The 65,849-nt window shown below is 43.3% G+C and overlaps 2 protein-coding genes and 2 pseudogenes across 6 annotated transcripts; 1 reads left to right on the top strand and 3 right to left on the bottom strand.

Annotated features, from left to right (window-relative positions):
• Positions 1–6,038: 6,038 nt before the first annotated feature.
• LOC134372777 (HAUS augmin-like complex subunit 3) lies at positions 6,039–7,885 on the top strand (annotated as a pseudogene).
• Positions 7,886–10,294: 2,409 nt separating this feature from the next.
• On the bottom strand, positions 10,295–23,785 carry LOC134372776 (calcium/calmodulin-dependent protein kinase type 1G-like; annotated as a pseudogene).
• A 5,478-nt stretch (positions 23,786–29,263) lies between these two features.
• On the bottom strand, positions 29,264–32,230 carry LOC134372775 (cyclic AMP-dependent transcription factor ATF-3-like). Its single transcript, XM_063090148.1, has 3 exons — positions 32,135–32,230; positions 31,129–31,236; positions 29,264–29,534 (listed from the first exon to the last, which is right to left on the bottom strand). The coding sequence occupies exons 1-3, from the start codon at positions 32,228–32,230 to the stop codon at positions 29,346–29,348; spliced, it is 393 nt and encodes a 130-aa protein (XP_062946218.1). The 3' UTR covers positions 29,264–29,345.
• Positions 32,231–41,897: 9,667 nt separating this feature from the next.
• PTGR2 (prostaglandin reductase 2) lies at positions 41,898–61,596 on the bottom strand. Of its 5 annotated transcripts, none has more exons than XM_063089760.1 (10): positions 61,562–61,596; positions 57,369–57,453; positions 56,100–56,218; positions 50,212–50,403; positions 48,018–48,188; positions 46,571–46,780; positions 45,220–45,341; positions 44,663–44,750; positions 43,658–43,697; positions 41,898–42,530 (listed from the first exon to the last, which is right to left on the bottom strand). In XM_063089760.1, the coding sequence occupies exons 2-10, from the start codon at positions 57,403–57,405 to the stop codon at positions 42,454–42,456; spliced, it is 1,056 nt and encodes a 351-aa protein (XP_062945830.1). In that variant the 5' UTR covers positions 57,406–57,453; positions 61,562–61,596; the 3' UTR covers positions 41,898–42,453. The 5 variants fall into 5 exon arrangements, with proteins under 5 accessions (XP_062945830.1, XP_062945828.1, XP_062945829.1 ...); XM_063089758.1 differs by lacking the exon at positions 61,562–61,596 and adding an exon at positions 61,318–61,527; XM_063089759.1 differs by lacking the exon at positions 61,562–61,596 and adding an exon at positions 61,318–61,527 and having other exon boundaries at positions 57,369–57,437.
• Positions 61,597–65,849: the final 4,253 nt, after the last annotated feature.

Below are 65,849 nucleotides of genomic sequence, written 5' to 3'. Positions count from 1 at the left end.
GGTCTTGCTCACTGCCGCCATCTTCTCATGCTAAAATCTAGTTACTTTCCTCCCATTTGTGATGCTAAATCTAATCACTTTCATCCCCTGCCTGAAAATCCTCCAAGATGCCAGAGGTACCACAGACTGGAGCCCAGCACTCCTTAAACAGGGATTCACAACTCTTTACAATCTGGTCCTCTCCCTCTCTAAACTCGTCTCCCATCCTTCTTTCCAAGTCTCTAACCTTTTAATGATGCCTGACCACCTGCTAGTCTCAGAACATACACCTTGACTCATGCTGTTTTCGACCTGCTATCGGCTTCCCACTCTCCCTAGGTGTTGTCTACGTATGTTCCAATGCCCACGTAAAACTAGTACCTTCTTCTTGAAGCCTTCTGTACTGTCTCTCACTGAAATGCATCCCAACCTCCTCTGCCTTCCACATATATCTCTGTTACAGCACTTGTCCTGACCAGCCTTGTATTATCATTTCTTGTTTACAGGTTTTCCTTGCCCACTATTCTCGGAGAACCTTACATGCAGGGGCCCTGTCTGTTTTGTGTTTGTAACAAAGGGATACCCAATAAATATTGGCTGAGTGGCTGAATGACTTTATGAAGGCCTTGGGACTGATAGTGTCCTATTTTTAGTCCTGCGTAGAGACCTGGCACATTCATGGCAATCTGAGCAGGAGGCGGGACTGGGATGAGGTGAGGTGAGTGAGCGGTCCAGGGTGTGACATGTAAGCAGGCACTCACTCCCAGGTGCTGACCCTGTGTTCCCCTGACCCTCTGTGAGTACCTCCTGGGTGCCTCACATGCCTTACCGTAGTCCCAACCCTGGCAGAAGGGAGGGATTGGAGAAGTCTTGGGACCTGGAATGAGTCCATCCACAAGAAACCTACAGGGACAGGCTAGGCTCCATAGAGTCAGTTTCTTCTCTCATACTGACACATGGAGCTATCTGGACTAATCCAAGGGACACATAAGCCCCAGCATAATTCCAGAATCCATTTCAGGCACCAGGAGAATGTCAGGGTCCCAACAGGTGAAAAGGCCTAGGGAATCTAGAATGGCTAACATTTGTAACATTCTGGAGACAGGCAGAAGGAGAGCCCTCACATGCAATCGCTCCAAGAGAACAAGCTACCAGCCTGTGTGCTGGGGCACAGAGCCAGATAACAGTCTTAGGATACAGTGCTAATAAAAGCACAGAGACCAGCAGGACCCCCAGCTATTGATGTGGTCTAGGAAAGGAACCGATCATACAGAGACCTGAGGTACAAGGATAACTAGTTGGCACTTATGAGAAGGTTCATGTTTCCATGACCTGGCCTCAGTGGGGCAGGACGGGATGGAAGGAACAGAAAGAGTTCCATCCTAGGAAGCAGTGTAGACATTTAGCCAGTGTCAGGGGGCACTATGTCTTGTGTCTGATGGCATCAAAGGAGAGTCGGGGAGACACATGGGGACCAGGACTCAGCTCTGGGGCTCTGGAGCCCATCTCTGAGGGTATAAAAGACACCAGGTCCACCTGAAAGAAGGAGGGATAAAGGGAGGAAGGGTGAAGCAGAGGCTATTTTATATAGTCCAAGACATATCAGGACTGGGTTGAGGATGAGCCAGTGCTGTGTTCATGGAGAGCAACCAACGGGCCCAGTTATAAGGCTCTAGCAATGGTCCCCTATTGCTGGGTCACAGACTGGCCAAGTCAGAATACCCAGGGAATCCTGTTAAATGTACAGGTTCATGGCCTTTAAGCCTTGGAGAGTCTGGCACAGTAGGTGTTGAGTCATTTTAAATGAGCTCTCAGGGTGACATGCAGTCTGCTCTGGGAGCCACTAAGGGGGGCAGAGTTAAAGGAGGCGAAGAGGCTTGCAGTTCATTTGGAGTTAATCCCATGTTTTCCAGTGGGCCCCACTTAAGGCATGAAAGATCCCAATAGGAAGTATATAGGAAGAATATTAAGAATAAATTTTTAAGGCACACTAAATGTTTCCAGCGGCTTTACTTCCCTCTCCTCTGCATCACTCCTTTCAGATGTCCAAGAGCTCATTTTCTTGCTTTAGCAAAGAAACTTTTACATGCAAAAGAATCGTCAAGAGGACTTGGTTAAACACTCACAGAGTTTATGGATGAGTACGCCTGGGCTGGAGTGGGGTCTGAGAATTTGCATTTCTAACAATTTCCCAAGTGATATTGATGCTGCTGGTGTGCAGGGAACACACTTTGAGAATCACTGATCAGGTGGGACAAAAGGTGTGACACATGCATAATTGAAATACCAGAAGGAGGGGAAAGGGAGAAAGGAACAGAAGAAATATTTAAAGCAATAATGGCCAAGAATTTTCTAAACTTAGTGACAGACACCAGATCACAGACCTAGGAAGCTCAGAGAATACAAAGCAGGATAAATAGCAAAAAGTTTACGCCTAAGCATATCATATTCAAACTGCAGAAAACCAAAGACAAAGAAAAAAATCTTAAAAGATGCCAGAGGTGGGAAATACCTTACTTATAGGGAACAAGGGTAAGAATTACAGTGGACTTGTCAGGAATCCTGAAAGCAAGAAGAGAAAGGAGTAAAATATTTGAAGTGTTGAAAGGAAAACCACCAACCTAGAATTGTATATCCAGTTAATTCAGGAGTGAAGGAGAGATAAAGACTTTCTCAGATAAATGAAAACAGAATTTATTGCCAGTGGAATTGCCTTTTAAGAAATGTTAAAAGCAAGAAGCAGGAGCATGACCTGTGACCAGGGATGCAGGCAGAAGCCTTGGGCAGCCCTCTTCTTGCCAGAACAGAAGGCAACAAGAACATACATTGCGGAAAAGACTCCCTCTTCAGTAAATGGTGCTGGGAAAATTGGTTGTACATACACAGAAGAATGAAACTACATCTCTCATTGTATACCAAAATCAACTCAAAATGGATTAATGACCTAAGTGTAAGATGTGAAACTATAAAACTACAAAAAGAAGGGGAAACACTTCAAGAGGTAGGACTGGGCATAGACTTTATGAATAAAACCCCAAAAGCATAAGCAACAAAAGAAAAAAATAAATAAATAGGTTATATCAAGCTAAAAAGCTGCTGCATAGCAAAGGAAACAATGAACAGAGTGAAAAGACAACCTACAGAATGGGAGAACATACTTGCAAACTCTACATCTGACAAGGGATTAATATCCAGAACATACAAGGAACTTAAACAACTTCGCAGTAAAAAACCAAATAATCCATTTTAAATATGGGCAAAGGTGCTAAATAGATATTTTTCAATGGAAGATGTACAAATGGCCAACAGATACGTGAGAGAATGCCCAACATCACTAATCATCAGGGAAATGCAAATCAAAACCCCACTGAGATATCATCTCACTCCAATTAGACTGGCTATTATCGAAAAGAGGATAACAGATGCTGGCGAGGATGTGGAGAAACGGCACTCTTCCACACTGTTGGTGGGACTGTAAATGAGCACAGCCATTATGGAAAACAGTATGGAGGTTTCTCAAACAACTACAGATAGATCTACCATATGATCCAGCAATCCCACTGCTGGGTATATGCCCAAAGGAATGGAAATCATCATGTCAAATGGGTACATGCGCTCCCATGTTCATCACAGCTCTATTTACAATGACCAAGATATGGAACCAAACTAAATGTCCATCCATGGTTGACTGGATAAGGAAAATGTGGTATATATACACAATAGAATACTACTCAGCCATAAAAAGGAATGAAATTCTGCAATTTGCAGCAACATGCATTAAGACTGGAGAAAATTGTTTTAAGTAATATAAGCCAGGCACGGAGAGAGAAATACCACATGTCCCCACTGATAAGTGAGTGCTAAGAAATAAGGAAAGAAAGAAAGAAAGGCCACAATAATATGCTGAAATTTCAGAAGCAGAGAATAGACTTATGGTTAGTAGTGGTGGAAAGGGTGAGAGGAAGCGGGGTTAGGGAGAAATTCAGTAAGGGACACAAAGAATAATTATGATTTATAATAATGAATACGCTAATAATATTGATTTGATCATCACATACTGTATACAAATTCTCATATTCAACACTGTACCCCCAAAATATGTATGATCAATTATGTTTCAATTAAAAAAATTTAAAAAATAAACTGGACGAACCTCAAAAAAAATTTTAAATAAGTTCTTCAGAGAAAATGAAAATGATGGAGGTCAGATACTCAAATATACATAAAGAATGAGCACCAGAGGAAAAAATAAGTGAAAGTAAAATAAAAACTTTTGTAATTTTTATTCTTCATCTACCTAATAGTTTAGTATTCAAAGTAATAATAATAGCAGTGTATTGTGTGATTATTATAATGCATGGAAAGTGAAATGAATGACAGCAATGTTATAAGAGATGGGAGGGGAATTGAGAATTCTCCGTTAGAAGGTACAACACTACCTGTGAAGTGATGTGGTGTTATTTGAAAGTACACTTACAGTCGTTGTAAATGTATATTGCAAACTCTAGGGCAACCACTGCAAAAGTTTTTTAAAAAGAAATAAATTGACATTCTAAGGGAGGAGATAAAATGGAATCATATAAAATGCTTGATTAAAACCAGACAAGGCAGAAAAAGTGAAGACACACACACAAAAAAAAAAAAAAAGAAAGAAAGAAAAGGAAAGGAAACACAGGCAACAAATTGAAAACATGATAGTTAATCCAGCAACATAAATAACTACTTTAAATATGAATGGTGTAAATGTACCAATTAAAAGACAGAATGTCAGAGTGAATTAAAAAATATAAGACCCAACGATATCATCTCCAAAAACTTCACTTTATATATAAAGAGAGAAATAGGTTAATAGTAAAGAGATGGACGGCTGCGATCCCGGTCTGCACCCGGCTGCCTCTTCTGTCCCTGCGACCCTGGCCTCCTATCAGGTGGCGGTCCTGGTCCTCAGGTCGAGTAGCCAGCGCGGGGCCACCTGGGCATTGAGGGGCAGCCTGTGGCAGGAGCTGGGTGGTGGGGGGCGGCCGGAGCTCCACAGGGCCAGTCACCCATCTGGGGTTTGTGCAGCTAGTTTTAACCAGGATTCAGTGGCTTTTGTGAATGTGTTTTATTAACGTATGGACGTGTCATAGCTGGGTCACCCAACCCAGGGATTTTGCCGTTAGTGTGTGAAGTGTGTCCTGACTTCATGGTCATTAATCCGTAGGACTTGTCATCGTCACTGTTGTTGTCTTGGCTAATGCGTCATGGATGGTGCATTTGTTGAAAATAAATGAAAATGACGAAATATTTTTACTTGATGACTGGAAGCCTGCTTTTCTCTGCACTAGGTCGATCTTATCTGGAGATTGATGCTTGCCCGCTTGGTGCTTGCCAATTGAGTCAGTGAGGAGGAATCATTATAGACTCTAAAAATATTTTTTTCTCTTCTCTATGGACTAAACGTAAAAATAGTTTTGTTTCTATTTGGATTTATTTTATGAAAACCAACACCATAAACCCATATTGGTCAGATACAAAAAATTGAGGTAGTTAAATGAGTTTGAAGAAATGAGTTTGTGGAGACATTTTTTAAAAATTGGTTGTCTCAAAGCTGATATTCCTTTTATTTTTTTAAATTTCTTAATTTTTTAAATTTTAATTTATCAATATACAATATAGATGATTTTCGTGTCCCTTTACCAATTCCTCCTTTTCCTCCCTCCCTCTCCCCTTCCCTTCCCCCAACATATCTGTTCACTTGTCTTAACAAGTTCAAGGAACTGTGATTGTTGTGTCTTCTTCTCCGCTCCCCCCATTTGTTTGTATGTTTGTTTATTTATTTATTTATTTTTTAAAGATGACTGGTAAGGGGATCTTAACCCTTGACTTGGTGTTGTCAGCCCCACGCTCTCCCAAAAGAGCTAACCGGCCATCCCTATATAGGGATCCGAAACTGTGGCCTTGGTGAAGTCAGCACCACACTCTCCCAAGTGAGCCATGGGCGGCACTTACTTATTTATTTTTATTAGCTCCCACAAATAAGTGAGAACATGTGGTATTTCTCTTTCTGTGCCTGGCCCAAAGCTGATATTCTTAATGGAGAAGATTTTGACTGGTTGTTTGAGACCGTTGAAGATGAATCATTTTTGAAGTGGTTTTGTGGGAATGTGAATAAACAGAATGTATTGTCTGAAAAAGAATTGGAGGCTTTTATCATTCTTCAAAAATCAGGCAAACTCATCCTAGAAGAGGCAGCATTGGACAAAGCTTTCAAAACCTGTAAAACTTCTGATTTAACTACACCTAGACCAGATGACAAAGAACTAGAGAAATTAGAGGATGAAGTTCAAACTCTGCAGAAATCAAAGAACCTAAAAATTCAGTGACATAATAAATGCCAGTTGAAGGCTTCGGGAACTAGCACAAATCTCAGAGATTAAATGCTCCCATCCAAGCACTAACCAGGCCCGACACTGGTTAGCTTCCAAGATCAGACGAGATCGGGGACATTGAGGGTAGTATGGCTGCAGACTCAGAGGTTAAATGCTAAAGCAGCAGCAGCCACTAAAAAGTTGAAGCAGAGTCAAGGAATTCTAAATACTCTGAATACTAAGATCAATAATGAACTTCAGGCTCTCGCTGATAGAGTTCAAAATTGATGACGTTCTTCAAACATTCTAATTTAGGTCAAGGAACAAATTCACTGGTATTTTTATCTCATTTTTCCTTAGAAAAATATCTAAGCCAGGAAGAGCAAAGCACAGCAGCATTAACCTTATATCCCAAACAACAGTTCTTTCAGGGTATACATGAAGTAGTTGAAAGTTCAAATGAAGAAAATTTTCAGCTTTTAGATATATGGACACCATCTATGTGTGATAATCAATAAATCTTTGAGGAGAGACAACCAGAAATGGCTAGGCTGCAGCTAGCATATATTTGTGCTCAACGTCGGTTAATTCACATGAAAGCAAGTAATTTGAGCATGAAATCAAGTACAAAATGGGCAGAGGAGAATCTTCACAGCCTAACCAGTGAGGCTGTTGGCAAAGAAAATTTAGATGCTAAAATTTCTAGCCTGAACAGTGAGATTCTGAAACTTGAAAAACAAATCACTCATATAAAAGACAAAAGTTTGCCGGCTGCACTAAGAGAGAATGCCCAGTTATTGAACATGCCAGCTGTAAAGGGAGATTTTGATCTGCAGGTTGCTAAACAAGATTATACAGCAAGACAAGAGTTAGTTTTAAATCAGTTGGTAAAGCAAAAGGCATCATTTGAACTTGTGCAGTTATCATATGAAATTGAACTGAGAAAGCATTAGGAGATATAGTGTCAGCTTGAAATTTGGTTCAAGAATTCAGTGAGAGTACCAAGATGCTCTGCTAGAGATTGGAAATGTCAGCAGATCCATCAGTCTCTCAGCAGATAAATACAAGGAATACCATTGATACCAGGGATATTTTACTCATAGGCTTTATCAACTTTTAGAAGGAGAGCATAACAAAAAAGAATTGTTTATAACCCATGGAAACCTGGAGGAAGGGTCTGAGAAATTGAAACAGGATGTTTCTTTAGTACAAGATCAGTTGGCAATTATCTGCTCAAGAACATTCTTTCTGTCCAAACTGAATAATGATGTGGACATGCTCTGTGATACCTTGCACCAAGGAGGAAATCAGCATTGCTCCTCGATCAGGTGTTAACAGAGCAGTTTCATCATGTTGAGTCTCAACTGAATAAGCTAAATCATCTCCTTTCTGATATTCTTGCTGATATGAAAACAAAAAGAAAAATTCTGGCAACTAAGAAATTGCATCAAATGGAAAGAGAATTATATGCATATTTTTTAAAAGATGAAGATTATCTGAAAGATATCTTGGGAAATTTAAAAAAACAATCAAAGATTAAGGCTGATGAAGATTGAAATTTACTAAAAACCCAATATCTACTACACCTGCTATGTTTTAATGTTTTACATATTAGGAGGAGAACGTATCTAATAAACGCTATTAAACTTTAAAATTTGAAAAACTAAAAAGAGATGGAGAACCACAGCTCTGGCAAATTCAGCTCTCAGGAGAGATTATGAGGCGTTTATGGTTTTTGTGAACTTGTTAGTTTTCCTTCTCATAGGAATTTTTTTCAGTTTAAGCTTTTTGTGATATGAAAGGACTTAACAAGATTTTAAGGAGAAAGACCCCCTTGGGACTCCTGAAATGGCCAAACCCAAACACCAAGAGACATAATGGTCTGTCTCCCCATTGTCAGCCTTTGTCACTTGTTTCTGCCTCCCATTTGGAGTTCCTGTGTGCTCCTCAAGCCCATAGGTTGTCCTACTCTGCTCAGTCCAGCTTGCTCAGCAACCACGCTTTTTTTTTTTTTTTAAAGATGACTGGTAAGGGGATCTTAACCCTTGGCTTGGTGTTGTCAGCACCACGCTCACCCAGTGAGCGAGCCGGCCATCCCTACATAGGATCCGAGCCCATGGCCTTGGTGTTATCAGCACCGCACTCTCCGGAGTGAGCCACAGGCCGGCCCGGCAACCACACTTAGGGAGACAGGGCCCCTCAGCCCCACGACCTGCTGGGTTCCATCCTTGAGAGACCAGAGAAGTTTTCACCATTGAATAGAGATCCAGCTTCTTGTTTACAGATGAGGAAACAGAAATCCAGAGAAGGAAAGTAATGTGTCTAAACTCACAGTTCCCAGAAGCAGGACTAGGACTAGAATCTATGTCTTTTGGGATCGCAGGGAGAAGTTGTAAATGGATGTGTGAGTGTGCGTGCGTGTGCACGTGTGAAATATAAAATGGCATGAGCATTTGTGTGCTGACCACGGCCCGGGACCTCTGCTGGCATTCTTCTACATTAAGTTCTTGGTCATTATTAACCACTTTAATTATCAACTGAGCACTGTGCTGGGAGTACCATCTGCATTATATTATGATGTGGGAGGTGCTGTTATTCCCATTGGGCGAGTGAGGAAACCGAGGCACAGAAGGCTAAGTAACTCACCCAGCATCACAGATGTGGCAGGTTAGGACACAGCTGGGCTGCAAACTCACGGTCATCTAGTACAGCCATTAAGAGAGGGGATGCTGGGGCCAGGCTGCCTGGGCTCCAACAGAACCTGTCACAAGGCTGGTGTGAATTGTGTACCCTGGGTCCTTAGGTGCCAGCGTTCTCCTAGTCACTCCGCACAGGCTCAGAAGTCCCTGAGGTGCTTCCACCTTTGAAAGAACCAAATGAAGGCTCCTAGAGAAAAATATGTCCATTTTATTGAGCACAACACCGAGCATGAAGCTGGAGGGGATGGGGGGTGGGGAAGAAAACCCGGGGAGGATGATGTGCGTGACTTTCACGGAGAGAAATGGGAACAGATGCAGGATTCAAATTCCCGGCTGAAATTAAAACAGCCGACTTCCAGTGTTTACTGAATTGGGCGTGTGTATGGAGGGCTCATGGCTGGGATGAGAATTCCTTACTTGTCATGGATTTCTTTCTATTCCACCTTGGAGGATGTGGCACTGCTTTAGCTTGGGACAGGGAGGGAGGGTCAGACATGTGTTCGGGTAGGCTGGCTGGGTCTCAGCGTAGCTGGGGCTAATTCTGGAGGTCAGGATCGGGACTCTGAGGGCACCCCGGCAGACCCCGGGAGCTGCCGGTCACTCATGCAGATGGGCAGGCAACTCCATGAATGAGCCCATTCTGGCCGTGAGGACGGAGGCCTGAGAGCAGCAGTGAGGATGTGCAGAGCAGGAGTCTGGGCAGATGCTCCATATGGCTTTGCTTGGAGAAGGTGGCACAGCCTGGCTAGCCCATTAAGCTTTTCACAACGAACGACACAGACCCAGGCAAGAGCTATCTACGTACACTGCACAGAGCCATGGCACGCAGGGTGTGGGACGTAGAGCAGGCAGGTCAGGGAGACCTGGAAGCCAGCAAATGCTGCTCCTCCTGCCCACAGCTTCCACAAAGCCTCCTCCACGCCCTGGGGGTCCCCGTGGTCATCCTGTGAGGCTCTGCCCTGGTGGCGCAGGCTGGTGCCTCTGGCCAGAAACCTCTCCTGCCAGGCCCTGCTCCACTTGCTCCCCTTCCTCCTCCTGCCACGCAGACACCAGGTTTGGCAGGGCAGAGAAGAGTTGAACATCTCTCCTGCAAAGAAAAGGGGTTGGAGGTGAGGGCAGGGCTGCCACCTCTGGCCCCCTCAGACCCCAACATTTAGACTCTGGGATGACACTTGCCTTGGGACAGAAGCTCGCCCCAAGCCCTGGCCCTCCTGCCTGTGGTCCCCTCACCTGAAAAGTGCAGTGATGCAGCTCAGGCTCCAGGGATCACATAATGAGACAGACTCCAGTTTGCCCTGCCCAGCAGTGGGAGCTGCCGCCAGCTTTAACTGGCACCATGACCTCTGATTTGAAATTCCTAGAAAGGAACTGGAGCAGCAGGCTTTGAAGTATTTGAGGAAGGAAGAAAAGCCGGTGAGGGCGAGGGGGCGGGCAAGTCCTCTGTGTCTGTGGCAGCTGCTCAGCTCTCCCTTCATGGGCTTCAGAAAGTATAAACCCCTGCAGAAAAGGTGAACAAGACAACCAGGCCCCTCACTCCCTACCCCCCCAACACTGGGGACTCAGAGAATCCAACGCTCACCACTCACATATACCCAGTTTTCTGTGGCCTTTTATAATCTCTGTTGCTTCACTAAACTTTTACAGTACCTCTGTGAGGCAGGCTGAGCAGGTAAATACAAATCAAGCCATTTTACAGAGGAGCAGACTAGGAACAGAGACATTCACTGCCTTGTCAATGGCCTCGCAGCTAGTGAGTGGTAGGGATAGGGCTGCAAGTGTTTCCCCTGACCCCTGATCTGGAGCTCTTCCCAACCTAGAAGGCTGTCTGCAAGTGAGAGAGCCTTTCTGTCAATTTATTTCAGTCCCGTTGCCCGAGTTCTTTCAGACCAGGCTGAGCAGTGCCAGGGCTTCATCTTTGGCTGAAAGTATGTACTGGTTGTTGTAGGCCTTCTTGAGGAGTGTGGGCTCAGAATGTTATGGAGGACTTCCCTTTGTTCCCAATGCTCAGGCAGCTGGAGCAGCAGCCACAGGGCCCGGTGGCCAGGGGCCCCTTGTACATGGACACCAGGCTGCTGCTGGTATGGAGGGAGCCATTGACCAGGCAGTTGAGGGACCTGCCAATGGCGGCAGCGGACCGGATGCTGTGCAGGCAGGGCAGCCGGGGCAGTGCAGGGAGTGCCACTGTCTGGTCCAGGGCAGGTGCCTCGGTGATGGCGATCTTGGGGGAGTGGGGTCTGGAGGCTTCTGAGGCTTGAGTAACGGGCAGCCTGTTCTCCACCTCTGCATGCATGGCCAGACTGTGCAGGTTCATGTGCAGCTTCCTCATGTGGTGCACCATGGCTGCCACGTTGAAGGCTTGCTGAGGAGACATGGCAGCAGCCGCTGGCCTTCTGCAGCCTCAGAGCACCTCAGGCTCAAGCTTTGCCTTTGCCCGGTGGCCTCCTAAAACCACTTCTCATTTCAGAGAGGGTACTGGGAGCTCCAGGGAGCTGAGATCCCCCAGGGAAAGCCCTTATGCCAGCCTCTGACCCAACCCAGGCTCCAGGGGCCCAGAACAGCCTCCTGCCCCCTGGAGAGGACTGCTTACCCTCCACTTGCTCTTAGCGAAGTTCTTCTGGATCTGGAGGCTGACTGACGGGTAGATGTCCCAGTGCAGGGCTGTGTTTCCGTCAATCCTGTGGATATAGGAGGGGACACCTGGCTACTGGATGACTAAAGACACTCAGCCAGGTGGTGGGGCTGTGCATGCAGGTCTGGTTTAGAGCTGAGTAGAATGCCCCAGGAGAAGGGTGGCCCATAGTAGGAAAGGCTACAACCAGGGCTCTTCTGTCTCCCTGCGCAGGTCATAGTGGGCTTACACTTTGGCAAAACCAAACCTTGCTGCAGAGCAGTATTGGCAGACTATGGCCTGTGGTCCCAATCTCCTGTGTCTGTAAATAAGGTTTTAGTGGAACACAGCTGTACCCATTCATTCGGGCATTGACTGAGGCTGCTTTTGCATTACACCAGCAGAGCTGAGTAGTTGCGACATAGAGGGTATGGCTATGACTATGGCTACGGCAAAGCCTAAAATATTTATTATCTGTCCCTTTACAGAAAAAGTTAATTGACCCTTGTGTCACTGGGCACTTAGGTCATCACCATCCTTTAGATTAAAATCTTGCTTAGATCCCACCTCCTTCTGTAAGCCCTCCTCAACAAGGCCATCTGATGTAGAGTGCCCCATTCCTGTCCCCTTCACCTCTTCGTCACTGGTCACTAGGTGTTCCTCAGACACTTGATGTTTGCAGAGTACTGTGACAGCTGCTTAGGGACCCAGAGAAGTAGGAGACATGGGTCCTGATCCCTAGGAGCTTACAGCTTACAGTGCAAGTGTGGGGCATTGTTTCACACTATGGACTAGAGTAATTCATGGTAAGCTGTGTAAACAAGAAAGAGCAGTAAGGAGGTCGCATGGTCTGCAGTAGTCAGGGGCTTCAGGACAGTGCAGAGACTGATCTGGATCTTGAAGGATGTTATGTGTAGGACAAGAGGCAGAACTTCCTTTCTAGGTGTTGAAAATGGTATGACCCAAAGTATAGATAGGAAAGCTTGGTATATGGCAGGGGTGAGGGAGAGGGCAGGGAGAGAAGTATAGCTCTTAGGCCTATATGCAACAGAGAAGGTATGTTGGGAATCCTGGGAGAGGAAGCTGGGGATTCCAGCAGTCAGGCCAGATTAGGGAAAACCTGGACAGACAAAGGAAATGTAGGCTTGCTGTGGTAGGAACTGCGGAGCTATTGTGAATTCTTGAGCAGGGGAACGACATGGAAAAAAATGTTTCAAGACTTTCTTTTCCTATTTTACCAGTTGGTTGCTTTGTGATTGTTCTTGAATCACTTCACATGGAAGAGGTTTGGGTCCCAGAGTAAAATGAAGCTCTTAGGGGTAGGACAGAGTTGCCAATTCCTGGTGCCTCTCAAAGTGACTGCTTCTGAGTATTGCCCCCTGTCCTGGTGTTGAGTGACAGTGCCCACCTGCATCTGCCTCCTACACTTGACTGGATAACTCAGCTTCCACCCTTAGGTCAGAACCTGCTCAGTGAAAAGCTGTTAGCATCTCTTCCTGGACCTGAGGCACAGTTGCAGGCTCCTTGCATGTTGCAATAGCAAAGGGCTCAGGACAAGCAGATTCCTGGGAACGCATGGTTTTGGGACCCACAACATTAGGGCTAGAGCCCACGCCACTTCTCACTCACCAGAGGTGATTCAAGGCCTTCTTGCAGGTGTACTGCTCATTCGGGTCCTTCTCCAGCAAGTGGCAAATTAAGTCCTTGGCTAAGGGGAGCAAAGACACAACTAAGGACCAGATTTCGTGACTGATGGAAATTCACTTCCAGGCTGGTGGGTGGCAGTGAATGCATCTTTAGCTAATCTCGCAAAGAGGCAATTTTAAGAGTCTTAAAAGAAAAAAAAATTCAAAACATTTAACCCACCACAAACCACCAAAGAGAGGCTCTGAGCAGCATCACCCACACAGGCACTGCAGAAGCATCACTAGTCACGAGGCATGCATGTACATGAACATCACATGTGCATGCATTTGCACCAAAACGTGGGCCAGCACTGGCACACAGGCACACATGTGAGAGCTGGTTTGCTCCAGCTCCGATTTCCACTGAATGGGCCAACAAGCATGTGACGAGTCTTCTCACACACACACAGAAACTGCACGCTCTGTTTTTAGTATCTAACTCCTTGGCTTTGCCACTCCTGCCTGGAGCGCTATCCCGCTCTCCCCAGTTGGTTCTGCCCTCCTGGGCCTCTCATCTAAACTGACCCAGCCACCCACGACGAGGCATACTGTGATTCTGCCTCCAGAAAACAAAAGCACGACCCTTAGACACAAATAATTTATCTGGCCTTTCAACCAGATGAAGATTTCTTTACTTCCCTTGGCAGCCCGTTCTGTAAGATCCTTGGGGATCCTGAAGAGCCAGGGCTGTCATCCTTTGTTCAGCAGTGTTTCCTTGGCAGTCTCTTCCTGGAGCCTGCTGTCTTGTACTTCTCACCCACTGGCCTTACCTGTCTCAGAAATGTCATCCCAGAATGGAGACTCAAACTCATAGTAGCCCCCCTTGATCATCTTGAAAAGTTTAGACTTTTTTTTTGTAGAAAGGGGGATACCCACACAGCCTGCAGTGGGACAGGAAGGAGGAATGCTTCTCAACAACCCTGTCCTCCCTGGGCCCACCTCTCTCCTTCCCCAGCCTCCTACTGTACTCATAGGTAGGCAACAAGGGTCCCAGACCAGTGGTATGACCAAGATATGGGTCTGCCTTTGATTCAGGAATGGTACAGATCCCACAAAGTGTTTATACAGGAGCCAAGACTTGGAACAGGCAGCCCTAGAAGGCCCCTTAGTATATTTTTTTCTCCTAAACCTTGACCACCTCTCCCTGCACTTCCCCTGGGTCTTGGATGCTGCACAAAGTATCTTTGAAAAGGATGGTAGAATGTCCACTTAGGTGTAAGTCCTATGAGAGATTTATTTAGGTTGTTTTGTGCACTACTCTGTTCTTCAGCACCTAGCCCAGGGATTGATGCAGAGTAGACAGTGAGTGAATATTTGTTGCGTAAACAAATCAATGAGAGTAATTATTTAATATAAGTGGAAGAAGTAGAGAACATAACTCACACTAAGTTAGGGTAAGCATCTGAGAGCAGTGTTTGCTGCAGGGGAGGAGGAATGCTGAGGAAGAGGCAACGAGTGGGTTAGGAAAGGGAGAGGCTGAGGATGTGGGCCGAGGAGCGAAAAGGAACTGCCCAACCAGACTCACCCAGGCCATTGTTTTGCCTTGGGCTGAGTCACCAGGAGAGAAAACTGGGATGCAGGAACATTGGGTTCATCTGGCTTCCCAGCCCAGCTCTGCCTCTCTCTTTTTCTCTGCTTGCTCCACAGAGAGGGACCCACCACACTCACAAGCAGTAAACAGGGGGGGAGTGCAGGAGCAGGAGCGCCAGGTGGCTGAGCTCTGTTTTTATAACTTGGTGGAGGTCAGGACAGGGGAACCTTTGGAGCTATGTGCATAAGTGTGTGTGCATGTGTGTGTGTGTATATGTGCACACGTACATATGCACGTGCTTTGGAGGAGGAGCTGAAATGGACAGAGGAGAAGAAAGGATAACCAGGCTCTGAGATTTCTCAGGAACCAAGCCAATGCCAGCCTCTACTCACAATATATTGGTGATGATGCCAATGGACCAGCAGTCCACAGCCTTGCTGTAGGGTTTCTGGGCCAGAACTTCTGGAGCTGCAGCAAACCAAATACAGAGTTAGGGCTGGGGGCAAGAGGAGAGGGCTATGGGGTGGGGGCTGAAGGTCAGGAAAAGGCTTAGAGAAGAGGACTGGGCAAGATCATGGGATGGTGGTGTTTTCTATGAGACTGAAAACTCCCCAAGGGCAGGGGGTGTGTCTCCCCTGGGAAGACGAAACCATCCTGCAAAGTGAGACTGTGACTTCTCTTTCAGGCTAGGAGTTCCCCATGACAGAGTCTATGACTCCCCCATCATACTAGGGATCTCCAGGGCCACATCTCCCCACTTGACGGAGTTCTCTCTGAAGGCAGGGCCTGGGTCTCTTTCTCAGATACAGGATCCCTAGGGCAAGGGCTGTGTCTCTCCCTTCAGACGGGGAGATCTTCAGAGTAGAAGCTGTCTCCTTCCCACTAGCATGAGAGCTCCCAGAGGGCAGAGGCTGAGCCTCCCCCGTTAGGTTAGGAGCTCCCAGAGGACAGGCAGTAACTCGCCCATCAGACTCTGGGCAGCTTCATACTGAAGTTCCATGAGGGCATGAGCCACGTCTTTCTCTGATTAGGAGCCCTGGGGCGCTAGGGAACTGCCCTCCATATTTATCACAGATACCAGGGCTTTGTACCTAGTGGGACTCAACACCTGCTGGTGAGTGACCGCCCTTCCTGAGTCGGGCTCTGCTTCCCACTCCCCAACCCCACACAGCTGATGACTGGCCAGGAGGAAAGGGACGGAGTGGGTGTTTGAGTTCCCACTTTCTCCCTCATGGGTCCCAGGAGTATTCTCACCAGGTACCCTACCTGCTCTCACCTTTTTGGGGGCCCTACAGGGCTGTTCAGGCAGGAGGCCCCACCTCTGCCAGCATCCCAGAGTGCTTCCTTGGGTGTACATTGAGGGGCCTATATTTGGGTTCCTCAGGCCCAAACTCAACATCCTGTGCTTCTGGGCTCCCAGCAATTGGGGGAGGGGGAGCTGAGGTCTCCTCCAGTGTGGGAGAAAGCGGAGGGGGCTAGTTTTCAACCCCTCAGCTCTCTACTGATCACAGATCTTACTGCCTCTGGTCTACCTAAAAAGATAAAACCTGGAGGTCTGTCTGCAGGACTGAGAGCCAACATACAGGAAGGCTATGGGCAGAACTCGGAGGAAGGCTGTCTTTAAAGATGAAGAATTTGGGAGCTGTAGGGGGTATTTCCACAGATAGATGGATTGGCTGGCCCTAAACCTCATCAGTGAATGCTCTACACGGATAGTCCACCAAGTTGAACCCCATCTCTTCACAATCACCTCCTCTGTGAATAATATCCATGTGGTTGAATGTAGTCAGCTGGTCAACCTGCCTTCTGCTCCCAGACTCACCCCACATAGCCTGGGGTCCCACAGGCAGTGGACATGATGCCACTCTGTTCCATCTTGGACAAACCAAATTCTGTGATCATGATCTTTGAATTCTCTTCAGGGTTGAGGTACAGCAAGTTTTCAGACTGAAGGAGAAGAGAAATATCATGCAGTATAGGATAAAATCACCTGAAATGCATATTCCTTTCCTTCCCCTTGATATACAATTTCTTAGAAAGCTGAGCCCTGGGCTCCTGAGTTTAAGGCACAGCTCATCTTCCGCTGTTTTCCCTCCTTCCTCCTACCTGCACCCTCAACCCTACATCCCACTCTGTATCTTGCTTATGGCCCTGACTTTTCTCAGCCTTACAGCAATTAATGTACCAACCTCCCTACCCTCACCCCCAACTACCCCAGGACTGTTTTTGTTTTTAGGGAACCAACCCTTAATTTGTCACCTCTGATCTCTTCAAAGCCTGGTGCAATGCTGTGCAATGGAGACTCTCAATAAGTATCTATTGCATTTGATTTTGATTGTGGCTGGGTTCAAGAAATTGGAATATTTTGGTATTCTACTAGGGTGAGGCATAGTGAAAAGTTTAGGAAAAGAGTGAGGTGCAAATTTGCAATGACTGTTCAGCCATCCATGGCTTATTTAACAAATATAAGGGCAAAAGTGGCTTGGGAGTCAACTAGTCCAACCCTCTTACTTTACAGAACTTGGGCTCCCCTTGGCCATGCAGCTTCCTAAAGGGTCATTATCTGTTTCCCACCGCGGACGCCCGCCTTGGCACCTTTAAGTCTCTGTGGATGATGCTGTTCTCATGGAGCTATTTCACTGCTGACAGGACCTGCTGGATCACCAGACTGGCATCCTTCTGTGTAGATACCCTGCTCAGGATCCGGTCAAAGAGCTCCCCACCGGAAACACTGTGGGCACAGGGGCAAGGATACGAATCTAGTTCTTCTTTCAGGTCAAAGGAATGAGAGTGTGTTTGCTCAGTAGCCATGGGGGACACAGCTATGGTGGAAAAGGCAGATGCCCATGAACTGTGATTTGAAAAGTGTAGAAAGACTATGCCAGTCTCAGAACACCCCCTATGTGTGCTTGGAATGATATCAATAGGGAGTTATTTCTTCAAGCTAAGCATTGACCTCTTTCTGGAAACTTCCTTTAAAATGCAAATACTCCTAGTTGAGGTTGCACCAAAAGCCAATAATCCCTTAGTGTGGACTTATTTCTTAGCTGCCTTTCTTACTGGCCTAGGACATAGGAAGCTATGATGAGAGAGAGAGATGAAGCTGAAATCAGGCAAAGCAGGAAAGAAAAGGTGTGCAAAGGAGACTAAGTGTGCTACATCAGGGTTTCTTTCCTCATTCTGGAAAATTGGGCTACCTAAAGCTGGAAAACTGGGCTACCTAAATTACACTTAGGGTCATAGGGGTGTTTTGAGACAAATGGAATGGTATCTCAGGACTCAGGGGAGCATAAAGATCAGCCCCACCCCCATCTCTTGAATACCATCTACACTGGAATTTCTCCAATCAAAATGCACACCATCCTGCTTCTTTTGTTTCTGTCTTTAGTCTCCGGGTTCTGCAAGAGGAGCTGGAGGCCCAAAGGAAAGATGCTCTTTGGGCACAACTATGGATTCCTGACTCTGAGCGGCCTGGATTCTGGAGCTGGGGCTCTTAGGAGGCTTGGTTGTAAAGTAAGGCAAATCATAACTAAAGCCAAAGTGTTTCATTATTTTAGTTATTATTTTAGTTATAATAAGTTTCCATTTATATCGTCAGAGCTAGGGCTCAGACCCTCCAAACCCATTGTACAGACTGGGTCGCCAGACCCCTCACATGCCAGACTGGGTCCCTAGACCCCTCACACGCAGGTCCATGCTAGGTAATTGGGAAAGATTCCAGGAGTTGTTGGCAGATGACATGAGTTCAGTCCTCAGCTTCCTCAGCTGCAGCAGCTTACAGGTCCGGCAATGACAGTGACCTTACAGAGGGTCTCAGGGGCACTAGCAGCAGCAGCCTCCAGCAGCAGTAGGGGCATCCCAGGGATGGGAGGCGCCATGGATCAGAGCCACTCATCCTTATACTTAAGTCCATAACCCAGGACACCTGGTTGCACATGCACAATTACACTAGACGATAACCAAGGAACACATGAGCGCATGCCTGTTTACATCAAATGCTCAACAAGATTCTGAACATCTGAGGGGCCCTGACCATTTTTCCTATATTTTCCCAACACTTGGTCCTCAGGGACATCTAAACCTGCCCACCTCCTTGCCTCCCCTTAGCCTTCTGAGTGACTGTTGAGTTGGCCTCATTAAGGTGCCACACTGTCCATGCTCACTTGTTAGGGCCACTCTGGGCCCTCCGCACCTCACTCCTTGACTTCCCTGCCTCACTTTACTGGGCTCAGGTGAGCCTGGGAGTTAATCAGCTGCTTAGGTCTGAATTAGCTCATTAAAGTTTCTGAGGAATCGGCCTGTCAAAAACCCACTGCATCCAGCCACACTGAGATTGCAGAGTGGTGTGTATGTGTGTGTGTGCATGTGTGCATCTGTGTGTGCGTGTGCACACGCGCGTGTCCGTGTCCGTAATAGATGCTCCACAATTGTTTCTCAATTGACTCCCAGGCTGGCACTAACTCCACTTCCACCCCTATTCTTGGTGGTCACTTATTGTCCCCTTGGGTCTGAATCCCAAGCCTCTCAGGGGACCTGCCTGCGGCCATTCCACTCCGCCTCCCCACCCCTGGGGGACTAGAGCCACGCAGCCTGGATGAGACTCATCCTTTTCACCAGGTGGCACCTCTGGCTATTACCTGCCACAGGGCTGGCTGCCCCCAAGGGACTGGGCTGATAACCAGTGAGTCAGCATCAGGCTAATTTTGGTGTGACAAAGGGAACAGGTGACTGTGACTCAGCCTCAGGCCCAGCTCCTCTCATGCCAGAGTCAACCTGCCGTGACAGCACGTGGCCACAAGGGGCTCTACTGGGCGACTCAGGCCAGAGGAGGGGTGGAGGGGGAGAGCGCCAGGCTAGCTCCCCAAAAAGAACAAGGAAACACTCAGGGGTCTCTCCTCCCAGTGATCTCCCACGCTGAAGCCCCACAGCCCCCCTTGGCTGCCTTATGCTGTGTTTGACCCTTAGCTGTCTACAAGCTGTTTTATACCTTACATTCCTCCTTGCTTTCTGGAGGGCCTCTCTCCTTCGAGTCCTCTTTACAGACCAGCTGTCACCACAGGGGAAAGGTTAGTTCTTTTGTTAGTTCCACCTTCTTTAGACGAGTGCCAGGCCTAAATCATGAGCTCCCTGTCTCTTGGGACATGGGAAGGACAACTGTCCTCATCTCTGGCCAGGAGGAACCCCCTCCCTCCAGACAGCCCCTGCCTATCAACTCCCACCCTGGAACCATCAGTCACTGGCCCTCAGTGGCTCTCAAAGGCCTGCACATTCACACAGCACCCTGGGCCTGCCAAGATCCAGCTGCCCAGGTCCCCAGCCTAGTGTCCCTCCCCTCCCTTTGCCCTGCAACGAGTGAGACTGAAATACTTATAATTGCCTGACACTCCGTGCTGTTGCCAGCCTTTGAACTTTGCCCACATTCTTTTCCACGGCCTGGTCCTCTTTCCCCCCCTTCCCCACACCTCCTCCACCCTTACTCTTGCTCCTTGTTCCTTCTTCACCGCAGAGACCTGTTTGTCCCTCAAAATTTCCAATTCCCTGGTGAAGCCTGACCCACAGCTCCCTCCCACGCCCCAGAATCCCTCTTCTGAACAGATCCTGTTCCAAACACGCGGCTCTCATCGTATCTGTCCCTCGGAGCTGTAATAACTATTCGCACCTGCCCTGTCTCTTCCACTGGCTCTGTGCCTCCCTGTGGGACCTGGGGCCGGCCCACAGTGGGGGCAGCTCACAGGGTGATGCACTGGAGTTGCTCCCTGTCTGCCTGTCACCTCCCAATTTGAGAAAGTCCTTTAAATGCTCTGAGCTCTGGCTTGCTGATCTGCAAAATGAAGAGGTGTGAGACTCAGAAGACAGCAGGTACACTAGAGAACTCTGTGGATGGCTAAGTGCTATGCAAACGTCTTTACTGCGCGTTCTTCTTCCAGACTAGAGTTTACCTAGTCTTACTTGCCTGTGAGGAAACCATTAGATTAAAGGAATGTGATATGATCTTTTTGTAATTTCCCTATCTTGCATCAAGGGAAAAGCTGGTCAAGAGTCAACCATTAATTCATCTCCCTGTAGGCCCCCCAATCTTCTCAGGAGCTCTGGGTTAATGATTCTGAGGTTGTTTCCTCACAGGGCCAATTTGTATCTAATCTTTGGCATGTTCCTGCCTTTCTTAAGAATAACTTGACTCCCATAATTACTCATCCTGGGGTCAGGAACTTTGTTTTGCAGGAAGAAATGGTGGATGTTGTATGTCTTGGGCCCTCTTCCTTTCTCAACAGTGCCCCTCCTGATGCCCACAATTTCCTCTACCAACAGAAGAGAGTGCTCCCTACCCTCAGGACTTTCTTCAGAAGTAGCTCTAGGAATTAACTGTGGTCCCAAGCAACAAGGATGCTGGGCCCTAACTCATAACCTCCTTCACATGAGGTTTAAGGATTTGTTTTTGGAAGTCCAGAAAAAGAAAGTTCCTGAAGATGTGGTATGGAGAAATTATTCTGGACCTGGCTTTGAAGAGATTAATTAGCAGCTGGGGGAGGCCTGGGCTGCAGAGAGATGCAGCGTCGTCAGGAATGGTCCCTGGTGGGGAGCAAGGCTTGGAATTCCAGGCGGGAGATCTGTTTATAGTTGTAGAGCCATGGCAGAGGCTGGGGATAGAAGCCTAGGAGCCAGACACAGGTCTTTAGAGAAGGCCAGCTAAGGGCTGAGAGTGCACAGAAGCTGGAAAACCAGCTCACAGTTGCCCACTACCAGGGGTTCCCCCAGCCCCCGCCTTCCCAATCCCGTAAATTTGGTGCCCATCTCCGTAGCGTTTTGGAACTTGGTGGTAAGAAGCCGGCAAGTCTCAGGTTCTTGTGGTGCCCCAGTCTCCTTGGACTTGCTTGCTTTGCCGGCTTCCCATGCCTCAGACAGGACTTTGCATAAAGAAGTGGGCTGGTGAATCACTGTTCTGCAAAGGTCCCACTGGGTGACTGGGGTAAGTTACCTTCTTGAGTCTGTGTCTTCATCTGTAAAATAGGGATACTCCTCCTTTTTGAATAAACAAGACTTCTTGTAATAATGTCATTTACAACTTGAATCTTAACAGGCCTTTCAGACTTATATCACTTTTGCATATACATAAAAGTGAAAGCATGAGGGGAAGGAAAGGTTTAAGTATGTCTGGACAATCACTTCATCACAATGGCGATTGCAGGACCATCCTGACAACAGAGATGTTAATGTGGAAACAACAATAGTAAACACCCTTGTACCTGCCTCCTTGCTCCAGAACTAAATTCCCAGCACCACTGGAAGGTGGTGTCTGCCTCCTTGACCCCGTCTCATCTTCCCACCCTGGAGAAAGCCACTGCCCTGAATTTTGGGTTCACTGCTCCCTTGTTTTTATCTTCAATTTTACTAAGCACCTATGCAATGTATTATTTGATCTTGTTTAGAACTGTTCTATAAGTGGAATTATATCCTATTCTGTGACTTGCTGTTTTAAAAAAACTATTATGAGCAAAATTTATGCTAATGAAGCTGCCGTTCATTTTTCACTACTGATATCCCCTCCATTCATATTCCACTGTATTATCAGTTCATCTGTTGATGGAAATTTGGGCTGTTTCCAGTGTTCTGCTATTAAATTATTTTGCTATAAACATCCTCATAGCTGTGTCCTTGGACACGTGTGTGTGCTTCTCCGGGGTACAAACCTAGGTGGAATTGCTAAGTCTAGACAATGGCCCTCCCTGTTCTGATTGGCAGCGAAAGCTGCTGCTCCCCTTTCCCCTCCCCTAGTCTGGGGGATGAAAGTCCACTTGTCTACGGACCTGCAGGGGGAAGAAAAGGTTATAAAAAGGATAGGGAGATGGTAGAGGTAGAGCTTCCCAGCCCAGTCTGGGACTTTCAGCCATAGCCCTGGGGAGCCAAAGCTAGGCAGGGGGTTGAGGTGAGATTGGAGCACTCATATTGGCTCTGCTGAGCAACCCCCTGGTCTGGATGCCGGGGCCTCAGGCTGCAGCACAACCATCACAGAATCCACTGTGAGGTCACTACCGGGCTGTGGGCCATGGAAATTCAGACAGAACATAGCAAGCCATTCTCAGATTTAATAGTTCTTTATTTAAACTGAAATAAAGACAAAATAGGCTCCCTGAGCCTATTTAATGGGCATTAAAGGTTAGTCTATGCTTTCAGATGTTGCAGGACCAAGCATCCCTGGGCCGCTCTCTTGTTGCCTTCACAACGGCCTCCATGGTGATCCCCTACTGTCTTGGCCACGATGTCCATATCTTTGCCGTGTGGTGCAGCTAAAAGCCCCTGCCACGGCTGCCTCTGCCGTCTCCCCTATTGCAGACTCTATGGGGGTGGATATATCAGGCACAGTAGTGAGCTTGTGGGAGTCATGTGGGATTCCCTCCCCTCCAGCATAAGCAGCTGAGGTGGCCCCAGTTACCTCAGAGACCCCGTGGCTGACCTGGTTTTGGGAATCTGCCATGTCCAGGCTTGTCCTGTCTTCAAAGGCAGGCATGAGTATCCTGTCCTCAGCCGGAACGGCATTAGTACCGCTGTTACTGTCCACGGGTGGTCGCAGGAGGGAAATTACCTGTCCCCAATAGAGGAACAAGTCTTTCTGGGCTTGAAGAGGACACAGCTGCAGGTAGCAAGAATAGCCAGTGGCAAACTTCAGACGCAGCTGTTGCTTCTCACGGTGATGAACAGAGCTCCTTACACACGTCAAAGGAATGAGTCTGGTGAGCTCTAGGGTTGTCGCCACCTCGAGGTTTCTCCATGAGCTCAGCATGCGCACAGTCGACTGGACAGGCCATCAGCATGACGTCAGGAAGCGGGAGGATGGGCCTGAGGCGCACAATGCCCATGTTCACGATTTGGACACGTTCGTGCACATCCATCACTTGCCCACTTTTGGTGATCTGGATAAAGTCACTCTCAGGCATGGGCGCATACTTGAACATAGCCTAATCTCCCTTGAGCAGCTGTCACTGCAGTTTGCCCATTCTGGTAGTGAACATACCCATTCTGGAGCTATTCTGGGCTGTGTAATACAGCAACAGCAAATCACCGTTCATGGCTGTCTTTGATCACAGCTGCAGCACTGGCGAGGAGGGTCCCTGGGTCTACCTCGGCCTTGGTGGCAGATGAGGAGCAGCATTGTATACACATTGTGTAGGCAAGATCTGCTGTACAGCCACCTGGTATACGACATATAGCCAACCACCTGGTATAGGACGTACAGCCAGCCACCTGTGGCAGGTTACACGTCCTATACCAGGTGGTTGGCTATATGTCGTAAACCAGGTGGCTGTACAGCAGGTCTTGCCTTGAGGCTCCCTTCCAGACACCTGGTTGGAGATGGTGGCTGTAGGGATTCTGTACGCTGCCTGGATCGCAGACTGAATCTCTTCAAAGATGTGCAGAGGCAGAGTGAGCTCCAGAGAAAGCTTCATCTGGGTCTAACCCCCTGCCCTGAACCTCTAATTTTTTATCTGTGTGACAGTGTCCAAACTTTCCTCCTAGCCAGAGAAGTGAACACACTCTGAGCCTACAACCCTGCGCAGCCCTATTTATACTCTGCTGCCCTTTGTGACCTTGTCAGTGTCACATACCCCTTTGTTCTCATCCTTCCCTCTGTCCCCTCTGGGCGGGGCCGCCATCCTCCCCCTAAACACCCTAGCACCCTCACAAGGGACAACCCCACCCTGTCCACTCAGGTGGGTGCCAAGATAAAATTTTTTTCACATGGGAAAAGTTTTTGTGGATGCTTTCCTTACACCAAATTTAAAAGGTTCAGCACTAGACAGTCTACAGGAATCCAAGATGATGGGAAAATTTGAGCCATTTGAGATCATGGTTTAATTTTATCAAATAACCTAGAATTGCAGTCCTGATACTTAGCTCTTCCTTCCATTAAACCTCAATAGATGTTGAGGATGATGATCTTTCATGGAACCTTAACCTTTAATAATAACATTAAAGATTGCTTCTCCTAGGCGCTGCACTATACTCTTCACATACTGTCGTAAGAGCTCCTTGAGTTTAATATTATTGCTACTGTGCCCACTTTACAGGAAAAGAAATTGATGTGTGTTACTCACCTACACTCACAGAACTCACAGGTAGTGGAGGCATTATGTGGACACAGGGCTAGCAGATTCTAACGTTTTTGTTCTGAGCCACTCCAGTAAAGAAAGCTTGGGCCAGCCCATGTTTTCAAGCTGAACTGATTTAACTGCCTTCAAGAAGACCAATTTAGTGCATTATGGGAAGTTGCATAATTAATCCCCGTGTGTGTGTGTGTGTGTGTGTGTGTGTGTGTGTGTGTGTGTGTGTGTGTGTGTGTGTGTGTGTGTGTGTGTGTGTGTGTGTGTGTGTGTGTGTGTGTGTGTGTGTGTGTGTGTGTGTGTGTGTGTGTACACACACTTTAGAGAACCCAGGACAACCACTTCAGACAGTGGCAGGACTGAGCTGTGGATTAAACTATCCAGGGTCCACCTCGGTTCCTCTCCTGCATCAGGCTTTTACAAACACCCTGTGTGTGGGAGCCCAGCCATCCCCTTAAGGTCTCCAGTTTTTGCTCCCTGCCCCCTGCCCAGTGAAATGCTGGGTGTGGGTTGGGGATGGAGGGGGAGGAGGGCAGGACTGGAGGTGTAGGCTTAAATTCCAGGAGCTGATCAAACACCTTCCTGTACTGACCTCGGCACCACACATAGGTGGTTGAGAAGTCATTTGCACCTATGGGGAGCATGTGCCACTGTGCCTCCCACCTTGTCACCATTCCCATGGAGCTAGCCACAGAACAAGGTACTTGAAAGTTCTGAGAAGGACCCCCCACTCCCAACTCTCTTTTCTCCCAGTTGGATATTATGCCTGAAATCCCCTTAGAGATTCACCCCTTGAGGATAAAGGCTAGATCTCTGTTAAAATATGCACCACCAGTGATGGATGGATGACCACACATGGCTGAAGCTGGAAGATGTTATGCTAAATGAAAGCCAGACACAAAAGATCATGTATCACGATTCCATTTATATGAAATATCTGGAATAGGCAAATCCATAGAGACAGAAAGCAGATTAGTGTTTCCTGGGGCTGGAGGGAGGAGTGAATGAGAAGTGACTGCTTAATGGGTACAGGATTTCCTTTTGGGGTCATGAAAAAGTCCTACATAGTGGTGATTACACAGCCTTGTGAATGTACTTAATGTCACTGAATGGGTACACTTTCAAATGGTTACAATGGTAAATTATGTTATATATATATTTTTTACCTCAGACACATATACACACACACACAGAAAGAAGTATATATACACTGTTGTTCGAAACCACTGTGTTTAAAAACATAGGCTTCAGCTTTAGAAAGATCAACTGTGTGACAGGACAAGTTACTGAACTCTCCACTTCATCTGTACAATGAGGATAACAGCTGTCGTAAGGATAAAATGGGCTCATGCATGTAAAAGTGTTTAGCATGTTGCCCTACTCAATAAGTGTTAGTTATTATTAGCATCAGTCCTCAATGGTCCTTCGAACTTGTGTGAATTCCTTCCTGAGAGCAATTTCTGAGGAGACCTGGAAAAGCTTCTGGGGTCGAGCCACTGTGAGAAAAGACAGATGCTCAACACCCAGCCGTGGCCTCCTTTCAGGCAGACCCTGACTGAAGATGCCGCTCTCTCTGCAGAGAAACAGTACTGGATCCCAACCAGAGGGCATGGGCCTGGGGAGAGAGATGAAAGCTGGGTGTGGCTTTGGGTGTCAAGGGTTTATTCAAAACCCATTGGAGGAAATTAGGATAAAGATGGAAAATGGTCAGCATTTCAGCTTTTGACAGGAAGAGAAACGGTTCAATTCCAGAATACCTTGTCCTGGGCCAGAAAGCTTTAAAGCTCTTTACTCTGAAACCAGTATTCGACCAGATCTCAGGGAAAGGCCAGGGGACAGGAGGAAGGCAGGAGAGGGGAGGAGTAGCTCTCCATGCCCTGCCATTGTGATGTCACCGTCCCCAGCAGGAGGCAGCTCCATGCAAAGACATTGTCAAACCAGGTGTTTGATTCTGGTAGGGGCCCTATGTAAATTTATTCTCTCAGACCCCCCAACGTTCCCTCTGCTTGGAATGTGAAACAAGATAAACTAAATGACTTGAGAGTACATATGTATTCATACTTTTCTTTATTAAAGTATCAAAACATAAACTTGGCTACAGAAAACAAAACTATTTTTTAAGCGTTTGTTGAAAAAACTTAGTTATACTAGCCATGCACAGTGCGTTCCTCAGATCGATTTCTCTTGCCACAGGCACCCCCTTTCGTTCCTCTCTAATCCATTGTTGTCCATGGCACTGTCTTGAGTTTCCCAAAGGCTGGTGAGTGGTACCTCTAACCATAACCACAGGGTAAATGCTAAGTATGTTTCTCCCTCCACCAACAAAAGGAGTAGATTATCTCCTACTGTGGTGAATGGTACTAACTCCTGATGACTCTTTACAGATTAGGAACAACTCCTGATGTGCAATTAAAGCAGCAAAATTAAAACACCTGTGTCACAAGTGCTAGTTCAAGGAAGCAGGCACACTATCGTGTGGCTGAATCTAACATTTAATGAAGCCAGTGCTTCTCTGAACAAAGGCGTTGGTAGCAGAGATGCCAAATTTTTATTTCTAGCCTGTGAGTGTTATATACATATGTGCACAGGCAAAGAGAAGGGAGCCTAGTTCTTTTCCAGGCCTAAGGAATCACCTGCGCTGGAGAGTCCAGAAGATTCAGTGGAATACCTTTCTTTGAATTATCACACCCATCCTGTCAAAAATTATTCTCTTTCTCCCCATCCCCCTTCCCATTACTTTCCAATATTTGAAATACATATTTGCCACTATGAGGTACACATCTGGATCTTATAACAGATGTAATTCGCGTGAACAATTCTTTGGAAGGAGTTCTGTGGCAGAACGTAAGGTGTCCAAGGCTCAGGTTGAACAACAGGTGTAAGTTTCAGGCATTTGCACATTTAGAGAAGATGATAGTTGAGGTATTTAGCAATTCGGATTTTATATCAAAAATTTATCTTAGTGCTTGTGTTGTGTTACAGGGTTTGTCAGTGAGAAACCGAGCATCAGGGGCCAAAGACTAAGGCATAAGATTGAAAGTCAACCATCCCATCCGGTGATGCCCCAAAGAACACAGGGGAATATTTCAAGCTAAACGCCTCCTGTAATGGAGAGCAGAGGGGTGGAGAATGACTGGATCTCAACAACCAACAGATTTGAAAGAACAGAAACCAGCACAACACTCAGATAAATTTTCCAATATTTATTATATTGACAGGAACACTCAGATAAATAAGTGATATTTTCTCTTACAGAAAATTGTAATGATACTATTGATAGGATTTAACACTCTGACAATAGGATTTAACATTCTGAAACATCAGAATTTAACAGACAGTAGCCAGAGTCCTTGTGGCCAGTGTGAGTGACTTCTCACAGCAACAAATGCTCTGAGCCAGATTTGTTAAAACAGCTACATGACAAAAATAATGCCATTGACATCCAATAATGCTAAAGCCCAGGCATCACCTGGCTTCAAACTTGTCTCCACTGACTGTGGTTTTCGACCACAAGGAAAGGAAAATGGAGTATTCTTTGGCTCTTCCGGCCTAGAAATGACTCCTGACCTAAGTCACTAAGTGTGGAGTTCTAGCCCTTTGGAAGTTGGATTTACTTTCTGCTTTCTTCCTGTGACATTGCAACTGAGTTTGCAACAGAGGACATGCTGTCCTGCCCATGGGTTTTGCATTAACACCAGCAGGATTATGTTCTCCAGGGGCTGACATGTTTTTCTGGCCACCTGAACATTCTGTGAGACACTGCACATGGTGACAATCCCCCAAACTCTCAGAAACCAGATCTGAGGAAAATCTTGTAAATGTCACACCAGTGCTGTGCAAAACAGACATCAAAAGAGCACAGTACCTAGTTTTGAAACAAAAGCCTTGCACACAGTAATTCCCACACACAACAGTATATTTGCTAGAAAGCACAACTCTGGCCACTGCACAACTTGGCTAAATGCTGTCCTCACTCCACAACTCCTACAAGAGACAGTGGCAGACACAGTGGACATAGATGACCCAACCCATCCATCCAAGGTATACACACTTCTGCATGAATTCTAATGGTGGGCATCCTGGTTTTTGCAGAATCCAGATGAAAGCTGGGCAGGACCCTAACCAGGAGCCATCTGGAACATCTGAGAATGGCCAGGATGTTAAGGCCTGAATCCTGGAGTTGAGGCAAAAGATACGCTTGCCATAGGCCAAAGTCCACCCTGGGCAGAGTGGAAAGGCCCAGCTGAGTCACCATGGGCCCTCTCGCCTCAATGGTTCTCTCCTGCTGGGATTCTAGAGGTGCACAGGGAGTCAGCTCTCCAGTGGCTTCAGGGTTTTGGGTATAAAAGGAGGATTCAATAAGGACTCCCCAGTTGCCCTCAAACCAGGCTTACCTCTACAATGTCCCTTCTTTTATCTGGATAAAGAGGTTTCTCTCATCTTCTAGACTCTGCCTGTTCTGAGCCCAGACGATACACGTGGGCCGGTGAAGGTTCAGCATGTGTATCAAAAGCTGCTTCTCATTCTTGAGCTCCTCAATTTGGGCCTTCAGTTCGGCACTTACACTCTGCAGCTTCTCTGACTCCTGGGGACAAGCAACAGAGGCATTCAGAATGGAGCCAAGGGCCAATGGGGAGGGGGTGGTCTGGGGGCGCTGCCTGGATGGCAGGGGAGCACTTGGGACACCTTGGGGCTCATCAAGTTGGGAGAGATCTGCACAGGGAATGTGTGGGCTCCCTGTTAAGAGTGCCCCACAAGGATGGGACAGCAGCACTAGGTTTAGGAGAAAGCAGACCCTGGAGAAGCCTTTGAACTTGGAGGCTTCTTCAGAGAAGCCCTAGAGATGCCTTGGAGGTAGGCTGTGACTCTGCTAGTACTGATGCTGCAGTAGAACCGTCCAGAGATCTTTGCATGAGCCCAAGAGCCTCTGTGCCAGTCCTCTCTGGTCCTGAAAGGGCCTTGGGGGCTGAGAAGTCCAGACTCATAGTGCTTAGTCTTTTGTGAGTCACTGATCTCACTGAGAAGTTCATGTCCCCAGAAAAAATGTACATGATGCTGAGGATTGGTCGAGTTGTGTCCCCCAAGGTTCATGTATTAGAAACTTAATTTCCACTGTAACTGTTGAGGGTGGGAAATCCTATTATGGTCATGGAAAGGTGAGGCCTTGAAGGGGTGATTAGATTGTAGGACCCTGCAGAAGTGAATGGATTAGTAATGGTGGTCAGGGCATGGTTCTGAAGGCTTTAGAAGCAGAGCACATGAGAATGTTAGTCTCTCTCTGTTCCTCCGTTCTCACCACGTGACACCCTGCATTGCTGTAGTCACCTCACCAGATGTGTTCCCTGGACTTTGGACTTCCCAGCCTCCAAAAGTGTAAGCAATACATTTCATTTTCTTTATAAATCACCCAGTTCTCTGTATTTTGTTATAAGCAACAGAAATGGACTGATACACATGGCCACACACAAAATCTCCTAATTTTCACTGACCCCCTGAAGCAATTGACAGAACCCTTGGGGATCTGTGGAACCCGGGTCAAGACTCCGCCCTGGTCTGTCTACACATGGGGGAATGGACACAGCTGTTAGAAAGGCTGCTGTCAACGTGGTCAGCCCCGCTTGCCCACAAATGCTGTTCCGCCTGGTGTTTCTCAAGCGGGGTCTCCTACAGGCAGCCAGCAGAACACACACTGGCCAGGGAAAGGGGCTGCAGTTAAGAATCAGGCAGGAATGTGAGGAAAGTGTAACCAAGGCTTGCAGATTAGGAAATAATTTGTTTGAAGAGATTAATTAAAGGCTTTTCACAATGAGCGGAATGAGAGCTGGTAGCTTCCTCTTCTTGGAAAAAAGGGCAAGTGAAGCCTCTTTAACTGGGCTGGTGTGTCCTGCAGCCTGGAAGCTGCTAGATATGTATGAACTGGCTGAGGCTGCTGGGAGCCTGAGCACCAAACGATCCTGTGGTTTTTAACCTACACACCTGTTTTTCATACATCCAGAGTCTTGTCCATTGTGCTAACAGCTTTCCTACCTCCTCATCCTGCAACTGGCATTTCTGCTACCAACTAGAGGCTCTTCTTGGGAAAACATGACCAGGCAGGGGGCTTTTTAACTCCCCTTCTGCTAGTGAGGCTGATGGGGACAGGCACGAGCAGGACGCAGGGGCAGGTCAAAGGCACTCACTTTCTGCAGGCACTCCGTCTTCTCCTCATTCTTGTTCCAGCACTTGGTGGTTACAATTTTATTCCTTTCCCTTCTCCTCCTTTTCCTTTCATCTTCCTTTGGGTCTACCTATAAAATCCAAAAGGTGCATGTATTAGTCCGTTTTGTGTTGCTATAACAGAAATACCTGAGACTGGGTAATTTATAAGGAAAAGGTTTATTTGGCTTACGATTCTGGGACAGCTGCATCTGGCACAGGCCTCAGGCTGCTTCTACTCATGGCAGAAAGCAGCAGGCAGCCGGCAGGTACAAGCAGATCACATGGCGAGAGGAAGCAAGAGAGAAAGAGAGGAGGTGCCAGGGTCTTATAAACCAGCTCTCGTGGGAACTAATAGAGTGAGACCTCACTCATTACTCCCCCCACCTAGGGTGAGCATTAATCCATTCATGAAGATCCACCCCCATGACTCAATCAATTTCCAACACTGCCATATCAGGCATCAGATTTCCACATGAGTTTTGGTGGGGACAACACACCCAAACTCTGTCAGTGCATGTTTAATGGGAGCCAAGAAATACCACCCACCTCAAATACACTGCCTTTTACCGCCAGCAAAAACTGGCAAATTAGGGCAGCCCTAATGCTAAGGGACCCAGAAAAAACAAAGCCCTAGACTTTTGCATGAAGCCCCTACACACACACACACACACACACACACACACACACACACACTCACACACACACACACACTCTCTCTCTCTCTCTCTCTCTCTCGAGAATGAGCAATGAAAATAAAAAAAACTTAGTTAAAATAAAATTATATTGGCAATATTAGTAAATTAAAATTTAACCTACTTTAAAAATGCACTTAAATTTTGAAATAAGAGCCTGATATTTAAATTGATAACTATTGGTACTAACTATAATCATTTAGAGCAGGAAACAGATTCTGTTTGGCAAATATGTCCTTTTCCCCAGAACCAGGAATGACCTCAGGTTCATCACCTAGCCACCCTCTCCTCTTGCCTCTTCTTTGATTCCAGGTCCAATGGTAACCCCATTCATCTCTGTCTTCACCTGGAACATCATAGCACCACCTTCCTGAACTTGGGAGAAGCCCATGGAGATCCTGGAGGAGAGGGACCTGAGCCCATTCCCAACCAGAGACATTAATCAGCCCATGGCTTGGGTGCCACCTATAGGTGGTGAATTAAACCACCCATTGATTCAGTCAACAAGTAAATACTGATCTACCGGCTGTATCTCACCCTAAGCCAGCCCTGGGGATCCTTGTAGAACAAAATCATGTCCTGCTTCGAGATCTGGTCAGCCCCACCCTGTGCCCAGGGCCTGTTTTCCTCAGGCAACCCGGATATCCCCGCCGATCCTGCACTTTTGTCACCTCCTTCCTGCTGACCTCACCACTCCAATCCACACCCTCTACATCAGGTTTAAATGACTCCTCCTCCCCATTGTCTGCGTCATCATTAGTAAATAAACAGGTCCTTATGCAAAGCCCAATGAAGACCCTCTGTTCTTCAGCAAGAAAACAAGCACCCCGCTCCTGGTGTGGCAGTGAGGAGTGAGATCTCACACCTCTTATCTCAAGACCCCCCTCAGACATGCCCCCCATCTGCTCCTGGGCCAGGGCCCAAAGGCTTCTGCTCGAAACCAGGAGTGATGCTATGGATGGCCAGGTCCTTGCGTGATGGGCTGTGTTGGTGAGGAACCCACACCTTCAGAGTTATCCAAAAGCACAGAAGTGCGTAGTAGGGCTTCCTACCCTGGCTGGGCTGTGCCAGCCCTGGGAGCTTGAGGGCCTGGTGTTGTATCAGCTGCCTTGGCTTGGTTCTCACAACTGTCCAACTGCTCTGACTAGGAAGCTGAGAATGCTGAGGGGGCCAGCCAAGTTTCAGAAAAGGTTCTGGGGATTTCAGTTGCTTCATTTGCAAAAAAAAAAAAAAAAAAAAAAAAAAGCGGGATATATTAATAAAATCAATTCTGTCCACTTTATAAAATCAGCAGAAATGCAAGGGGCATAACCTACCCACAGAGTTCTAGATAAACATGAATATTTGTAGTTATCAGGCATTGCCTTAATTCCTTTCTTAAACAAAATAGGGAATTAATGGATCAGACTAACCCGGTGTTGTGGAAAACAGACTAGGCAAGAAGTGACCCAACACTCAGAGGGTTGGAGAGCCAGAAGTTTATTACACTAGCAGGCCCAGACTGAAAAACTCTGGACCCCAAGTCCAGGTCCCATAGGGCTTATGTAGACAAACTTTTTCAGGTTTTAGGTTTTGCTTTCTCAGCATTCACGTGGTCTAGGCAGATAAGCTCTGTTACAAAAGCCAAAAACACAAGTGGTGATTAATAGCCAGAGTAAACAAACATAGTTTCAAGAACAAGATAGTCCTTCAAGAACAAAGCAGGCTTGTGAGAAAATTATTTCAGCATTTTTCCCAACACTGGGATTCAGGAATTGTGATCTTGGTAACTTGAAACTCTCAGAGCTTCATTTAAACAGGAGTGATAAGGCTGGAGGTCAAAAGTGTGGTCTTTGGCATCATGATAAGGCTTTTAAACTTGGAAGATTTATTGGAACCTCATTCTTCTCATCTGCAAAATGAGGATCACAGTGTTGTGGAAACTGACTTGGCAAGAAAGTGTCTGACACTTGGAGGGTTGGAGAGTCAGGAATTTATTATGCCAGTGGGCCCAGACAAGCTGATGCTTAGAAATCTGGACCCTGAGCTTAGGTCTTACAAAGCTTTTATAAGCAAGGCATTTATAAGGCTAGCATAGCAGTAAGTTTCATTTAGGCAGACAAGCAAGCTCAGTTACAGAAGCCAAAAATGCTAGTGATTAGAGGCCAGACTAGCTTAACAAGCAAATATTGTTTCAAAGACAAAATACTACTTCAAGGACAAAACAGGCTTATGAGAAAATTATTTTGGCATTTTCTCAACATTTCCCCCCTTTGATGCTCTCTCTAAACATTTGAGTGAGCATCACCTTATTCAACATTGCTTTCGGGGTCTAAGAGAGGCTTGAGGGAGGCATAGTCTGTTAAGGCTAGCAGACTACTAGCTGTTTTTCTTTCAACCAAAGTTTCTATGGTGGCATGAATGCTATGCATTAACAAAGGGAGTAGGCAGGGTAAGATCAGGCAGATACCTAAAACGATTATGACTGCTCTTATCAATGTTTTGAACCCTCCAAACATATCAAACCAGTTACCAAAAATTCCCTTGAAATTTATTCCCGACCATTTTTGTACAGGAACGTGAGCTAATTTCATTAATCCAGGATACATTTTTTAAAAATTGAATCATAACTGATTATATATATTTTGGGAGTTCAATGTTGACATGTTGATCAAATCAATATTACTAGTATGTATATTGTTACAAATTGTACTTATTCTTTATGCCCTGTTTTAGTCCGTTTTCTGTTGCTATGACAGAATTACCTGAGACTTGAGTAATTTATAAAGGAAAGAGGTTTATTTGGCTTACGATTCTGGGACAGCTGAGTCTGGCATGGGCCTCAGGCTGCTTCTACTCATGGTGGAAAGTGGCAGGGAGCCAGCAGGTACAAGCAGATCACACGGTGACAGGAAGCAAGAGAGAGAGAAGGTGCCAGGGTCTTTTTAAGCAACAAGCTCTTGCAGGAATTAATAGAGCGAGAACTCACTCATTAATCCCCCCTCCCCCAGGGAGAACATTAATCCATTCATGAGGGATCCACCCCCATGACTCAATCAGTTTCCAACACTGCCATATTGGAGATCAAATTTCCACATGAGTTTTGGAGGGGACAACACATCCAAACTCCATCATGCCCCTTGTCCAATCTCTCCCTATCCTCCTCTTCCTCCCACTCCCACCACTGATAACTCTAGATTTCTTCTCTCCCTCTGAAAGAGTAATGGTTACTCTGTTGATCTGGTTACTGTTGATTTGTTGCCTAGATGATCTGTCCAATGCTGAAAGGTGTGTTCAGGTCCCCCAATATTATCACAGAGCAGCTACTTCTTCTGTCACTCTGGAATGGGCTTTGTGGAGAGAGATATCCTCTTCTTTTCTTAGGTCTCTGCTGGTGATGTCTAGCCACTTTTGCAACAGCTGTGGTTATGGTGGTGGCTGTGGTGGGCCACCCACATGGAGGTGATGTTTTTTTTTTTTTTTTCGTGACCGGCGCTCAGCCAGGGAGTGCACCGGTCATTCTTATATAGGATCCGAACCCGCGGCGGGAGCGTCGCCACGCTGCTAGCGCAGCACGCTACCGAGTGCGCCACGGGCTCAGCCCGGAGGTGATGTTTTTGGCATGTTCCTTGACACTGGTGGTGTGCCTGGTTGTGGTGGGGTGTCCAGTGCCCGGCTCTATGCCTCGGGCCCCAGGTGGCCCCTGAGGCACTGGCAGTGTGCCTGGTTGTGAGCAGGGGTGTCCGGTCCCCAGGTCCATGTCCCAGGCCCCCAGGCAGGGCCCCAAGGTGCTGGCAGTGTGTGTGTTTGTGGGCGGGTGGGGTCCAGTCCCCGGCTCCATACTTCAGGTCCCCTGGTGGGCCCTGAGGAGCTGACGGTGTGCCTGGAAGTGGGAGTGGGGTCTGGTCCCCAGCTCTAAGCCTTAGGTTCCAAGGCGGGTCCCAAGGCACTGGCAGTGTGAGTGGTTGTGGGCAGGGGTCCTATCCCTGGATCTATGCCTCATGTCCCCTGGCAGGCCCCAAGGTGCTGGTGGTGTGCCTGGGCCAGAACTAATTTTTTGTCCCTTACTTCTTTTTTTTCTTTTTTAAGATGATCGGTAAGGGGATCTTAACCCTTGACTTGGTGTTGTCAGCACCATGCTCACCCAGTGAGCTAACCAGCCATCCCTATATAGGGATCTGAACCCGGGGCCTTGGTGTTATCAGCACCACACTCTCCCAAGTGAGCCACTGGCTGGCCCTGTCCTTTACTTACTTCTAACACAGGGAACTTCCTGTGGGAACCAGTACTTGAGCTCTGTGGTTGAGCTAAATTGCTGCTTTGCTGCTGTTTCCCTAGGGAAGGCTTTTTGTGCATCTCAGTGTTTAATGGTTGACCTTATAGGTACTTCCAGCTCTCCAGAGACTCTGTGCACCTGGGTTGTGTAGATACTCTGATCTGGGCCTGAGTTTTTTCACCAAACTGCACCCCATGCAATTATGCATTCCTGACCAGTCTCCTCTGAGTGGTCCTACGCTGACTGGGGGGTGGATCAGCTGTCCTTGCTGTGTCCCATTGTTCTCCAGGTGGACCTGTCTACCCCACCGCCCATGCTCCAAACACTTCCCATGGGACAGGCCCTGTGCTGGTCCCTTGCGTTAACTCACCAGCCTCTGAATGGCTCCCCCTTTTCAGCTGTTCTGGTTCCTCACTCCTGCGTGGGTCCATGGGAACACTATTAGTGGTCTTGCTGTCCTGGGGGCCACCAAGGTCCTCTTTGCCCCTGCCGCCTCCAAGTAACTCCATCTGAAGGGCACAGCTGCAGCTTCTGCCGACTCCTGCTACATGTGCTCAGCAGCTCCAGCCTTAAAGCGGCCATGGCCCAAAATGCTCCAAGCAGATTTTTCTTTCTCTCATCATGGTTTCTCCTGCTTTCATGAACTCCGTAGGTCTCTTCTCCTCTTCCCCTGAGCTGCAGCGGCCCCTGCTTGGCTGTTTTTATGTTTTTATAGTTGTAAATTGGTTGATTTGTGGTACAGAGTGATGCTGGGGACCATCTATTCCACCATTTTGACTGGAACTCCCCCAGAATAAAATTTAGCAGTCTTGACAAGCAGAGCAAAGAAAGGGTTAATTTAAAAGGCACATTGCCACCTTGAGATGCCTAAGAAACACCCTGTTGACAGGAGATAAAGGAATTCTAGTAATAGCTTTTTTATTCTATTCCATTCTTTTGGGGCAACTGCTGTCAGTCCTATGGCAAATAGCAAGGCACATAATATAACAAAAACTAAAGGCAAGGAGTGACATATGCTTATCATCTTATAAAAGTTTATCAGTGTACTTGTTATGTCCCATGGCGGCAGAATCCTCAGGCTTCAGCTGTGTGTGGATTGCTTAGCTTCTGGTGTGACCAAAGCAGGGCAGTGACGGTTTGCGGAACACTGCTGGAGCTGGTCCTTGAGTGGGCCAGAGGGATCAGCCTTCAAGGACCATGAGGTGGCATCATCTCGGGAGGCTGCGTGTTTCACCCACATATGGTGGATCCAGGGAGTCAGACCCGCAACTTTAACTGCAGTAGGGGTGGTTAGTACAATTATGTGTGGCCCTATCCAGTTGGCTTTAAAGGAGCCTTTTTCCAGTCTTTTACCCATACCGTGCCACCAGGTTGGAACTGATGTGCCCAACTTCCTAAAGGAATGGGAGCACATTACAAAACTGTCTTATTTATCTACTTGAAGGTCCTGGCCAGTGACTGCAAGTACTGTGACATCTCTACCTCCACCAGCTGGTCCCCCTGCAGTCTAGCTATAAGTCGGGGTGGTCTTCCATACATAATCTCAAAAGGGGAATATCTGGACGGCCCCATCATACACTGGATCCGCAGCAAAGCTAAGGGAAGCATATCTATCCAGGGTAGCCCCATCTCCTGGAAGAGCTTAGCTAATGTGGTCTTTACGGTCCAGTTCATGCGCTCTACTTTCCCTGAACTCTGTGGCCTATATGCTGTATGCAGCTTCCATCTTATCCCCAGCATTTTGGCCAGTCCTTGAATGACCTCTGCGACAAATGCTGGCCCATTGTCTGACCTTACAGCCAGAGGAAGCCCGTTTCTTGGGACCACTTCCCTTAAAAGGGCCTTTGTGACCTCTCAGGCTTGTTCAGACTATGTGGGAAATACCTCAGTCCATTAAGTGAAGATACATATCATCACCAGCAAGTACTTATAGCCTCTGCAAGACTTTACTTCAGTAAAGTCCACCACCAGGTCTTTGAAGGGAGATGTCCTGACTGGCTGGACTCTGAGGGCCGGCCAGGGGTCCTTGCTTGGCATTGTTTTGGATGCAGGTCAGGCATCATGAGCTGACCTGGGCACAAAGAGAGGCCAGTTTTGGGATGAAGTAGTAGCTACTCAGCATAGTTTCTAGAGCTGTTTTTTCCCTAGTGTGTCAGTTCGTGATATTCCAGGACTAGTCAGTGGGCTAGCCATTGAAGAACCACCAGTCTGTGGTCTGGGAGCTCCAACCATCTGTCAGGGGAACAGCCACTTGGGTTGGCTCCCGTACTGCTTCAAGGAGCTGGAGAATTTCCTTCTTATTTTTGATTGTCTTTCCTCCTGCCGTCAACAGACCCCTAGTTTTCTCAACAGACCCCTAGTTTTCTCAGCAAATCTCTTTCCAGTAGGGGTACTGGACAGTCGGGCATATATTCATGAGTCACACTGTGACCCCCAAGGTGGCCAGTTCAAGCCTTGTAGAACAGCTGGTCTGCTTGTGTCCCTGTAGAACCAACAATGGTAGCCTTTCAACCTGAGAATGGAGCCACTGGGCAGATATCTACGGAATGTTCTGCCCTGGTGTCCACCATAAAAGTCATATAGGTTGGGCCCCTAGCACCTTGATCCCCTGGCATCCTGACCATAGGCTCCTGGGAGACCAGGAACAGAAAGCCCGGTCATTCCTAATCTGAGTCTATCCCCGCAAGGCCAATGAGGTTCTGGAACTCCTGGCTCAACAGTTCAGGGGACACACACACACACTCTTTTCCCCAGTGTGTGCCTTGTCTTGGGACATTGGTTGGGGTTTCTCCCCTCTTTTTGGGTACTCATTTTTCCAATGGCCAAACTCCTTGCAGAAAGCACACTGGTTGGACTGTAGGGTGCCCGTCCTTCTCAGTGGGGGTTCTTCTTCAGTGCAGAGCTCCAGTCTGGATTGAGTGCTGCTGCCAGGAGTGCCACCTTCTGTCTCAGGCTTTTATCTGCCTCCTTCTGGGCCTCCCAGTCTCGAATGATGAATATCTTGTTGGCCACCTCTAGGAGTTGCATGACATTCATCCCAGTGAAACCTTCCAGTTTTTAAGCTTGTGATGGATGTCGGCAAAGGCTGCATTGACCATCCATTGATTCTCAGCTGCTTTGGGGTCAGATGGTGTGTAGATTCAGAAGGCCTGACATAACCTTTCATAAAACTCTGCAGATAGCTCATCAGGTTTCTGGGTCACGATGGTTGTTTTGGACATATTGGTGGGTTTCCTGGCTCCTGCTCTCAGCCCTTGGAGAAGGTCCTCTCTATATCAGCAAAGTTGATACCTCCCCTCTTCTTCATTGAAGTCCCAGTTCAGCACCATGTCTGGTGCAGCATCTCTTGCCCAGGTCTCAGGAACCATGGTGGCTGTAGGAGCCTGCTATTGCAACCAATGCCTGGTGCCAGCCAGCATGCATCACCATTCCTCAGTGCTGAAGACGGTGAGGAGTAACTGATGACAGTCTTCCCAGGTGGGCTGATGGGTGAGGAAAATTGACTCCAAGAGACCGATGAGAGCCTGGGGCTTTTCTAAATATGACAGAGTATGGTGTTTCCAATTAAAGAGGTATGTAGTTGTGAAGGGTTGGTAGTAAAAAAGGGGGTGCCCTGGCTGTACACTGCCATCTGGACTGACTTGCTGTGGGCCCCGGTTCTCCTGCAGGGGCATCTGGAGGGCTGGAACCTGTTGAGCAGAGCGGAGTCATCTCCCCACTGGTTCAGGACTTCAGGATCTCTGGACTTTCTGGTGATGACATCAGTGGGGCTATGGAACTGACGCTGGGGGCTGCCTGGCAAAGGGTGCCTGGGGCCAAGCATCCCCAAAGGAGTAGGGTATGGTGGAGGCAAGAACTCTTCATCTGAGTCCACTTAATATATAGGTTCTTTTGTTTCTTGCTCTTTGTGCTCTGACTTCCAGACTGTATGTACAGCAAGGACCTTACTCTTTCCCTTATGAATACAGAACCAGACCCAGGGTGACAGAGTCATAGCTACAGTAAACCAGGTATCTATGTATAGAAACTGGTCCGGGTGCCCTGGTTCCCCTGTAAGGACGTCATAAACTGCTCGAAACTTTGACAGGTCTAGTGTCCCTTCCGGAGGCCACCCAATACCAAAGGAGGGCCATTCTAATTCACACAAGGTTCGGAGTTTCCCAGGAGTCATTTTGACTCTGTACTCCCTAGCCCAACCCTTTTGAAAGTTCTTTAACATACATTCAAGGACAGTAGGTTTTGTTTGTCCCGTGTCTAATTCTGGCCTCTCGTTCCTGCCTCAGGCGTTTATGCCACAAATGGCATCGGTGCAAGGATTGGAAGGCTCATTCAGATTACTGGTACTCCACTAAATGTCTACCCAAGCAAACAAAGAGAAAAGAGGAGCAGTGGGGTCCAGTTTAACCTAGTCCCAATCAGTGGGGCCAACCCATTCTGCTGACACAGTAATTGACACAGGCAGTTCTCCCCACTGCAGTTGGCACAAAGAAGACAAGTACCGTCTAGATTTAAATAAGAGAAACAAAGCATTGCCTTGTCAAAATCTAGGCTGGGGACTCCAGAAGAGGCTTATCAGCAGCAGAGACATGGAAGCAAAATAGTCCCAGTGGCCGCTTGCCTCTTGCAGATAAAGTCTTCTTTGGAGTCCAAAGCTTTCCAATTTTTGCCAGGGATTAAATTAGGGCTCTTGGATTCCAAAGTCATAGAAATGAACAATGTACCCAGCAGTAAAGCAAGCAACACTTTATTGAAAGAGGAAATAGACTAAAGCAAAAAGGGGGTGGGTTCTCTTCTAAGTGGCTCAGTGGGGGCTTCACCCCTGGGGATGAATGGAAATCATGCACGTGGAGGGGAACTCCATGGCAAAGCGGGCAATGGATCTCCCGGAGCAAACAATGTAAAAGTCCTCAGGAGTCAAGTAAACGTCGCCTAGGTCTGAAAAGAAGCTTTCGCCTCTCTTTTGAGAACACTAGAGGGCACTCAGACATAAACAAAGGCTTTACTTCCACTACGGAACCCACCCAGGACCCTCCCTGCATCGGAGACACAAGACAGACAAAGGTAGGGAGCCCCCCCTCTCTTGGAAGAGAGGAAAGACCACATAGGAGTCCACCTGGCCACGTCCCTTGATACTTTAGGTCTGTCTTGGCTAAGGTGTACCCGTGTAAACCCTGGGCCTGCTCCAGTCCACCAGGGACTGGAATCACCATTATGCTGTATGACATAACCATGGAGCTGCAGGTTAGAACCCACTTGGACACCACGATTTAGAAGTCTTGGTACCACAAATATCACACACTCATACACACACTCAGAGGTTAAACATTCCCCTCCCCCAAACCCTGACCTGAGCTGAACAGGACTCTGCCACAGAGCCCTGACCAGATGGACCTACTACAAGGTCCAGCACAAATGCTCAGGGGCCAATCAGGGTCTCAAAGAGACCCTTTCAGGAGGTGATCGAGCTCTTCTTCATCCAGGAAGCAGGCCTGACTGAACTGATGGGGAAGGGTGCCTACCTGTCCTGCAGAAGGCAGCAGGGTAAGGGGGTCTGCCTGGTCCTTCCCTCTGCTGAGTCCAGTCAGACAAGCACTCTCTAGGGTTGGTGAGGTCCCGATAGAACCAAAGCCCCAACAAAATAGTTGAGCGGCACCTCCCTCAGTTCTCTGCAGCATCACCGATCCAGCTGAGCCGCACATCCAAACTGGTGGCTCAAGGGGCCAGTCCAAATCGCTTCCCAGCCAATGCACCAGAAAACGTTGTGGAAACAGACTCAGCAAGAAAGCATATGACACTCAGAGGGTTGGAGAGTCAGGTATTTATTATACAGCCAGGCCCAGACAAGCTAATGCTTGAAAATCTGGACCCTGAGCTCAGGTCTTACAAAGCTTTTATAGGCAACACATTTTCAAGGCTAGCATAGCAGTAAGTTTCATTTCTCAGAATCCATGTGGTCTAGGCAGATAAGCAAGCTCAGTTAACAGAAGCCAAAAATGCAAGTAGTGATTAGAGGCCAGACTAGTATAACAAACAAATATTGTTTCAAAGATAAAATATTACTTCAGGGACAAAACAGGCTTATAAGAAAATTATTTTGGCATTTTTCCAAACATTAGCAAAAAAAGAAAAATGTTGACTTCAGTTTTTTTTGTAAATAATCATGTTGCATGTAGAGTGTATATGTGACAATGAAGATATAGGAAAGAATTATGTTATGCAACTAAGAAAATATCACCTATGATCACATTTAAATCAAGAGGTATTTGTATTCTAAGGGTATTTTTTTATGTATGTTAAAAATCTTTGTGCAAAATGGAAAGAAAGCTGTGTGAATTCCTTGATGAAGACATTTACAGAGATTATAAAGAGATTTCTTCTGAAATGCAAACTATCTGCTTTCCGATGTTACCTCCAGTCATCATGGACTGGAATGCAGCTGGAAAAAAAAATAGGTTACCTGAAAAGATGTGTCACTATCATACTTGTTTATTGGGAGGTCAGATGCATAAAATTAGTTGGAATAATTTCTTCACTAACTTAAATACTAAGCATAGAAGGAAATTGTTATGAAAAGAAAATTTAAGTAAAACACAGGCAAAGTTACAGCACAAACTAACTCAACTAACATCTTAAAAAATTGTTTTTACCTAAACTGGAAATTTCTAATGGGTGTCTGCATCAATGTTCATTGTTTACAGAGACTGAAGACAACAGGCAAAAAATATGAGAATAAAATGTCAGTGAAAACAATTTTTAAGAAACTGTCAAAAATCCTAGAATTCTAATCATAAAGTTTTAAGTAAATAAGTGTAATACATTTGTTATGCCAGAAAAACAACTGAAATTTATATTTATCCTTAGTAAACAAATTAATACATTAATTTTTTCTGAAAAAGAAAAAAAAATCAGTATGATTTGATTCTTTTCATTTAAAACAAACAAAAAATAATGTCTAAACCTATGTATAATAGGCAAAAAACCTAAATATTGAAAACTTGCTTAATATAATCTTATGATTCTCCAAACCATTTAATCTGGGAAAGTTACCTAGAGGCTAAATAACTTTCCCAATTCTTACATTTTTTTTTTTTTTTTTTTTTTTTGTCCTTTTTGTGACCGCTCTCAGCCAGTGAGCGAACTGGCCATCCCTATATAGGATCCGAACCCACAGCGGAAGCGCTGCTGCGCTCCCAGCGCCGCACTCTCCCGAGTGAGCCACGGGGTCGGCCCTTACATTTTTTTATAAGCTGTTTGAGAACCAAAGAAACACTTATTTTACAATTTGAAAAGTGAAAATAATACCACTAACTTGAACTTTCATGGAGTTTGATTAAGATATTTAAGGAAATCTGCAGGGCAGTTTTACAGAGAAGAAATAAATGATAAAAAAGAAAAAACACCAGAGAGATAGCATTAAAAGAAAAAAGAGAATACAAGAATACCTCAAAAAGTTCATGGAAAAATAGAATCAAAAGAATAAAAATCTTTCTATGAACTTTTTGAAGACCCTTCATATTTGTGCTGAGCACATGTATATGATAAATAAATCTACCATCTTCTTACCTCCGATGTTTTCCAATCCATTTATCACAGTCTCTTTGATCTGTAAATCAAAATAACTTGATTTAGTATTCTTTAAACTTCAATTTCCCTATTTAATAGTTTCCATTTTTGCAAAAGGCAGAAGTGCCATTTAGCACTTTCTGTCTAAAAACAGATATTCTTTATTTCACATAGGTAGCCCAGAAAAATTTCCTATCAATTGATTTTTTTCCAAATGAAATCCTATTTTCCCATTGTCTGATCTTCATCTAGTAACAGACCATAAGCTATAGACCCTCACTTCAAAACAAAAAAAACAAAAAACCTTAAGCACATACACATACAACTTTGCTTGCCATTTGGAGGTTTCAAGAACATGCTAGGTCAGGCTCTCTGGACCCTGATTAGTAAGTCCTGATTTTCAAACAACTAAGAGACAGATCAGAATGTCCATGGAGGGCAGCAAAGACGTATGATGGTGAATACGTAAGAGTACTGGGAGATGCTTAAATGATATTTGCAAAAGCACAGCTTCTAACACATGGTAGCATTACATAAATATTTGTTAAATTAATGAATATTACAATTTTATATTGGGGGAAACCTACTGATTTTGTAATATAACCTATAGCAAGTAAAGTTCAGTAAGATTTTAGATAAAGGGAATAAGAGAGGGTTTCTAAACCAGGAGGTTATACTCCCTGAGAGGTAAAGTTAATTTATATTATTCAGCACACTTTTCTTTTTTTTCTTTTGACAGCTGGCCAGTACAGGGATCTGAACCCTTGACTCAGTATATATTTCTTTTGCAGGAAATTTTATTTTTTTGTAGCTGGCCAGTATGATCCCCATGACCCTTGACCTTGGTGTTATCAGAACCACACTCTAACCAAGTGAGCTAACCGACCAGCCCTTTTGTAGGAATTTTTATAAACAAGTATGTTTACTATAATAAATTCAAATAATACAAAAGTATATCAAGTAGCAGGAAGAATTATATCGATAAAGAATAGAAACAAGTTCTACCTTTAGCTTTCCTTCTTTAAACCATTGACTCAGCTGTAGAATGCCAGGCTCAAATTTGTCCTTATAATTTAAAACCAGAAATCTTTCCCTGTAGTGGGGAAAAAAAGGATAGTGATCAAAAAATATGAGAGTCCAAGATCAGATCTTTCCAGAACTTTAATATCTGTTAATCCTTAAAATATTAGTACTTAATCACACTGAGTCTGGTCAGATATAGTTTTAGGTGTGGTTACAGGGGTAAGTGTAGTAGACTTCATTGTTTTCATCTGCCCAGCATCCACTACCCCATTTTGTGATAGCATTGTGATTTTTCCTTTGAGGATAACATCCTTTCTCCACCCTCATGTGACCTAAGCCAAGTCAGTCAAAGCCAACAAGTATCAGTTTTCAGGGAGCTAGTTAGCCAAAATCTAAATATTGAACCAGCTTAAAAATGTATATTTTTAAATTTTATTTAATAAGAAAAAATTCTATCTGAAGGAAAACACATTTCATATGCATCTATGATAGTTAAATCCCCTTGAAACTGGTAATAAGTGCAAAGGGGAAGAACACACCTTGTGATGTTTCTTTCTTTCTGTACTGCCTCCACAGCAGGGGGTAGTGGGGGAGGATAAGGCACGTCTCTGTTGTACTGAGAAATTTGACCACAAAGGATAATGTGGCTGTTCGGATTCATCTGTACAAAGAAAACTGTTATACCCTTAGATATATGTCTTTCCTATGTGTACTGATTTTATGGCTGCTTCAATGAAAGCCTCCTTGACTACTGTATTTAATCCTTTATTTCCAATTAATTAAGTTTATTTTGAAGATTTACCCATTACATGTATTTAAGAGTTTTTTTTTTTCTCTTGGCAGCTGGCTGATGTGGGGATCTGAACCCTTGACCGAGGTGTTACAACAGAGTTTTAATTAGCTAGAAATAAGTCTACTCCTAAGGAACACAGAGGCAAATGAAAGTTTGGTAATCAGCAAAAGAACCACATTAGTTGTCATTGTTGTTACTGCTACTTTTATTAATAAAAGTAGTGTGTTTCTTTGGACTTGACTGATATAACCTCAACCGTAAATAATATCACATAAAGGACTATGCAGTGTTAATAGCTCATGTGGATATTTTATAATATTGTTAATAAAAACACATTAAATGCCTGCTGATGGAGTTTGGATGTGTTGTCCCCTCCAAAACTCACGTGGAAATTTGATCTCCAATGCCGCAGTGTTGGAAACTGATTGAGTCATGGGGGCGGATCCCTCATGAATGGATTAATGCTCTCCCTGGGGGAGGGGGATTAATGAGTGAGTTCTCACTCTATTAGTATCCGCGAGAGCTCGTTGCTTAAAAAGACCCTGGCACCTTCTCTCTCTCTCTTGCTTCCTCTCGCCATGTGATCTGCTTGTATCTGCCGGCTCCCTGCCACTTTCCACCATGAGTAGAAGCAGCCTGAGGCCTGTGCCAGATGCAGCTGTCCCAGAATTGTAAGCCAAATCAACCTCTCTTCTTTATGAATTACCCAGTCTCAGGTATTCCGTTAAAGCAACACAAAACGGACTGAAACACCTGCAATCTATGAATAAAGTCAGGGGCCATGGCTGTGAGTTAGGGGTCAGAACTTCGTTTCAACAATACGACTGTAATTTTTCACAAAAATAAACTACAAGTGAAAAATATTGCTAACAAAGAACTGAAATTGAAGTTCACAATGCAAACCTGCAAGCAAAGGGAAGTAGATATCAACAAGCTCTTTTGTATCACTTAAGCACAATACTGATCATCACATTATTTGTCACAATAAACCCTACAATTTTGTAAAGTTTTTTTTCCTCAGTATTAGGTGAAAAGATTATCACAACAAATAAAATGCAATATTCAAATCTGTAAGAGAAAGAATTCAGCAAACAAACCTGACTTATCACTGTATCACTGATGTCACCACCAACATTGTCAAAGTAAACATCTACTCCAGCTGGGCATGATTCACGGAGTTGTTCTGCCACATTCCCTTTTTTATAATTAATTGCAGCATCAAAGCCAAGTTCTGAGGTCAAAAGGACGCATTTCTCATGTGTTCCACAAATTCCCACCACTCTGGAACAGCCCAGCAAACGGCCAATCTAAGGGGGAAAATTTTGAAAATTAAATGGCTTTAGATAGTCATATTTAAGTATAAAAATGTGAAAGTATACAAGATATTACAAGTATATGAGAATGTTCATCACAATTTAGGTTACATTACACTGCTTTTATCTAAAAATAATTTGGGCCGAGCCCGTGGCACGCTCGGGAGAGTGTGGCGCTGGGAGCGCGGCGATGCTCCCGCCACGGGTTCGGATACTATATAGGAATGGCCGGTGCACTCACTGGCTGAGTGCCGGTCACAAAAAAGACAAAAAAAAAAAAAATTAAAATTGAATAAAATTATACTTAGTTTAAATGTTAAAATCCCAGCCAGCCACCATAAAAAACAACAAAAAAACCCCTCACAATTTAAATCTGATTTTATAAAAGAAATAGACCCAAAACATCACTATCTTACAATTCAATATTTTTCAGGCCTGTGAGAAGCTAAAATCACAGCTAAGATAAAATGTTTTGTTTCATGGAAGCCCCTGAGGCTCCCAAGCCAGAGTGGACCATACAGCAGGCCTTAGCCACACACCCCCACCCCCATATCCAGGCCAGCAAAGGAGCCAGCCATGAGCCAACCCTGCCCACCAACCCCCATCTCCATCCCCATACCTCCCCCCCACCACAACATCTTAGAATGTAAAAAATAAATAAATAAAATGTTTTGTTTCAATTTTTTCATACTATAAAGGCTATTATTTATAAAACAATGTACTTTATAAAATTCTACCAAAATGTTTATCATATTTCTAGAACCCAATAAGTGCTTTCTTATTTGAGGATATTTCTTTAAATTTTGAATTTGTTTTTTAATTCATGTAATTCCAGACAGGTTCTCTTCCTTATAATGATGACAGCAGTGCTCCAGCATTTTCCACATCTATTTTTGGTTAATAGAGAACAAGATACAAAAATCTACCTTTTTCATATTGTTATTAATAGAGTCTAAGCAGGTGATAACACCATTTCTACCAGAAATGTGTGAATAATCATATAATAAATTCATTCAATTATATATTTTAAATTATATACATGTATCCAGAGATTCAATTATCACTTTTTTATTTTATTTTTAAAATTTTATTTATTTAGGCAGCTGGCCAGTACAGGGACTGAACCCTGGACCTTGGTTATATCACTACCATGCTCTAATCAATTCAGCTAACCAGCCAGCCACATATGATTACTTTTTTAGAAGATCAGATAATTTTCAGAAAGTTTTACCTGTCCAGCCAAGGATCCACAGGCACCTGCAGCTCCACTGACAACCAATGTCTGATTAGATCCAGCAGTTATATAACCTTTTTCCTGTATCCCAATCAAGGAAGTCAAACCAGGCATACCTATAGCTCCAAGAAAATATGAAAGGTGTCCATCCACAAGTCGTGGGTCTACCTAGAATAAAATATACCTTTTAAAAATAATGCTAGGAATTCCTGTTTTAAGAAAACAAGGTGGAGACAACCTGTTATGGACTGAATTGTGTCCTCCCTCCCAAATTCATATGTTAAAGATCTAACCCAAATATGACTATATTTGGAGATAGGGCCTTTAAGGAGATTTTTTAAGGTTAAATGAGGTTATAAGGGTAGGGCTCTAATCTCAAAGGATTTGTGCCCTTATAAGAAGAAGAAACACAAGAGATCTCTGCACAGGCACAGAGGAAAGGCCCCAAGAGGACACAGCAAGAAAGCAGCCATCTGCAAGCCAGAAGAGAGGCCTCACTAGAAACTGAATTTTCCAGCATCTTGATCTTGGACTTCTAGCCTCCAGAACTGTGAGAAAATAAATTTCTGTTGTTTATGCCACCCAGCCCGTGGTATTTTGTTATGGCGGTCCAAGCAGCCTAATAAACAACCTAACACAAGAGTACTTCATAAAGTCTGTGGAAAATTAGAATTTAAAAATTATATGAATTTTTCATGAGCTTTTTAAAGTACCCTCATATGGTTTCCAGAACAGTAAGCCACTCTTCAATCTTGTTAATATTCTACAATTTATTTGTAAAAAGTAAAACACGAGTATTACTTCTCTTCATATTAAAAAAGCCAACTTTAAAAAAATTCCCATATAAAAGAGACTAAATATGCTTTCTTGTTAGTGCCCTGAGTATATCAAAAGAGAGGAAATGCTTCATAGGAAAACACTAGGCAAAGTTAGATTTTTAAACCTCTGAGCAATTCCAAAGTAAACATTTATCTATAAAAATCAACTCAAACTCCAACAGTTCTCATTACTGATGCTTAAAATGCATCAAAAAAAATGTAAGGAAGGTATGATACAATTTCTTCTAGTTTAACTGCAGAATAAAATGAGGTCTCTTTCAATTTAGCATTATATGTTGATGTTTCCTAGGCCCTATCAATAATTAATTATATTGCTCTTACTTTTTCTGTGTTTGTTTTCTTATCTGTAAAGTTAGGAAGAATTGAAAAAAAATTTATAAAGAAAGACTCCCTACCATAAAGGTTTTATAATAATTTTTTAAGGAATTGAATAATTTTGGTAAAATTTTAATAAGCTGTCAAAAGTAATCAAGATCTTCCACCTTTGTTTGCTTTGTAGTTCCACTGTCACAAAGAAATAAAACAGTAGTTTGTATCCAATAGTTTTAAATGGCTGTCAGCTAAATCTGGTATGTAGATTAAGTTAATAGAGATTTTAAAGTCTACAATACACAGGAAGGTCTACAGTACACAAACATTTCATATACGTAATAGCTGTTTATTAGGAAAGCCAGTATAAAACAGAGAGGAATGGCCAATGGCTCATTTGGGAGAGTGTGGTGCTAATAACACCAATGTCAAGGGTTTGGATCCCTGTACAAGCCAGCTGCCAAAAAACTCCCCAAAACAAAAAACAGACTGGTTTGAAAAGATCTAATTAGAAGTTCTAGAAATTAAAAACAAAAAACAAAAACACTGTGAGATAAGTTTGTGTTCAGCAAATATCATTTCTCTATCCCTTCTGAATTCCTCTTCCTCATATCTAATACCTATTGTTAACCTAAAAAGGAAACTGGGGCCAAGTATATATAGCAAAGAGTTTGACAGCTAGCTGGTTACGGTTATCTCACCCAGCAGAGTGTGGTGCTGGTAATACCAAGATCAAGGGTTCAGATCCTTGCACTGGCCAGCCGCAAAAAATAATAATAATAGAACTGAAACAATATTTACATTTCAGATTGGCATTGGTAATCAAAAGAAACCCTGAAAAAACAATAGCCAGGGAAAGAAATGTCACATACAGTTATAGCCAACAGTGGAAAATGAACAAAGGCTTTCCATATTTGGCTGCTAGCTAAAAGAAAACATATACTTTCATTTTTTCCCTGATAACAAATAAAACTTAATACAAATGCACAAAGTGAGAATTACAGAGGGAAAAAAAAAATCAGATACTTTTATATAATACTCACCTTTTCAAGGCTATTTCCATCCAGAATAACCTTGGTTTGCCAGGGCCAATAGAAGGAAGTCACAAAATCACCTTCAGTCAAATTTGTGTGTTTGCTTTCCTCTATAACTCCAATACCTCCACCATCAACCACTTGAGACAGCTGCCAAGGTGTTATATAATCAGTGCCTGTATCTTCATTCATTCTACAACGCTAAAAAAAGAAAATATTGATTAAGATAATTTTGTCAGATAATACTAAAGCAGTTTACTAATTTACCCAGCGACTAAAAGTATATAATAAGTAATGTTAAGTGAGTCAACTAAATAAAAATAAAATTTATCTTAATTTCTCTCTCCCTTTCAGTTATTTTTTAAAGATTTTATGGCCAGTACAGGGATCCGAACCTTTGACCTTGGTGTTAACCAACACCACACTCTAACCAACTGAGCTAACCAACCAGCTCAGTTATTTTTCATTTTAAAAAAACATGTACCTCTTCTCTAACAAGTAAAGAAGTGCAATTAAAAAGGAACTTAAGTATGTCCTAAAATTAGACTGTGGTAATCAAAACCATGCTCTAACCAACTGAGCTAACCAGCCAGCCCATAAGAGATGCCTTTCGTTTATTTTATTTTAGGCGGCTGGCTGGTAAGGGGATCCGAACCCTTGACCTTAGCATTAGCAGCACCACGCTCTAACCAAGTGAGCTAACCCACCAGCCCTTGGAAAGAATTTTGAATGAAGTCATCAAATTGTTTTCAACTGTAAGCATAATCAAGTGTGATTGGCATCACTGGGGAGACAGAGCCTGAACTGCACTAGTGGATTAGAAGGAAGGTGAGCTTTCCCAAAGCTACAACTGTCCTGGCAGGAAGTGGTACTGCCAGTTCAGTTTCCGTTGTAGGCGAAGCCTGAGAAGAGGTAAGCCAGGATTCTATTTATCTTCTATCTACAAGAGTACTCTAAAAGCCAGAAGGACAAGGCAAGCATATATATAGAAATGGTAATCCAGAAAGAAATTATAAATTACGTATTTGTGGTTTTTGCCCATCTTTCTGCTTTTTATAATTACAGAAGCTTTCTACATAACAGACATTATCTTTTTTCTTATTATTTATAATGTAAATTTTTCTGTTTGCCACTTATCTTTTGATTTTGTACATGCTGTTTTATTGTGTTTTATAAAAACATAGTGTTTTTTTAAATAGTCACATACGTTAATCATGTTCTTTCATAGTATCTGGGTTTGCTATTGTTTCTAGAAAATCTTTGATTCCCCAACATCATTCAGTTGTTTGCCTATATTTTTTCAAAAATTTCTTATAGTCACATTTTTTCTTTAGCTTTGTATTATCTGTTGGAATTTATTCTGGTGTAGGAATTGAGCTAAGGATGTAATTTTTTCCCTAAAAGTTTATAGTTAACTGATTCAACACAATTTATTGAATAAGTCATCCTTATTTTCTTTTAACTTTTTTTGTTTGTTTGTTTCTTTTGGCAACTGGCCAGTATGGGAACCTTATCCCTTAACTCTGATGTTACCAACACCATGCTCTAATCAAGTGAGCTAACTGACCAACCCTTAACTTTTTATTTTTAAATACAGAATCACAAGAAGCTGTAAAAATTGTATTTAAAAAATCATAAATTAATGAAATGGATAATAGAAAAACAATATAGAAAATCAACAAAATCAAAAGTTGGTTTTTTGAAAAAATTAACAAATTTTGACAAAGTTCTATGTAGGCCAAGAAAAAAAATCTTGGAAGACTTAAATTACTAAAATCAGGAACAAAGAAGGGACATTACTACTGACCTTACAGAAACGAGAAGGATAATAAGGGAATACCATGAACAACTGTATGCCAACAAATTATACAACTTAGATGAAAACGACAAATTACTAGAAAGACACCAACTACTGAAGCTGACTCAAGAAGAAATTGAAAATTTTTATAGACCTATAACAAGTAAAGATATTGAATTAGTAATTTTAAAACTTTCCAAAAAGAAAAGCCCAGGCCTAGATAGCTTCATTGATGAACTCTACCAATTTTTTTGTTTGTTTTTTGTTTTTGGTGGTTGGTGGGTGAGGGGATCTGAACCCTTGACCTTGATATTGTAACACTGCACTCTAACCGAGCTAACCAGCCAGCCCTGGATTCTACCAATCTTTTAAAGAATTCACACCAACGCTTCACAAACTCTTTCAAAAATAGAAGAGGAAGAAACACCTTCCAACTCATTCTATGAGGCCAGTATTACCCTGATACCAAAACCAGATGAAGACATCACTAAAAAAGAAAACTACAGACCAGTATCTCTTATGAATATATGTATGAGTGGGAAAAAACATAATGCTTTCCCTCTACTTTTACTGAGCAGCAATCAACACAGAAGACAGACCTCTGACTTCTATGACCAATTGTGAGGATATTTCTCCTAAGTAGCAAGCAAGTAACCAATTTCACAGTGGACACCAGCTGGGTGCCCTCCAATTCAATTCTGACACTATCTACCTGGAGATAGCATCAGATCTCACAGACTGGGGACTTTAGTCCCCAAGACTGCCCCCCCCCAATTCTGATGCCAATTGCAAGCTACAGGTTGTTTTGCCTGTGCTTCTGACCAACTGGCTATGAACTGGGGTCCCCATAACCCCCTACTTGGGTTAGATTAACTTGCTGAGCGGCTTACAAAACTCAGGGAAACATTTTATGTTTACCTACCGGTTTATTATAAAGGATATTTTAAGGGATACAAATAAACAGCCAGATGAAGAGATATATAGGGAAAGGTTTGGAAGGGTCCCAAGCACAGGAGCTTCTGTTCCCACGGAGTTGGGGTGCACCACCCTCCCGGCAAGTAGAGGAAAAAAACCCCATGTGTTTGCTCTCCGGAAGATCACCCAACCCTGTGCTCTTGGGTTCTTCTACAAGATTTTCAATACATAGGCATGATTAAAGCATGGACAACCATGTAGAAATGTGATTGGACAAAAAGAATATGATCTAACACTAACAGACTAGGTGGGAAAACCCAGCAAGGCCTGTTTGTTCAGGTCGTTCTTGGCCTCTTTGTGCAGCTTTCCTTCCTTCTGGGTATGAGGCAGGACCCCTCCTGAAATGGGGGTCTCATGACCTATAATCAGCAAAGGTAGGTCAGAGAATTTCCTGTCTCTAGGAGAAAAAGGAGCAGGTGAAAGGAGAGCAGAAGGTCAGAAAGTAGTATAAGCCAGGAACTGTAGATCAAAACCAGCATATAAATATTATAATATCACAATATGGATGCAAAAATCCTCAACAAAATAGTAGCAAACCAAATCTAGCAACATGTAAAAGGAATTACACTCTATGATCAAGTGGGATTTATCCCAGGAATGCAAGATTGATTTAACATCCAAAATCAATTAATCTAATAAGCCATATTAATAGATTAAAAAGCAAAACTACATGCTCATCCCAATAGATGTAGAAAAAGTATCTGACAAAATCTATCACCCTTCTGGGTGGAGGGGCGGATAGTGAAGTTATTGTTTAATGGGATCAAATTTTCTACTTAGGATAATGAAAAGGTTCTAGAAATTAAAAGTGGTGATGACTATACAACTCTGTGAATGTTTTTGTGTGTGTGTGTGTGTCAATGTTTTTAATGCTACTGGACTGTACACTTTAAAATGGTTAAAATGGTAAATTGAATTGTATGTTATATATATTTTACCACAATCTTTTAAAAATCTACACCCCTTCATGATACAAACATTCAACAAACCAGGAATAGGAGGAAAACTCCTCAACCTGATAAAGGCCACCTACAAAAATCCCACAGTTAACATCACACTTAATGGTTAAAGACAATGAATGTTTTCCCCTAAGATAAGGAACAAGACAAGGATGCCCACTCTCACCATTTCTATTCAGCATTGTACTGGAGGTTCTAGTCAGGGCAATTAGGCAAGAAAATGAAATAAAAGACTTAGAAACAAAGAAATAAAACTATATTTATAGATGACATGATCATAGAAAATCCTAAAGAATCTACCAAAAGAACCATGAGAGGTAATAAACAAGTTCAGCAAGGTTGCAGAATACAAGATCAAGATACAAAAATCAATTATATATCTATATACTAGCAATGAACAATCTTAAAGTGAATTTTTTAAAAATTCCATTTACAACAGCATCAAACAGAATAGAATACGTCATAATAAGTTTAACAAAAGTGGATGGCCACTTAGCTCACTTGGGAGGATACGGTGCTAGTAACACCAGGATCATAGGTTCAGATCCCCACACTGGCCTGCCACCAAAAAAAGAAGAAGAAGGAAGGAAAGAAGGACAAAATCTAACAAAAGAAGTACAAAATTTATACTCTTGAGAACTACAAAACATTGCTGAAATAAATTAAAGAACACCAAAATAAGTACAGTCATCATGTGTTCATGGATCAGTGAATTAGGATGGTGTCAGAGTTCTCCAAAGAAACAGAACCAATAAGATATATACATATATATAAAGAGACTTATTATAAGATAGTGGCTTACACAATTATGGAGGCTGAGAAGTCCCATTGTTTGCTATCTACAAGCAAGAGACCCAGAAAAGCCACTGGTGTTGTTCAAATGCCTGAGAGCAGAAGAGCTGGTATAGATTCCAGTCCAGGTATGAAGGCCTGAGAACTAAAAGCTCAGAGGGCAGGAGAAGATCAATGCCCCAGCTTAAGCAGTCAGGTAGAGTTAATTCAACTTTCCTCTACCTTTTTGTTCTATTCAGGCCCTCAACGGACTGGATGATGTCCATCCACGTTGGAAAGGAACATCTGTTCCAGTCAGTCTGCAAGTTCAAATGCTATTCTCTTCCAGAAACACCCAGAAATAATGTTTAGCCAGCTGTCCAGGCATCCCATGGCCTAGTAAAGTTGATACATAAAACTACCCATCACAGATGGCAATATGCCCTAAACTGACGAACAGATTCAAAGCAATACCCCCCAAAACCCCAGCTGGCTTCTGTGCAGAAACTGACAAGTTGATTCTAAAATTCATACAGAAATTCAAGGGATCCACTATAGCCAAAACAATCTTGAAAAAGAACAAAGTTGAAAGACTCACACTTCCTAATTTCGAAACTTGCTACAAAGCTATAGTAATCAAGACAGTGAAGTACTAGCATAAGGATAGACATAGGAAGCCTTGAGGCTATTAATATCAGTAGGTAAACTGATGGGTAGACATGTGCTTGTCATGGCCATGACGTGAAGTTAGGAATAAAGGAAAGAAGAGACTGTGTGACCTCTGAGAGAAGCAGAGTAAGATGCCAACCCTTAGAGCCTAAGTCCCTGTGCCTGATGGCTTCCTTAGTTGCAGTCATAGGCAATATATACCTTTTTAATAAATTTCCTTTATTTAGAGGTAGCATAAGTGAGTTCTTTTCAAAAAGAGATCAACTCTAATAAAGATCTTGTACATAGCCTGCTTTGTAAACTAGACCTATCTGGAAGAATTTCCAACCCTATTTTACTATCTTTAAGCTTTACTGACTACTGGGAAGTGATATGGACATATGGAAGAACTGAGTTAACACAAGTACTACTACTATAAATACATCCCTCTACAACACTCCTTAATTAACACTAGTGAATAAAAATAAAGGTAATCTGTAATTCACAGGTATCAAGATACAACCACTCAAATATTTATCAATTATAAGGATTGCACAATAAAATTCAGACACACCAACATGGAAAATATAAAAATTAAAAAAAAAAAAATTTTTTTTTTGGCAGCTGGCAGATGAGGGGATCCGAACCCTTGACATGTTATAACACCATGCTCTAACCAACTGAGCTAACCAGCCAGCCTAAAAATAAAATTATTTTTCACCAAGTCACAACATCTTGATTCTTACCATGTAAGGATCCACAGAAAGATAAAGAGTTCTAACTTGTACTTGTCCTTCACATATATTATCTGGTAAACTGACTTCTTCCATTCGGAAATTCTCTGCCACTGGATTACCATCTTTTCCTAAAATATTAAGCAAAAAATATGAAGTCAAAAAGTCACTTTCCTTTACAATTATTATTCTTTGAATGACCACTCTAAGATTCAGAGTTCTCCCTTTTAATAAAGACATGAATAAATCTATACTATTTTGTAATTTCTCTGTAACTGTAGAAATTACTCAACATAAATTTTTCAAATAGTTTTGAATGCTCCTGATTTTCTCAAAAAAGTTCTTTTGGAATATTGCTATAAACTTCATATTTTCTTTTTAAAAATGATTACAAGTAAATCACCTCATCTAGTTTAAAATTATAGGAGGATTTCAAAAAGTGAAAAATCACACTCAGATTTTTTTCAAATTATGAAAATTAAAATTTACAAAGTATCAGAAACACCACAACAGCCAATGTAAAGAGTTAGGTAAACTTTCCTTCCTCATTTTATAAAGCAAACAAAAACTTAAATGACTGTTTATTTTTATTTATTTTATTTATTTTTTTTAAAAAGTAAAGTCTTAAAAATTAGGAAATTAGAAATTTTGAAGTATGAGAAAAACGTGCAAGCTGAAAACGTCATCACTAAAAATGTACTCATCTTCAGTTACGTTTAACATAAGCAAATTTCTTATTCATAGAATCGCTGAATTTCCAAGGTGGGAACAGAACAAAGATTTTAATCTAACTGCTCACTTTACTAAAACTGAGGTCAGAAAAGTTAAGTGACTTCCTCCAGGTCACAAAGTAGGTGGGCAGCAAAACCAATGCAACAGTGGGCCCAAACCCCTCAGGCTACTTCCATACCTAAGGTTCTATGATTCAGGTTAGATGTCACCACTGACATAAGTCAGTATGTTTCGCAAAAAATAGAAAAGCAAATTTTAAGAACCAATGATACATACTATAAAGAAGAAACAAAAGCCACACATATTTGTAATATAACCTTTCAAATGTTATGATTTCAAAATACCTTATCTCATCAACAAACGGCCTTGATAAGTTATCACCTGAAAAACTGAATATTATATTGTTTAGTTTATTATAATAAATTTAATAGTGTTAATATCTTACTACCTTAATCCACCACATTGACATCATATTAATTTTTATTCCTCCATTTGCATTAATAATTATCAAAGACCACAGTTGTTCATTCATCACAGACAAATACATACCAGGTCGAGAATTCAGTACCACTCTTTGTACAATCATCACCCTGTTTGTGCAGTGGTCTTAGAAGATTCCTATAGAAAACAACTCCTATAAATAGAAAATTTTTTAAATCACAAGAAAGATTTTAAGTATTCAACAATTTAAAAATAAAAAAGAAGCCATTTGTGTTTCTGAAAGAGGAAAAATCACATTTAGGATCCAAAAAAGATATATGCACTTGTCAGAGCAAATATATGAAGAAAGACTAAATCTAGTTAGAATTCTTAGCTAATAGAACAAGTTCACTGAAGACTGAGGGAGGCAAAATATTTTTGGCCTCAGATAACTCAAGCACATTCATCTTCACACCATCATGATCAAGCCTCCTACTAGGCTTGATTAAAAGAAAACATGATATACTCCTCCAGAGCTAGCCAGTTAATCTAGTGGCAAAATAAAAATACTAACTGCTTAATTGAGATGTAACCAAATTTTCAAAAGTTCTTTTATTCATTTATCAAAAATGAAAATTCCTTAGTAGTTTTGCTCACTATACAAGTAATAATACATCAAAGACATTTTTACATTCTCACCTTATAAAAAATTCTGTAACACAGAACGGCCAAACAAGTAAAGGATCAGTTTATTCTGGGTTTACAATTTGAGCTAATGAAAGCAGCACAATGAAGTTCCTGTGCTGGCACTATCTGACTCGTTGAAAATTGCTTCGCTTACTTTATCCATCAGTAAAAATGAGAAAATCAAATGCTTAGTGTTACTAGGTGTGAAGCACTGTTGTGAGTGCTTTATATAGACAAGAACGTTCTCTCATTTAATCTCCTAACAACTCTATTAAGTATTATTATTTTCCCCACTTTATACACAAGGAAACTGTACCCTACAGAGCTTAAGCACTTACTTGAAGTGGTCAAGATAGATTCAAACCCAACCTTTCTGACATTCCAGAGCCAATCTTTTAACCACTACATAAAAATATCCATCCTACATGTTTTAAGTTGTCTGATTTTTAAGATATTATGCAAATAATATCCTTTTTTTAAAAAATTAATGTATTTATTTACCATTTCTGTCTTTTCTCATTAGATATTTTATCATCTTTAATACCTAATACCAGTAACAATGAGAAGCCCAAAGAACAATTTCATCAATCACTTATTTTTTACACTGCAACATACTTAGCCCTTACCATCATTTCTAAATGTAAAGATTTTATACAGCAACACTTATTATACCTTTAACAAATATCTGTAAATCCATCTAATACTTAATAATCCCTTACCTTGTATCACTAGGTAATTTCATTTATTCATGACTCCACTCAAAAAGTTTCTAAATTTAAAGGATCCTTGAATTTCTTCATATTTCTGTATCCTATATAGTATCTGAGTATCCTCTACAGACCTGAGATTTATATATACCTCCCCAAAATGTTAAATAGTCATCATGGGATATCTTTTCAAATGTCGCTTAACATAGTATTTACACTTGATCTTAGCCAAAAGGCCGAGAAGCGATAACATAGTATTTATATGGAGATGAAATTATTAATTTACAAAGAGCTTTCACACAGATTCCATTACTTATTCCTTATAACAAAGTTATATAGGTAAATATATTACTATCTTCATTTTACAGAGGGAAGTCGAGGTACTGTTTGTGCCCAAGATCACAGAGCAGGAAAGTAGAAGAGGTAGGACTGAAACACAAACCTCCTCATCCCAGATCTCACATGTCCTCACTCTTTCCACTATTTCCCCACAATCTCCCCCAAACAGGGCTTTTATATATACAGTCATATGGCAATGTGCAACTCTCCAGCAGGTACCCTATCCTAGAGGAGAGGAATTCTGCTCCTGATTAAGAACTAAATGTCTGGTTTACTGACATTCAGAAAGACAGAATGAAGAACATAGAAATACGTCCTATTTGTTTCCTTACTTTTTATAATCTCGCTGGTTGTGACATAAATGACTAATTGCCCTCCATATCCATTCTCTCCTTCTGGACACAATGTTGCCCAGCCAAAAGACAACATTTTCCAGCTTCCACTTAAAGCAAATCCCAGACATTACTCCATTTCACCCAAAAATCCTTCACTTAGGCATCTCTGATAACAGATTGTTTTAAACATAAACACTATGCCATTATTACACCCCAAAGAATTAATAGTACAGTTAATTCCTTAATATCATCTAACACTTAGTGCATATTCAAATTCCCTGATTGTCTCAAAAATGTCTTTTTACAGTTGGTTCATTAGAATCAGGATTCGAGGTCCACACACATTTTGAGTCTCTCTTCCCTTTTTATTTCATGCCATTGATTTGTTTTGTTTTGGCAGCTGGCTGGTATGGCGATCCAAACCCTTGACTTTGGTGTTATCAACACCTCGCTCTAATCAACTGAGCTAACCGGCCAGCCCTCAAGCCATTAATCTGTTTCTTCGTTCCTTTATCTGTAGAATGCCCTCTTCTTCCTCATGATGTCATTTATCTTGTTCTTCTATCTCCTCCCCTTACAGGTTACTGGCGGTTAGATCTAGATCTAGAGGCTTGATTAAGTTCAGGTTCAATTTTTTTAGGCAAGAATCTTCAAAGGTGGTGTTGCATGCATCCTATTTCATCACATCAAGAAGTCCACAATGTCTTGCAGGGCTAGGCTAAATATATTTTCAAAAGGGAATTTTCCATTAAATCACCATGTTTGTAAATTATGTATAAGGGTTAGAAAGCAAAGTTCATCCAAAATCAGTGGGTCCAAACTGTCCTTAAGTGGTCATTAATAGCACCATGATGGCTAAATTTTCCAAGAAGTCTTTCCAAATGAAGTTTCATATTTGCCCTCTTCCCTAATTACTTTCAACAGTACGTTTTATTTCTTTAAAATATGCATACCGTAGATACTGTATCTGCTTAGCATGAAAAGTACACTATTAACGTTCTCTTCCTCTGTATTAAATTAGAAACTTTTCAAGTGTCAAATATTACAACTAAATAATGTAAGATAATTGCACAATATCCCTCAATAGCACAACAAACAATACATTAAAAATATAAAGAACTTGACTAAGTCATAAAATTAATATCTAAAATAAGCCACACCAAGTTCAAGATCACAAAAACAGGGAGTGCTAGTGTTAAACTCATCAGAAGTAGGGGGAAAACCTCAGCAAATCATATTTGCCTGGTATGATATTAAGTGGGTTCCTAATCGGTTCTAAGTAATATTCCAAAATAATACCTAAGTGTCAGGAACTGGGCTAAAGGCTTTACATTCATTTTCTTGTTTTACCTCCCTACCCCCAGCAACCCTATGAGGTTGGTAATATCCTAGTCTTCATTGTATAGAGGAAAGGGAGGTACAGGGAGGTTGAATAATTTGTCCAAGGTCGAAATTTGTAATAACACTAGAACTCATATTCAAACACAACACACACCATTTCCATCACATGGGCTTTTTCCATCACATGAGCTTCCTAACACCTTTTAATAAAGCACTTCTCTGTCCTTATCTTTTTTTTACTATCTTCATCTTATTGCTCAATTACTCTGCCACAAATTCCTCTGTTGACCACGACCTGTAAGTAAGACGTGTCCTGACTCTCTGCCAGTCCTCACCGCTCCTTTGGGTCTTCTAGTTTCTTCCTTCCTCTCTCCAAGTCTTGAACGTGGGGATTCCTGCCGAGCTCCTCCCTTTCTCAGCGACCTCACCTTTCTCTACGGGCCCACTACCAACTATTTATGGAGAAATTACTAAAGGTCTGCGTCTACAGCCCAGAATTTCAAACTGAGTTCCCAGACCGTCAGCACGAAGAGGATAAGGATCTGTGTGTGCTCTGTTCAATGATTTATGTCCACCCCCCATGCCTGGCACCAGGCAGCTGCTCAGTAAACGTGTTAAATCAAAGTCCCAATTCACCTAAAACAATTATGTCCGAACGAGGTTGCTTACCACTCAACAGTTAAGAGAGAGAGAAAAGAACGGCTTTTGCTTCTCGAGCATTCCCTATCCTACTGTCCTGGGCAATGATGCCAGCTTCGCCAGTAGCTCCGGGAAAAAACTTGGAAGTCACCGCGGCTCGGAGTTGACGCCTCTTACCGCAGCGGTGCGGCCCGCCGCCGGATGCCCCAGTACTCGCGGGCCCTCGCGCGCCACTCACCGAAGCAGAGCTGAGGGGAAATCTCGCGTGACTTACCGGAAAGGGCACGGCTCGTTGCACGACCCAGGCTTGGGGCAAGACCTTGGGCCTCCGACCTCAGTACGCAGGCGCACAACTAGGCACGCCTCCTCGCCCCCTCCCCTCCTGGGGGCGGGGGTTTGAAGTTCGGGGAGGATTCCTGGGGCCCAGCCAGGTGTGCTTGAGAGGCGGGGAAAATGCAGGTCTTCAGAGGATAGGCACTAGTCTGAGCGAAGTGTGTTTATAAATTAAGAGGGGTTGGTGTCCTGTGGCCGCCCCTACTGCTTGGACCCGAAGATCAGACCGTTCAGCCTCAACCAGTGAGCTCACATCTAGCAGTGCTTGAAGGGATTTTATTCGTTTTGTGGACTTCTTCCTGAACTTCGGGCTGGGAAATTACATTGAGAGAGGGACCGTCAAGCCTACCCCTTGTTTTATAGATGGGGAAACTGAGGCTCGGAGAGCTAACCACCTTTCAGCTGGTTAGAGCAGTGCTAGGATTAAAACCCCTCTCTACAGGCTGCTGGCCCGAGGTCCTTTCGCGCATCTTCCCAACACGGCGTAGTCTTTTATTTCACAAAGAATACCAAATTCCTCAAAGACGTATTTCCCAGTGCGGGTTAATTTCTCCATTTCATTAATTATTACTCGCCTGCTTTTGTGCTGGACTAAATTGAGCAAGGCTTATTCCTAGGACAGCTTTGGATCCCCAGGGACTTCAAACCCTAAGAGAGACCTTCCTGAATTAGACAGGAATAAGCTGCTTACATTGTATTCACGTCGGAGCTATTAGCTCAGCACAAATCATGGTATAGAGTAGCTGAAATATGACTGGGATACTGAGCAAGGGAGCGGGGGAGCAATCATTAAACAAGATTGGAGCTCCTGGTAACTTTACCTCTGAACATTTTTATTCGTTTGGGAAAGCTTCAGGTAAGGACTGGGAGAATTGTAATACTTGGCAAACACCTTCAGGCAGGAGCTAATCTCTTTTATCTGTCATGTACAGGTAGCACTTCAATAACCTTTTGTTGTAATAACTTGAACCAACTGATGAAAAAGAAAATGCTCAAATAGACTAAAAGTAATAGTTTAAACCCTGCAATATTAAATTAGTTTTGCCTCTCTTGATTCTAGGGCCTGTGAATTCCTTGTAACAAGTATGATTTTTCTCCCCAAAACGAGTTCCCATTCCAAAAAATTCAAGAAATGAGTGAAGAATTTATAGGTACATTTTCATCTTGTTTCTCCTCTACTTTCTAAGTTTTTTCTTACAGTAAAGATTATTATCATTTATGTAATGCTTAGTTTGAGTTAGATAATGCCTTGTATGATTTTTTTTCTGTATATGATTTAATTTTCAAAACAGCCCTATTACTATCATTCCCATTTTATGAATGAGAAAATCAGGTTAAATCAGTTAAGTACTGCCAGGTTAAGCAATTAATAAGTAAGGGAGCAAGTTCTCCTGCCTAAGTCCAGGCACCTAACTCTTTGCTATATTTGCCATAAATCTGGAATTCCCCTCTCTTTCCTCTCTTGCAGACCTTTGTACTGCCTCCCTTTCATCAGTCAAACAATTCCTAAAGCAATCATTTTCCAGACTTAACTAGAGGGAGGTGTCAGTTCTTCTCATCTCTACCTGATCCAAAAAATATGGTTCATACTGTTTCACTCAAACATAATAAACATAGATATTTAATATGCTATGTTTGTATAGTCATTCGTTGAATTATTTTTAAATTAAAATGACCTCATATGATTGCCTGTGTAGTCATCTCTGTCAGATTGCAGATTACTCAGGAGAAAGAATTCAAGTCTGTCCAACCTGCATGATATATAGCACTTAGTGCAACATCAGAGATGATTTGATGCTAAGTAAATACCTTTCCATGGAGGTAATAATTGTTCATAGTGACACACATTCAAACCTAAACGTATATCCTAGAGAAATAACACAATGTGGGAGGTAAAAACCACAACTGTGTCTCCCCTATTACTTGGCAAGACACTCAAGGTCCATGTATCGTTGATTTTGTATTTCTCAACCTCCCAGCACCTTTCATTATATCAGGCCTAGAAGAAGGTGCTTGATAAATGTCGGTTTTATAGATGAATGAATGAAGAGATCTTTCACATTGATTGATTTGTCTAAAGTTCATAGGAACTATGTTAAAAACATATGCCAGAGCCAATGTTTTCAAAAAAATTTTTTATCAAGGTATCATTCACATATAAAATTAACAATTTTAAAATGTAGGATTCGTGGATTTTAGCATATTCACAAGTTTGTGCAGCCATCAATACTATTTATTTCCCTAATATTTTGATCACCCCAAAGAAACCTGGTACTCATTGTGAGTCGCTCCCTGTTCCCCTCACCACACACCCATCTTGCAGCCCCTGGCAACCATTAATCGACCTTCTGTCTGTATGGATTTGCCTCCTCTGGACATTTCCTATAAATGGGATCATACGAGGGTACTTCAAAAAGTTCATGGAAAGATTCGTATTATCTTTTAATTCTTTTTGAGGTACCCTTGTACAATATGTTAGAGCCATTTATTTTTATTATATGAAGTTAGTTCCCCACTTAAAGAATACTGTAATTGAATCCTGAGACATTCAGGCTTCAATAAATGCTTTTCTGGGAAGATTGAGCCTTTGGGAAAGATAATATTTCTGCCTGTTACAAGGCAGGTTCTTCAAGGGAGAGTTCAGTGTGCAGGATGTTTTTCCAGAAATGCCTTTGGGATCAACACCTATGGAAGGAAGGGGAAGAAAGCAAGGTTGGCAAGGGGAGAAGAAGTCCACAGGGAGCCAAATCCACAGGGAAATCAGAACTAAAATGGCCAGAGTTCTCCTGTGTTGGACCTGAAGTTTCTCCCACTGCTTTTACTTGAAGTCACTGTATATTGAAAACACTTTCCTCCATTCTGTTGGTCATCTCTTTACTTTGGTGATAGTGTCCCTTGCTGTACTGAAGCTTTTCACTTTGACATAGTCCCATTTGTCTACTTTTGCTTTAGTTGCCTGTGCCTTTGTAGTCTCAAAAAAGTGCTGCCTGCTACCATTTAGTAGTGTTTTAGTAGCAGTGTTTCCCCTGTGTTTTCTTTATCTGTTTCATATGTTTCATAGTTTTGGGTCTTAAATTTAGGCCTTTGATCCATTTTGAGTTGATTTTTGTGTATGGTGAGAGATAGGAGTCTAGTTTCAATCTTCTGCATGTGGACATCCAGTTTGCCTGGCACCATGTGTTGAAGAGGCCATCCTTTGCCCATTGTGTATGTTTGGCACCTCTGTGGATACGGAAAATGTGGTACATCTACACAATGGAATACTACTCAGCTATAAAAACGAATGAAATACTGCCATTTGCAACAACATGGATGGACCTTGAGAAAATTATAGTAAGTGAAACAAGTCAGGCACGGAAAGAGAAATACCATATGTTCTCACTTATTGGTGGGAGATAAAAATTAATATATAAATTCACACACACACACACACACACACAAAAACCAGGCTGGGGGGCGAAGAAGATATAACAACCACAATTACTTGAAGTTGACACAACAAGCAAACAGAGGGGACATTGGTGGTAGGGAGGGGGGGAGGGAGGAGGGAGGGAGGTTTTGGTGATGGGCAACAATAATCAGCCACAATGTATATCGACAAAATAAAATTTAAAAAAATAAATAAAAAAGAAAATCAATGGCTGTAAATGTGTGGGTTTATTTCAGGGCTCTCTGTTCTATACTGTTGGTCAATTTGTCTGTTTTTATGACAGTACCATGCTGTTTGGGTTACAATAGCTTTATAGTATATTTCGAAGACAGGAAGTGTGATGTCTGCAACTTTATTCTTTTTGTTCAAGTTCGCTTTAGCTATATGGGGTCTTTTGTGGTTCCACACAATTTTAAGATTGTTTTTTTTCTATTTCTGTGAAGAATGTCATTGATATTTTGATAGGGATTGTGCTGAATGTGGAGGTTGTTTTGGGTAATATGGTTATTTTGGTGATATTAATTCTTCCAACTCATGAACATGGGCTATCTTTCCATTTATTTGTGTCCTCTTCAGTGTTTTCCACCAGCGTTTTACAGTTTTCATTGTAGAGGTCTTTCACCTCCTTGGTTAAATTTACTCCTAGGCATGTCACATTTTTGGTAGCTATTGTGAATGGGGTTACTTTCTTGATTTCTTCTTCAGCTATTTCATTATCGGTATATAGGGAGGCTATTGATTTTTGTGTGTTGGTTTTGTATCCTGCCACTATACTGAATTCATTTATTAGTTCTAGTAA

Source organism: Cynocephalus volans, chromosome 3, assembly GCF_027409185.1.
Source record: "Cynocephalus volans isolate mCynVol1 chromosome 3, mCynVol1.pri, whole genome shotgun sequence".
In the NCBI taxonomy this organism is placed as follows: domain Eukaryota; kingdom Metazoa; phylum Chordata; class Mammalia; order Dermoptera; family Cynocephalidae; genus Cynocephalus; species Cynocephalus volans.
Note: the sequence above shows the minus strand (reverse complement) of the source record. Positions and strands in the feature narration are given on the sequence as shown.

Coding starts and splice junctions, on each gene's coding strand:
- PTGR2 (XM_063089760.1), bottom strand. CDS start 57,405: ATGATTGTACAAAGAGTGGTACTGAATTCTCGACCTG. Junction 56,219..57,368: donor GGTACTGAATTCTCGACCTG/GTATGTATTTGT, acceptor TTAATATTTTAG/GAAAAGATGGTAATCCAGTG. Junction 48,189..50,211: donor ATGGAAATAGCCTTGAAAAG/GTGAGTATTATA, acceptor ATTTTATTCTAG/GTAGACCCACGACTTGTGGA.
- LOC134372775 (XM_063090148.1), bottom strand. CDS start 32,230: ATGGGCTTCTCCCAAGTTCAGGAAGGTGGTGCTATGATGTTCCAGGTG. Junction 31,237..32,134: donor GACCTGGAATCAAAGAAGAG/GCAAGAGGAGAG, acceptor TGGATTTTATAG/GTAGACCCAAAGGAAGATGA. Junction 29,535..31,128: donor AGACGGAGTGCCTGCAGAAA/GTGAGTGCCTTT, acceptor GCTTGTCCCCAG/GAGTCAGAGAAGCTGCAGAG.